The sequence below is a fragment of the Erigeron canadensis genome, chromosome 1 (genome assembly GCF_010389155.1).
Source record: "Erigeron canadensis isolate Cc75 chromosome 1, C_canadensis_v1, whole genome shotgun sequence".
Taxonomy (NCBI): domain Eukaryota; kingdom Viridiplantae; phylum Streptophyta; class Magnoliopsida; order Asterales; family Asteraceae; genus Erigeron; species Erigeron canadensis.
Genome location: NC_057761.1, coordinates 35,330,681 through 35,383,585, shown reverse-complemented (window position 1 = coordinate 35,383,585; position 52,905 = coordinate 35,330,681). Strand labels below are relative to the sequence as shown.

The 52,905-nt window shown below is 33.7% G+C and overlaps 5 protein-coding genes and 1 long non-coding RNA gene across 6 annotated transcripts; 4 read left to right on the top strand and 2 right to left on the bottom strand.

Annotated features, from left to right (window-relative positions):
* Positions 1-3,840: 3,840 nt before the first annotated feature.
* On the top strand, positions 3,841-5,578 carry LOC122591009. The gene is made up of 5 exons (XM_043763196.1): positions 3,841-4,324; positions 4,629-4,748; positions 4,840-4,965; positions 5,046-5,239; positions 5,330-5,578. The coding sequence occupies exons 1-5, from the start codon at positions 3,841-3,843 to the stop codon at positions 5,576-5,578; spliced, it is 1,173 nt and encodes a 390-aa protein (XP_043619131.1).
* Positions 5,579-6,896: 1,318 nt separating this feature from the next.
* Positions 6,897-17,300, top strand: LOC122584630 (tetracycline resistance protein, class H). The gene is made up of 13 exons (XM_043756684.1): positions 6,897-7,226; positions 11,390-11,501; positions 14,072-14,184; positions 14,270-14,598; positions 14,712-14,787; positions 14,888-14,974; positions 15,059-15,139; positions 15,327-15,359; positions 15,457-15,510; positions 15,585-15,626; positions 15,733-15,811; positions 15,886-15,956; positions 16,813-17,300. The coding sequence occupies exons 1-13, from the start codon at positions 7,050-7,052 to the stop codon at positions 16,903-16,905; spliced, it is 1,347 nt and encodes a 448-aa protein (XP_043612619.1). The 5' UTR covers positions 6,897-7,049; the 3' UTR covers positions 16,906-17,300.
* A 2,185-nt stretch (positions 17,301-19,485) lies between these two features.
* On the top strand, positions 19,486-24,878 carry LOC122585456 (phospholipase D delta-like). Its single transcript, XM_043757585.1, has 10 exons — positions 19,486-20,760; positions 21,429-21,545; positions 21,761-21,955; positions 22,021-22,302; positions 22,673-22,741; positions 22,837-22,984; positions 23,217-23,365; positions 23,512-23,682; positions 23,770-23,970; positions 24,299-24,878. The coding sequence occupies exons 1-10, from the start codon at positions 19,816-19,818 to the stop codon at positions 24,590-24,592; spliced, it is 2,571 nt and encodes an 856-aa protein (XP_043613520.1). The 5' UTR covers positions 19,486-19,815; the 3' UTR covers positions 24,593-24,878.
* A 562-nt stretch (positions 24,879-25,440) lies between these two features.
* Positions 25,441-26,112, bottom strand: LOC122585457 (plastocyanin-like). The gene has a single exon (XM_043757586.1). The coding sequence runs from the start codon at positions 26,057-26,059 to the stop codon at positions 25,553-25,555; it is 507 nt and encodes a 168-aa protein (XP_043613521.1). The 5' UTR covers positions 26,060-26,112; the 3' UTR covers positions 25,441-25,552.
* Positions 26,113-31,878: 5,766 nt separating this feature from the next.
* LOC122599733 lies at positions 31,879-32,862 on the bottom strand. The gene is made up of 3 exons (XR_006323941.1): positions 32,776-32,862; positions 32,573-32,676; positions 31,879-31,968 (listed from the first exon to the last, which is right to left on the bottom strand). It is a non-coding gene; the product is annotated as an uncharacterized LOC122599733 (long non-coding RNA).
* A 14,570-nt stretch (positions 32,863-47,432) lies between these two features.
* LOC122580192 (zinc finger protein VAR3, chloroplastic) lies at positions 47,433-52,645 on the top strand. Its single transcript, XM_043752471.1, has 7 exons — positions 47,433-47,861; positions 48,641-48,758; positions 48,840-49,180; positions 50,251-50,367; positions 50,862-50,978; positions 51,561-51,659; positions 52,183-52,645. The coding sequence occupies exons 1-7, from the start codon at positions 47,488-47,490 to the stop codon at positions 52,304-52,306; spliced, it is 1,290 nt and encodes a 429-aa protein (XP_043608406.1). The 5' UTR covers positions 47,433-47,487; the 3' UTR covers positions 52,307-52,645.
* The last annotated feature ends 260 nt before the right edge of the window (positions 52,646-52,905 follow it).

Below are 52,905 nucleotides of genomic sequence, written 5' to 3'. Positions count from 1 at the left end.
ACGAGATAAAAAGAGATCGAGATATTTCATGTACAAACTGTTCGTAACAAGTTGAAGTATTTATTAATTAAGCAAAAGACAATATTTGGGTCACGATTTGATAAGAATTGTCTTGTTAGGTCTTTGGTTTTAATTTTATGGTCCCTTTACCTTTAGAAATTAAGAAACTTTGGCTTATATAATGAAGTAGACAATTTTCATAGAAGCAAACGAAATTATTAGAGGAATATAGGGTGTCAATCAATCAATGTGATGGTATATATAGTGAAAAGTCGAAAATAGATATGTGACATATATAGTCGTATGAGTTTCAAAAAACTTTAATTTTTTATTGATATGAAAATAAGTCTAAATAACAATTTAATTGACATCTTTTCTAAAACCGAATTGAGCCAAATCGTTTTAGCCACATGCAACACCAATACAAATAGTTAGATTGCCATTTCTTGGCTAGAAGTGAGTGAAACTTGTACGCAATAAGACGTAAGTAAATCACCTACGCATCATCAAATGATTTGGTCCCATTAACACTATTTCTTTTAATATATCTATATTAGTTATCCATCCTTGATGCATTGCTTATTACTTGTAATTTCACATCAAATAATTGTCTTTATTTACACTTTTACAGTATATTTATAATAACATGATACGAGTAGTACGTAAATGTTCGATGCTAAAATAATGGCAATTGGCAAGAGCGCAAAACTGTCCTGTGGCATATTGATATTCTATTTATTTGATATGTGATACATATAAGAAGTTCTACAAACACATACATCATACATAAAAAATTGGGTCAATTGATAACTCAAAAAGGAAAAAGAAAAAGGTTTTATAAATAAAACAGACGGGGGGCAAGGGCGCAAAAGTGCAAAACTATCGCAAGAGATCCTCCTATGGGCTATGGGGCATTTGCATGTTTAATAATTTAATCAAACTGCTCTGTTTATCAATTTTCTTAAAAAAAATTGTCACATCTTTTTGGGCCTGATGCATAGGGCCCGGTTTGAGCAGTAAAGTAGTAAATTGCATCCCTCTCCTTGACTCCTTGTAATTGGAAGCCGAAAGTACCAGCAAATGTTAAAAACCCACAGCCAGTTACAATAGAATTAAAAAGTTCTACTATTCCGACAATTAACAATAGTCTGAAATTTGTTGTTCTATTATACATCTTTTAATTATTTACTTAATTGAGTTCAAGTTTTCTTCTTCAATGATGTATACAGGGACCTACTCGTTGATGGGTCTCTGACACAGACTTCATTAAAACAACACATGCTAAGCTTTTCGATATTCGTGATTTATTCACATGTTTACAGAAAATTATAAAAAGATCAAGTTTACCTCGTCAAAGATGAAAGCTAGATACATTGTTTTTGAATGATTAAATTTTTATATTTTGTATTCTTGTATATTTTGTACATATATAGATATCCAAAATTGGAAACCTACAATCATAAATGTCTTTTCAAAATATGGAGATGGTTTAACGTACAAATAGTAAAATTTTGATCAAATAAGCAATAGAGTATCACTTAAGTTATCATTTTTTTCTTCTTTTTTGTAAATACTAGTTATTCCAATTTTGAATCTCACAATCAGTATACAATGTATGGTTTTCAACTATAGAAACATAATATTTATCAAGTTATAATTCATTTTTTTTACATAAAAAATAAAAAAAAATGAATAATAAAAAAAATGAATTATAAATGTGATTAATATGGTCAAGGGCGGTTCCATGTGGTTATTAACTAGGTCTATGGACCTATCGGAATTTTTTCTAACGAGCATATTAAAATTTATGATTGAATACATGTTATCCAAGAGTTTGGACCTAGGTAAATTATAAATAAGTCTTTTTAAATATTTAAAGTAAATAAATTATAATTAAATATACGTAGTTTGTGTCCTTGGATCCATTAGTTATAAAATAAAACAATATATATAGAAAGATATTCTTCTAATCCTAATTGTTTACTAGTAACATACGAGTATCATCATAAAATTTTAGTTACTCTTTTTTATTTCTAATTTAAAATTTCTATTCTTTAAAACATTAAACTTAGCAAATCCGTAATAATAACCCAACAACTAGTTTAGCAAGATCTAAGAGTGGCCGTGGGAGGAACTTGAAATCGGGAGGATGTCAAGGTAGGTAAGATAGTGGTCTTAATAGAACTTGAGTTAATGTTATGGCAAGGTAGAACTAGAAATTCTAATGAAAATTCCGCTTAATTGTTAATAGAAACTTTGTGAAAGAACTTGCTTTGCGAAAAAAAATTCGCTTTAATATATATGATATTTCCTAAAAACCTTACCCGACCCATTATTGAATACGGAGGGAAAAAAATTTTGCTCAAATTAAATTTGAACAAACGTGATTTTCATTCCTAGATCCGCCACTGAAAATGGTAAATTACAAATATGCGTAAACATTTTTTTTTTGTAAAGTTAATTTCGATTCAGACGTGTTTGAGGCATTTTTAACCAACAAATCGCTGGACCTCCAACCCTCTCCTCATGGAGAATACCTTGAGATGAGAAACGTAAGACTCGAACCCGAGACCTTGGGAAAAGCTCACCTCTAAAGCCCACATAGTGGATTTAGAAGATACCTCTGACCAACTCATTAACATGTCACATGTAAATGTTACGTTTTATGAATAAGAAAATAAATACTTTATTTTATCTAGCCCAATGAACCTTAATCACCAATAATTTATGAATCTAAACCAAATTTTAAACATATTTATACACTTATCAATTACTTCAAATTACTTCTAAGAATATCTATTTAATATCATTCGGTTAAACGCTTGCCCAAAATTCTTGTAGTAACTTGCAAGCCACGCCCCTCTCCACCCCCACTAGCTTCCTGTCCTCTTTTTTTGATCTTCCATGTCTTAGTCTTTGACTTCTGTGTCTCCTAGTTTCCCTCTATTATAATTTTTTTAATCTCGAAGTAGAAAAAATGCTTCTCTGTCACATAATCTACACAATTTAAGAAAATGATTTCCTATTTTTCAAATATCACTTGTATAGATAAGTGACTCGATACTGTAATAATTTATACGATAACTATTACTCACAAAAAGTTAACCTTTTTATTTTTTCAAAAAATTACTCAAAAATTAGTCGATGAGTTGGTAGGTCATTTATAATATATTTAAATTTAAGTTATTCCATCAAGGTTTAAATCTCATTTTTACATTCGTATGGATCGATTGTTGAGGGTTTACCAAAAAAGCAACAAGTTAACCAAAGTAAAAAAGAACTACTCAAATTATGTTATTAAAGAAAAGGAAGAACAATGTTAATTTTATCTTAAGTAAAGCATAAATAACTCCAAGCTTTTTATTCTTCTTTCCCCCTCCTAACCTTTATTTGGCAATAATTATATTTATTCTTGTTCCTATATTCCGGCCGGCCCTGGCTCTCATACTAATTTTTAACAGCCTAGGCAACCATATTAAGATATTGTCCACTTTGGCTTAGACTGCTAGGAGCAAGGCGTTACTCTCCGAAAAAGTGTACGAGAACGCCGAGGAACGCGCGCCTGGGGAACGCCGTGAACACCGCCCCAGCCGGCGTTCCTGGCCAAAAAAATGCCTTCCCAGTCCTCTCAGGAACGCGCGTCCCTTGCCTATGTAACCGAGCCAACGGCTCTTTTTTTCCCAACTACAACGTTAACTTTGACCTTTTTTTTTTCTTTTCTACCTCTACTTTCTCTATATATATACACTATATCTCTTCTTTATATTTATAAAACACATATACAACATACAACATATATACTAAAATTCACATAACCATATTATCATCTCCACCACTATAATGTCGTCTTCATCATCGTCGACCTCTTTTGATTCGTTCGGTTCCGAAGATTATGATGATGCCGTCGAAAATGCCGTTGTTGGCGCCATTACCTTAGCCATGAGGGTCGCGCAAGAGGAGGAGGAAGAAGAAGAGAGGCCGCGTTTTACTAGAAGGGTGGTTCTTGTACGTCGTCGCGCAGAGGCACAAGAAAACTTGATGCGAGACTACTTTGCGGATCAACCGACTTACACCCCGCGACAATTTAGACGGCGGTTTAGAATGCTTAAGGGTTTGTTTTTAAAGATTGTTGGCGACATGGAACGGGAGTATAGATATTTTCAACAAAGGGTAAACGCCGCGGGAAAGCTTGATTTTACCGCACTTCAAAAGTGTATGGCCACAATTCGACAACTAGCGTATGGCGTGACGAGCGATTTGCTTGACGAGTATTTGCAAATGGCGGAGAGGACCTCACGGGAGGCGCTTGGGCATTTTTGTAGTGGTACGTGTTATATATATGTAATATATTTATTAGTTATGTTATATGTTATATATGTATGCTATATATTTTATATGTATGCTATATATTATTAGTTATTAGTTAATATGTTATATGTATGTTATATATTATTAGTTAATATTTTATATGTATGCTATATATTATTAGTTATTAGTTAATATGTTATATGTTTGTTATATATTATTAGTTAATATTTTATATGTATGTTATATATTATTAGTTAATATGTTATATGTATGTTATATATTATTACTTAACATTCTATATATATGTATTATATTATTAGGTGTAATTCGATTGTATGGTCGTACATACCTACGTAGACCAACATGGACTGATCTTCAGCGTATATATGATGTGCATGAAAGAGTTCATGGTTTTCCCGGTATGATTGGTAGTATTGACTGTATGCATTGGCCATGGGAGATGTGTCCCACGGCGTGGAGAGGCACCCACACACGGGGGGACATAGGTAGACCTTTCGTTGATTTTTCAAGCGGTTGCATCGTATGATCTATGGATTTGGAATGCTTTCTTTGGGCCACAAGGGTCTCCTAATGACATCAACGTATTCGAGTCATCTCCTGTGCTTGAAGATCTTATATCCGGTTTGGCGCCCTCAGGTATTAGTTAATTTAATAATATGTTTTTTTACTAATAAGTTTAATTTATATAGTTATTTACTAATAACTCTAATTTGTAGCATCTTTTTATGCAAATGGTAACTTCTACGAGAGAGGGTACTACCTAAGCGACGGGATATACCCCGAGTATGCTACATTCGTCAAGACTTTTACCGATCCAATTGACGAAAAGAGAAAGCTTTTTAAGAAAAAGCAAGAGGCGACACGTAAGGGTATAGAAAGGGCTTTTGGTGTGTTGAAAAAAAGATGGAAGGTCCTTAATCATCCGGCTCAGTATTGAGACAAGACACTCATGCAAGACGTGATTTATGCTTGTATCATCTTGCATAACCTGATATTGGAGGACGAGGACAAGGCCATATGTCAAGACTACAATCCGGAAGAACCTTCTCTAGTACTGGGCTATTGGGAACAAATGACTCCACTCGAAGAACGAATTCAAAACCGCCATACTATTAAAAGCCGAGAAACACACAACATGCTTACGGCGGACTTGGTTGATCATCTTTGGTCGATCCAACCACATGACTTTGATCCTGATAACGAGGACCTCCTGGATCTCAACGAGTATGTAAGTTCGGACGATGAGTAACTTATTTGTCTTCTTTTTTTAAAAAAAATAATGTTGTAGTATGTTATTTTTAAGAACTTTGGTTATTATGTTTGTATTAATTAAGAACTTTATTTATGTTTTATTTGTTTTTTATAAAGTTATTTAAGTTATTATGTATGCAAGTGAACTAGATGAACAAAAAAAATAAAATAAAATAAAATAAAAAATTGGTAATAAAGTGAAAGTCAAAGTACAAAAACAAAAAAAAATAATATCAAGAACCCCTACCTTGGGAACCCCTTGCTCCAAGGGAACTCAGCTTTTTGGTACAATCCTACATGGCTTAAAAAGTGCAAAAGAACCCCATCTCAAGAACCCCTTACTCCTACTAGTCTTAGCGCCTCACGATTTTGTTCAACACGCGTCTTAATAAGTAAGATATCTAGTCCCTTATAAGGTTTTCCTTCCCGGCAGATGTGGGATTTAACACACAGTACATCAACTACAAATTCTACCAGATTAACTAAAAAAGGAACAATTGATATAACTCAAAATTAAAAAACTATGTATCCAATACAAACTCTAGACTTAATTCGTTTCAATCTAAACCATATATGCGATGTCATTTCAAATGTGAAATACAACATGCATACATCGGTGTGGACCGGAGTGAACTAGCTTTGAGTTCATAATTAGTAAGAATTTCCTTACATGAAAGTATGAAACAATTAATGTGTTTTGGGACCACGAGATCGAAATCATGAGAACTCGACCTTAAATGTGTGCTCAAATAAAGAGTAGTACACAGAGGATATGTGATCCTCGTTGTTGGACTCAGATCAATAACAAGGTTTGGTGCACGTGCAATAGAACGGACAATAGTGTTACTGTATTAGTGGCAAATGTCTAGCTAGGTCTGCCACTCGTAATATGTGATGTATTGCAATCTCATTTTTACATCAAGTTGTTTAAAACAAATATAGTTATAAAAAACTAACTAACGCTTTATTACTCATATTTTTAAGATAGAAAATGTTTGATGGGTCTAAATAATAGTCTAAAGACATACACATGTGTAAGAGTAAAAAAGAAAAATTGTATAATATATAATCATGTCAACAAATTAATTGAGTAGACATGTTATTTAAGTATAGAAACTAGAAAGTAAAAGTAGATAATACATTTCTATTTTTGTTTGTTTTCATGTGAAAAATTTCTTTAATTAATCAAAGGGGTATTATAGTAATGTCACCAAAAAGATTCATTATCTCCTTTACAAATACAGACATAGGATTGTATGAAAAGAGTGAGGGCATCTATAAGAGTGAGTAATTGTAACTTGGCTTGTGAGACTCATTTGCTTTATTATGACATAATCCAATAGTGACATCTTCTTTTAGTTTTGTATATAAAAGAAGGTGGTGTAGGCTTCCACATTAAGCATTGCTTCTTTTCCTTCAATTCGATCGATCACACCCCTCATTTTACTTTACATACACACCACCAATATATGGCAGAGAAAACCATCATTTCCTCCGGGCTTGGTCACCTTTTCATGACGGTGTTCGTGTTCAATTTTGCCAATTTCATGGTTGTTCCGGCCATGACTGACGTAAGCATGGCGGCACTTTGTCCCGGTGAAGATGAGTGTTCCTTGGCCATTTACCTCACAGGAATTCAACAAGCGGTAATGATCATGATTTTTTATATGTCTATTTAATTAACTTGTCTAATTGCATGCTAATTAATTTTCTATGTAGTTTTAGTTCTAGCTAGCTAGTATAAGTAATAGTTTAAATGCACTTTTGCGTTATAGTTATATAAAATAAGTATAAAATTAAAACTTTGATGTTTTTTATGTGGATTTCTTGCTTTCTTCGTCATATTCACGTTAAAACTAAAATGAGATATTTATGTCGTGTTTTTACTTTTGGTTTAAGCATTTATTTTCTTCAAATATTTTAATCATTTCACCTTTTTTGTGGTTGGTAATTTATTTTCAAGTTATATTCAAACGGCTTAGTTAACATCGATCATTTGCACTTTACGTTAAAAACTTTTTTTATATTTCTATATAGATTAAACAAAAAGAAAAATTTATACTCCGTATAACATTTTTTTTTAACATGGACGAATAGATCAATTGACTACTTTTTGTTGGATTCTGTTTTTTCCAACAAGAGTCCTTCAATCCATTTTGTTAAAGAGGAAATCAAGACAGTGAGCTCCTCGCGGATCACAAATAGGCCTTCAAAAAGATCAATTGACTACTTTTGTTGGATACTATGTTTAGTCTTGGAACATTTCGATGAGAACAAAATCTATCATGGCCAATTACTTTAACTCTTTTGTGTGACATAAAGACTTTTTTTAACTATTGTCAGAGAGGAAGTGAAGAATTAGAAATTAATTTATTCGTTTTAATCATTACAAAACTAAAATTAATATATAAATAATCTGTATATATCGAGTTCGTAACAAATTAAAGCATTACTGTAAAATGTTAAAATTAATTTTAAAGTATTGTAACTTCAGCTTCCTCATTGTATAGGCTTATCTAGCTAAACAATAAAATGGATCATCAATTCTTCATATATACTCCTTAATTAAGAATATAAAATATTATACATAAAAAAAATAATCATCGTTTCTATAAATTTCAATTGCCATATATTAATATATATACAACATTTTATGGGACCTTATTCATAGCTGCCTATAAGCAAACTCTTCATTGTAATATAATGAGAGATGATGCACTAAAAGTCATTAGATTCTAACTTTAGTTTAATTAACACTCGATCCTACACTCTCCCTGGTTTAAAATCTCAACAAATAATTGTTGAGGAGCTTCATTCTACTTTTCTGTAATTATTGGGGAGTACATACATGCACTACTATATGTATGTGTAAAGCCATTATGGAATGGTACGTCGTCATGATCGGTTGCACTAAAGTAACTGTGACAAAGATATATGGTTTATCTCACCTTTTTCACTTTGGATCGTAACTAATTTAGTGCAATGTTAAAATTCTAGTTAAGTATTACAAACGTGAAAAATTGATTCATACCTCACAAAATTATGTATTTGTGTACAAACATATTAATATAGTTGGTGCGGACGTACGTGTGGAGTATAGTCGATCCTATGAAGTCATTTCTGTGATAGTGTGATTGACAAATCGTTTGTTTCCCAATAAGGACCGATGCGTAAATGTTACATATAGCTATAATAATAATAATAATAATAATAGTATTCTCTCTATTATAAATTTACTTATTACCCATTTATTTTTTATTTTTAAATTTTTTTTTTTAATTTAAAAAAAAAAAAAAACTTAAAAGTTCAATTTGAGTTCTCTGAATTACTCTCCTTAGATATATATAGGGATTTGCTAAATGATGAAGCTCTCAAACAGTTAAAGTGCATTAAATATTTATACACTCAACATAAAAATCAGAGATAAATTTTTAATATAAAAAGATATAATTTTTTTTTATGTATATTAAGTGAAGCTCTAGAAGCTTTTTTTTTTAGCATTTTCCATATATTTTTAATAATTGATTTGATTTTAATTTATGATAGCTATATCACAAGTATGTAACTACTTACATCCTTATTTTTTTTATGTATAAATATTTCGGAATATTCTAACTTTTGTGAATAAAACGACACTGGGTATCTTGTTTCACACTCTCTTTTAAAGTGTAAAAAAATAAATGTAGAAGCAAATATTTTCCCTGTAGTGAAAATAAATATATGAAATTTAAATGGGGACAAAATAAGTATGAGCAGGTAAACTCAAGTTAAAAATTAAAATAGCATGCATGATAGTGAGGACTGATGAGGAACATATATACTCGTATGTTGTTTTACAACGTAACGACCTTCATAGTGGTTTATCGGAAAGAATTTGTGTCTGTCAATATTATTGGCATAAAGTCACTTTAGGATTAGTCAGCTTGCAAATCTAGGTATGATATATAGAAAGACATATTCATTCACGTTTGCAAATCTTTATGCAAATGATTTTTACTTCAACTTACCAATTTAATTAGATAGTGTGGTTAACCCAAATAGAACTAGTTTTAAATTAAATCTTAACTACCTTAACGAAAAAACGTGGAATATGTTATTACTTACGAGAAGGGTACCCGCACAATACGACGACAAGTGATGGTGACGTTAACGTATGGTTATTAAGGTAAAGGTAGTTGAGGTAAATTGGTAGTGTAGTTAATGAAAAACGTATGTTTCAAAAGCATAAAGTTTAATTAAAAAAAAGAGGTGTTAGTAAAGGGTAATGTAGGTATTTCATAGTATGAGTTATAAGGATAGTTATAGAAATAAGGGTATTTTCGTTTTTTGTATAGACAAAAAGTTTATAGAAAATAAAAGAGGATTTGCTTTATAAGGTATATAGATACAACATAAAAAGATTACGTTGTTGTCATTCGTATTGCTAAAGCTTCCATTCCAAATTTATTTGGTGAACACGAGCAATTTCAAACTTTTTTTTTATTTGTTTTTATTAATGGTAAATTGGTATTCACGACATGTCTCTTCATATGTTTAATTACAAAAAGATCAATTTTAAATAAAACAACTGTCTATATTCTTAAGAACATTTTGCTGAAATCAAAAATTGAAGCAATTAATCCATTTGTTGATAGTTGAAATAGCAATGGAGCACTTTATGTATATAGCATATTTCTTTTCTTCTATATATACTTATCATTATATGGAGTAATTCTTTAAAATTTATAGTACTAAATTAAAGTTATAGGAAAGTTCGATATCAAAATTATCAGACGTGGTAAAGTGCAGCTATGCTTTATAATGCAGCACTATGCAACACTTTATCTTTTCTTTTTTTTTTTTAAAGAATTTATCATACACGTCGTAATAAGTTGTGGAGACTAACAGTAAAAATGCAACTAGACACTAGCTATATAATAGAAACATTTATGCTCGAGTGGTCAACGTGGTCGGGTTCGTAGTCATCACACCGTACTGGCCGGCATCCAGTGGTAAATAACCATTACGCCCACAGTGTGACAGGTGCTAGTGGGTCCACCATAGGGAGATTCACATTGGTTTACGAAGCGTGTTTTATGTTTTTGTTTTCTTATTTATCGTGTACTATAGGTGTAATGCGGTATTATGAAAAATAAGAAGGCATAGAGGTCGGGTCACAGGTCATGTTTTGGTGCACTTCTGGGTTTTGCGCTGGGTTGGGCCATGCCGGGTCCACCAATTTTTGACATGTAGATGAACAAAAAGTCAAAAGCCCCGTAAACCTGATAAGTGAACTAAAACCTGTTTCGACCCGCCCGAGAGGGTAACAACCCTTGTTCCGTTTTGGTGCATCTGCAGGTCACAAGTTTGAACCGATTGTACCGATTTTTGACCCGTAAATATCCATAGTTGTGGATCATGTTTTTAATATTGTTATAGATGTCATGATTGTTGTTTGATAATTTTTTGGTATTATGACATGTGCTTGTGACTTGTGTGGACCATATATTACGATCTATCTAATGTTTTTGCCATTTGATGATCCATGTAGATGGTTCATTTGTGAAGTAGCTTGTTAAGATAACATTTGTATATGTATTTAAGACTTTCTTTAAAAGAATTTACTAATTATAAAGGGTTTCTTTTATAAGAAAAATAAAGACTTAACATTTTCTTTTCCTTTTTTTAAAAATGTATGGATCATTTGCTCGCAATTTAGTACTTAATTAAATATATAGATAAGAGTTCATCAACGTCACATTCAATAAATAAAGTGTGGAAACAAAATGATTTGGATTGTTATAAGTATGTATGTGTAAAAATGGTGCAGATAACAGGGATGGGGAGCCTAGTGATGATGCCTCTCATCGGAAATCTATCCGACAATTATGGGAGGAAGGTCATGCTCACTGTTCCTATGTTGCTCACTACTTTACCCTTGGGTAAGCATTAATTTTTTATCATTTTTAATTTGATTCCTTTTAATTAAAATCACTGTTATTATCATCATTACATTATAATTTTTTTTAGATTAGCTAAAACTAAAAACTAATACTTCTTCCGACCAAATAAAATATAGGTCTAGGTAATTAACGAATACTTATTTAGGATATAATAATGCGAGCCCGATTAAGACTCCTCACATTCGGGATTAATTCATATCTTTAAAAAAAAACTTATTTAAGATATGACTCTTGTTCACAAATCTGCTACAGTGCTATATTATATTTTATTAATGAATATTTTGGACACTTATCGATTATCAGTCACAATCACTTTTATTATACATCACATACGAGTATATCATATTGAAAATTGTTCGAAATGGAATCAACGTGAGATGTGGTCAAAAATATAATAATATACTAGTATTTTAAAAGCAAAAAATTTCGAAAAGAAAAGGTAAGTGGCAATGTCTTATTTGATATTGAATTTAAAAACTGTTCCAGATATTGTACAGATTTTAGGAACCTATAGAATGAAAAGTTTAGCAGCTCAGTGGGGATTATATGCCACTTAAGTGGGTTTTTATGTTTTATCACTAGCTAGCTACTTCCCTGTTCATTATAATGGACTTGAAGCAACTTTTTCCTAATCTTTTAAAACGTTCTAAAATTAAACTAGAAGTGTATGACGATAGTCGGTAGGTGATTATAAATTTTGGTTAGAACATGTCGTTAGAGGTGGCATCAGCCGATTTTATCGACTGTCGGGTTATACAGTCATATTTTTTAGATTAATTAATTTTTATCTTATCTTTTTTATAAAGCATTTTAAATTTTTATTTATAGTATGTCTTTAGAAATTAAGCATATTTTTTTTCTCAAAAAACTCTTTTTTATGTTTCTCAAAATGTTCTTGCACACACTACAACACTAAATTACCATATTTATCCTTATAACAAATTGTCACTCCTAAAACAAAATCTCGTCGCAGCGCGTGGGTATTATGGTTGTATAATTTATTATCATTGATGATTTATGTTAATGTTACTATTTTTAGTATATAAGTGAGATTTAACTAACATGACTCTAACTCAGATACTTTTATTAAAATTTTAATCTAAGTATGAAATAATAAAACCCAGAAAAATATAATACAATATAATTATGGTTTTGTATATATTGCCTTTCTTTCTTACATCATCTTTGGCAAATCCTTCTATAAAGCACCCAAAACCTACTTTTTCTTTAATGTCTCAACTTCCAAGTCTTCTTTTTACTCTTGATACCATTTGTTTTTCGCTTTAGATCAAAGATAACGTCCCAAGACCACTTTTTACACATTTAGAATGCTGATACCACAACTTTCTTATTTGTATTTTAGGTTTATTGTCTAGAAATTCTATATATTTTTGACAATTTTTTTAGGGTTTATTCCATACAAAGGTAACCTATTTACACGAATTTCCTATTAAAGGTAACCTATTTTGTTTTCGTCTATTTAAAAGATCCTATTTTCAAAAAATTCCTAATAAAGGGTATATCGTTAATTTTTGACAGACGGAGCTCGTTAAGTGCCACGTCACCGATGTCACGTCATCAGTTTTGATGACGTGGCACTTGACTTTGACCGGCCTAATTTCAATATATATATATATGAGTCGGTCAAAGTCAAGTGCCACGTCTTGATGACGTGGCACTTCACGAGCTCCGTCTGTCAAAAACTAACGATATACCCTTCATTAGGAATTTTTTGAAAATAAGCTCCTTTAAATAGACGAAAACAAAATAGGTTACCTTTAATAGGAATTTCATGTAAATAAGTTACCTTTTTATAAGATTTCATGTAAAATAGGTTACCAAAACGACTTCGTTTAAGTAAAAAAAATGTTCTAAAATGACACATTTATAGTTTTATTGACTTGGAGTGACAAATTCGATAGTCAAGAAAAGACAAATCAAAAGATGCATCAGATTTTAAAGTAAAAAGTCATCACCACCCAATGTCATCACTATCAATATCGTGCAATGTGTATTTTGATGTGGATGTTGCTCATTTATTTATCTCTAATTAACTACATTACATTTTTATGTATATTTTATTGGAAAACTAGAAATCTCGAAAAATACTCAGTCAAATTTTACATCTGGGCTACATGCCTTTATAAGCCCAAAAGCCAACTAGCCCAGCCAGGCAACAGCCCAAATCATTAAGAACTTAATCAATAAGGAGTCTAACAACAAATCAACACTTCAGAACACAGTCGAACGTACGTACATTTTAATAGTTAATACGAGTATTATATCAATGAGAAACTTGTATCATCTATACGATAAATAACGCATATATTCTTATCTAGACCACAGTAAGCATTTTCTTTCATCCAACTAGATCAAAGTTATTAACCTTAATAAGCTCACTTATAGAAACCTTTGATTATGAGACTTTTCAAATGGCAATAAGCTTTTTTTAAATAAACATAAGTTAAATAAGCTAAACACAAACACCCCGTAGTTTACAAAGCAAAGTGTACATTTACTAACTTATCATTAACTGGTCTGTAAAACAGTAATTTTGGCATATAGCAGAGAGAGGAATTACTTCTTTGCATACTATGCACTCAAAACACTCACCTCCATGGTTTGTGAAGGAAGTGTGCTTTGCCTTGCTCATGCTTATGTGGTAATTTTTCTAATCTCTATATATCTTTTGCATTATATTTATCATATATTGTACTTGATTCACAATTCTTTGACATAAATATCAGGCAGACAATGTGACACTAACAAGACGGGCATCCGCATTTGGAATCCTTACTGGCATATCGTCCTGTTCTTTTGTCTTTGGAAATCTCTCCACTCGTTTCCTCCCTTCAGAAGCCTCAGTTTTTCAAGTATCTGCAGCCGTGGCAATGGTTTCCGTCGTGTACATGAGGATTTTTCTGCCAGAATCCGGCATGGAAGCTGCAGTGATAGCCACGTCGTTGAAAGAAGAAACAGTTAATGAATGTCTTCTTGAAAAAGGATGTACCAACAATCGACGCCCTGTTCGTACAACTCCTTCATTACATGATTCAATTTTATTGTTGAGGAGCAGGTATATATGTCATTTACTTTCCACATTTTAATAATAATAACAACTTATACCATATAATGATGCAGTAGAAAAAAAAAATAGCTAAAGTATTCTGTTGTGAATGTTGTTTTCAGCTGGACATTTTCACAGGCAGCTATTGTGGCATTTTTCAGTAGTCTGGGTGAACTAGGCCTTTATTCTGCACTATTGGTACATGATATACCATAATGAGTTAACACTGATACTAATTCTAGTCTTTTATTTCAAGACATGGTTAGCTAATTAAGCATCATATTTTTATATCATGCAGTACTATTTGAAGGCCGAGTTTCATTTTGATAAAGACCAGTATGCCAACTTGATGATCATCAATGGTATCGCAGGGATCATATCTCAAGTATGTATTATAATAGTTTTTTGGTAACATTTATAAACTTATATATTAAAAGACTAAAAGTTGTTTTGTATCTGACTCTTGCAGATGGTTCTTATGCCACTGTTGGCTAGAGTAATCAAAGAAGAAAAAATTCTTGCAATTGGGCTCATCTTTAACTGTGTACATGTAAGCCTATTTCTAGTGATATATTTAACTTGAAAATTTTTATAGAATCATACTCTCAGCATATCACAATGTCTTCAATAGCTTCAATGATAAAAATATATTATTTACATACAGTTATCACGTGTAGAACATTTTATAATTTTTAACTTGATTATTCTCTTATATACCTTTTGGTTTTTGTATTCAGATTTTCCTGTACAGCATAGCTTGGTCTTCTTGGGTATGTATTTGTGCATATCTATCAAGTACATGTTTTATTTCTTAATAGACATTTCTATATACATCATGGTTTTGCTAATGCATTTTGTTTACAACAGGTGGTTTATTTTGCAGCCATGTTTCAGATTCTGGCTGTTTTTGCAGGACCAAGCGTGAGTTCTATCATCTATGTGTTTGTTATCAAGTTTTAGTTTACTGTTACCTAATAAGAAAGTGTATTTTGCAGTTACGTAGCATTGTATCCAAACAAGTCGGTCCCACCGAGCAGGTACTACTAAGGATATTTGGTTTATGGATTCATAATAATGAGGTCGCGATAAATGGGAACTTGAACAATAAATGGATTTTTAGTAAAACATTTTCATGTTATGCAGGGAAAGGCTCAAGGGTGCATTACAGGCCTGTGTTCATTTGCTAGCATTATTTCTCCACTAATTTTTAGTCCTCTAACAGGTGACTACCCTTTCAAAAGTATATTAACCTTCTATTTGCTTTAACTGAATCTAATGAAGGTTTGCTTCTTGCAGCTTTATTCTTATCTGACAATGCTCCGTTTGTCTTTCCTGGTTTTAGTCTTGTGTGTGCTGCATTTGCCGTGGTAAGTACTTTAATATGTATGAATTTTTCTGTTCTTAATAGACTTTTGTTGGGTTTTTGATATAGTTGGGTATCAATAGAGGTGAAACTGTTAACTCAGTTACTTATGAATGTGGATTGGGGCAATGTTTTTTCACTAACGGTTAAACGAGTAGTATAAAATACAAACTAGAAAGCAAACGGGTCAGATGTGTCATTATACATGTATGTTTGATGAGTATAACCTTCTAAGTTATATATTCTACAAATTTTATTATTGAAGGTATGTTTTTTATGTAATAATAAATAAAATAAAAAAAAGCACACAAACTGTGTAAAAAACTTTTGGACAGAAAAGTGGTTCAGTTTGTCAAAGCCAACCCCGACCCGTTACCCAACCCACCCAGATTTTCACCTTTAGTTATAAGAAGGAAAATATAACTTTTTTGTGTGTGTGTTATATCAAAATCGCGATATGCTGACTGAAAATAGCTTGGCAACAAACCATACACACCTAATGAATGAGTTTGACTATTGCCTAGTAAGATTTAACGAGTCTTTCATAAAAATCACATTTTCCTTATTTCTAACTTTCTATGACAAAAAACATACTTTAAGGTGAGTGACAATAATCTAACAAATGATTTATACTTGATTACTGCCATGTAGAATTTACAAATGTTTTATCAGTATCACCTATTTTTTCCTTTAATATGACAAGACAGTGAATAACATGACCTGCAATAGTTTGATAAGTGTCACTTATGCTTAGATTGCACAATTCAGATACCTAAACTGTATAAAAAATATTTAAGGAACTCATAAGGCGTTTGCAAAATAGATTTAAGAACTTATGGAAGAGATTTGTGTATGTGCAGATGATTGCTTTCATCCAAAGTGTCATGATTCGGTCTCCTGCACCACCTGTCCCAGAATCAAAACTCGACGACTCTGTCCCAGTGGAGCCTTAGAAAACTATTCTATGTACAAGCATTTTTTTCTGTCTTGGCTTGGTATGCAAGTGCATTTGCTGTTAGATGGTCCTTTGCTATGTATATGATAAGGAAAACTTCAAAGATATGTTCTTTTTTCACAACATGAAGTTAGCTAAAAGGTAATGGACTAAAGTCATACATCAGGGGTACTTGTATATCAGTGTCTAAGATGGTAAACGAATTTTTATTCTTAGTATATATAATAGTTATAGTGTCCAATAGTAAGGATATGGTTGGAAATTGTATTAAGTTAAAACTTTTGTTATACATATTAGGTTGGTATATGTCATAGCTTAAAGCCTGAATGTAACAGAAATATATGTAACACTACATTCATGTAATGTATTCTGAATTTGATATTTTTCTATGTTTTTTAAGGTCTGGATTAACTTTACCAAAATATTTATGGTTAAGTTTGCATTAATTGGAGATATGTTACTCTTAACTTTAGTGTTTATAATTTGCCTGCTTACATGTACACAGTTAAAGATAGACAGATAGTGTACATGCATGATGCTTATTGACAGTTAGTTTAAAATATTCTTTGCTATCGACAAAAAATTTTGTGATTGGGGGTTTAGGCAGTTAAAAGTATATACTTGTATCAAAAATTGTATGCCATCAAGTAAGTATTAATTTTATGTAAAATTAAAGAAATGGGGTATATATGTTAGAAATTCTCTTAGGAAGAAAGTCGTGATGACTGATGACAGACATGTGACATCCTCTTCCATGCTGGTTAAGTTCCACAATTTCTGATCTACCTCATAAAGTTTTTTTGACTATTGAGGTTTGATGAATTAATTATCCACCAAGCAAAAAGGCTACAAATCTACGCATCACCTAACGACTCCAAACGTGTCAAAAGACTTGAAGAAACTATACATTTGATGCCTGGTATATACTCCAAAAATAAATTAAAAAAGTCAACAAATTGGCGTGTCATACCCAAATTCAAAATAAAATTAATTATTAACATAATAAGATTTAAGATTTAAAAAAAACTCCTTTATAAAACAAATTTTCATTTCCCCTTTTAACCTTTTTATTTTTAAAATACCTAAAATATCTTTACTTTCAACATATTCTTAATCCACACATTACATCTACCCAAAATATCTATTCAAACTACTTATCTTTTATTCACTAAAATTAAAATATTTTTACCTATTATATTCATAATACTCTTAATAAAAATATTTACAACATACATCTTTTGAGCCTTAAAATAACCACATTACCTTCATTACATCAATAATCACATGGTTACCGTCCACTACCATCGCTACCACCATCATCTGTTGCCGTCACCGCCGTCGCATCACCCTTCTCGTTAAATATAACTGGTATTAAAATGCATTCAATAATTATAAAATTATCATAAAATTTAACTTGATAAAAAGACTATGGTTTTCTAATACGCTTTGAAAAATAAATATATATATATATATATAGTAAAAAGATATTATGAGAACCAAAAAATTGTCGAGAACTGCGAGAACTAAATTTTATTAAGTAATACAAGGGTATTATTGTACTTTGGTAATTAATAATTAAATTATCAAATTCCTATAATATATCCGATAACTATGGGGTGACGGTTACATACAATTGTGGGCTTCAGAATGATGAAAACGTGATGATGATTCATGTAACGCATTTCAGAGATTAGCATGTCACTTTTATAGCTATTTTAATAGTAGGTCATTTCACATGTTTCAAATCTTTTTTTTATCTATATATCATACGTAATCTTACAGATAAATCATATGATCAATAACCTTTTTGTATTTTATTTTCTTTCTCGAAATCAAGAATACCACATTTCGATATTCGCATGTTCGTAAATATTAAGCCTTGTTTTATAATACATGTTCTTGTGTATTTAAATGTGATCATTCCTTAATTTATGTGGGTACAATTGATAAAAAAAAATGTGTGATTCAGTGAACATATATGACGACCTTGTGTACCCGTGTTGGGTTTATAAATATGTGTGTATCATGTCGTACATATGTGTTTTACATATGTGTATATATGTACATATGCGTGCTTCGCGTTGTACACATGCGTGTTTGGTGTTACATATGTCTTTATATATATACATGTGTGTTTTGTGTTGACATACGGTAGAATCTTATATCAGTTATTATTAATCATCATTAGATAATAATATTTTCTAAATAGAAAATAAAGGAGAAAACAAAAAATAAAATATTGTAGTTTTATTTATTATTATTTGTGTATAATTAATAATAAAAAAAAATCAGGACTTTCAAAATTTGAATCATATACTCGTAAGAACGTGTTCTACTTTTTTCTTATATCCAATTATACCCTTTTATTAATTGTTAATTATTACTAAGTTATTTTGTACTTAAAATATTTACAACAATGCCATCAAATGTTTTTAACCTTTGATCACAATAATCAAATGAATAAAAATTTTCTCGCAGTTTTCGATAATTTTTTGGTTCTCGTAATAACTCTCCTCTATATATATAATATTAGCAAGAACTTTCAAAATTTTAAATATAGCATGTGCTTCCCAATACATATCCAAAATGAAAACAATATTTTAATTCTCTTAAATATTAAAAAAGAAAAAAACCATGGAATAAGTCCATAACATGTCTTTATTCACTCAACATCAAACACGAAGATCCACGTGTTATAAAGTTACCATGCTAAGTCACCAAACTTCAACCACTTGACACACCACCACCCCCCCTTTTCCTTTCCTTGAACCAACCGCCACTCTCTTCTGGCGGAGACTTCCACAACCACCTTCAATTCATCTCCTCCGGCCATATTCACATTTCTTTTCTACTTCCCTTATATTTATACAAAAATATATATATATACACACAAGTGACACAACTAAGTATGTCTAGTAGTGATACAGATGGCGATATAGATACAGATTCATATATCTATCTACACGGTGACTTAGATCTAACTATAATAGAAGCTCGATGTTTACCCAACATGGACTTACTCTCCGACCACATGCACCGTTGTTTAACATTCTGTGATTCCTTAAAATCATCTAAACGACGTAATCGTCGACGTCGTCGTAAGATCATCACAAGTGATCCTTACGTCACCTTAAGTATAGGTAACGCGACTATAGCGCGTACGCGCGTGATTTCCAACTCTCAAAACCCGGTATGGAACGAACATTTTGTGCTTCAGTTAGCCCACCCTGTTTCTAAGTTAGAATTTCAGGTTAAGGATAACGATGTTTTCGGTGCCGATTTAATCGGAAATGTTTGTATCCCTGCTGAAAGAGTTATGTCAGGTGACGTCATTGATGATTGGTTTTCGATTACTGGAAGTAATGGTAAACCGCCTAAAACGGATTGTGCAATTCGGTTACGAATCAGCTTTGTATCATGTGATGATGATGATGATGATGATAAATTCATTAATAGTAATAGTAATAATAATAATTTTGAAAGTGTGCATGGATTAAAAGATAGTTATTTTCCTGTAAGGCATGGGGGGAATGTGACATTGTATCAAGACGCACACGTGCGTAAAGGCGAATTGTGTAAAATTGAATTGGAGGGTGGTAAAGGGGAATTTGAACAAAGAGGGTGTTGGGAGGATATATGTTATGCTATTTTAGAAGCTCATCATTTGGTTTATCTGGTTGGATGGTCGATTTTCGATAAGGTGAAGTTAGTTAGAGAGCCTAGTAAACCGTTACCTCGTGGTTGGGATTTGAGTCTCGGGGAATTGTTGAAGTATAAGTCACAAGAAGGGGTTAGAGTTTTGTTGCTTGTTTGGGATGATAAGACTTCACATAATAAGTTTTTCTTGAAGACGGTATGAATTCTTCCTATTCCTGGTTAATTTGTTTTTTTCTGTTTTCTTTTTTACAATGAATTAGTTTTTGATTGGTTCTAATGTGACTTTAGTTCGTGTTTTTTCAAATGTAACATTGACAAAACGTGATTGTGATGGTTTGGACCTCCCAAAAAGGGTTGGGTTCAATTTTTTATGTACACCAAATTACTTAATCTGTACACCTTCCATACGTATTTTTGGTGTACAGATTAAATAATTTGGTGTACGAATCACTTAGCCTCATTTATAACAATATAAATTGGACTGTTAGTGATTCGTTTGGAACACAGCTAAGATGTAGTAGATTCTTGCAATAATTAGTAAGCTACTGTTATATATCAGTGTTATATTTTACTTAGGTAAATTTTTATCTACATATATACATATATGTTTAGTTGATTTCCTTTTTAGGAATTAATAGATTACGGTTTTAGTGGAGGTGGTTGGTTGAGATATATTAAGCTGAACAGGAGAAGTTGATGCTTTTACGAAGGGCAAAAAGCATATTCCTCATAAAGAAACTTGAAACATGTTTGCCTATATTCCTTCTGCCTGTTATACGTATACTTGAGCGTCTGTATGTAACATGCTCCCTAATTTCCTGGTGATTAATTATATCTGAGTATTTCATATGTTTCTATCTGCAGGAAGGAGTGATGCAAACTCATGATGAAATGACTCGGAAGTTTTTCAAACACTCCTCCGTTCAGTGTGTGCTGTCACCGCGATATGCAAGCAATAAGCTTAGTATCTTCAAGCAACAGGTATCTTTCATAATTTATACTAATGTCTAAGTTTGTACGTGTTCCTTTCCTTGTATAGGCTTAATCTCAAAATATTTAAAGTTCTGAAATATATCCGTCATGAACGATAAACTTTTCGAAAATTTAAATCTATGTTATTTACATTCTGTCTGTAAGTAAAAAAATGACATTTACAAAACTAAATACTTACTTTTGTCGTTTCTGATACATGACAGGTTGTTGGGACCCTTTACACTCATCATCAGAAATGTGTTATGGTGGATACACAAGCCCCTGGAAATAACAGAAAAATATCTGCTTTTATTGGTGGCTTGGACCTTTGTGATGGACGCTATGACACGCCAGAGCATCGCTTATTTCGTGATCTCGACACCGTGTTTGAGAACGATTACCATAATCCGACTTTTAGTGTAAGCGTATAAACTGTATAATCCAGATTATACTTTGTTTTGCCATGTCTTAACTTTAACAATAGGCAGGTACAAAAGGTCCAAGACAACCATGGCATGACTTACATTGCAAAATTGATGGTCCTGCTGCATATGACGTGCTAAAAAACTTCGAGCAAAGGTGGAAAAAAGCCTCAAAGTGGTCTGAATTCGGACGGCGCTTCAAAAAAATATCTCATTGGCATGACGATTCATTAATTAAGATAGAGCGTATTTCTTGGATACTCAGTCCTAGTCCAACTCTTCCAAATGATGATCCAGCATTGTGGGTTCGTAAAGAAGAGGATCCTGAAAACTGGCATGTTCAGGTTTATTACTCTACATATCTCTCCAAATAATGATAGAGATGGCAGTTTCGCCCCCATTTACTTGTTAGTTTCGGTTGTTTTGTTTAATCTTAAACTGGTCAAAGAAATTTTGTAGCGAATGCCTAAAAGAGGAACAGGTTTTATTTAAAAGATTTAGATAGCGTTGTTTATAAACAACCCTAAATAACAGTCATCCTAAAATGTGGACAAAGAGTGTGGGTGAGTCAACCCAACCTTACTTGAAAGGACCCATTCAAGCTGAATCTGTTTTGACCCACTTCCCCGCCTGCTCCACCCATATTGCAACTTGTAGAATAAAGTGCTTGTTCAAGTCTGCACTACCTACTTTTTTGTTTGTTGATATTGATAGGTTTTCCGCTCAATTGATTCTGGTTCTTTAAAAGGATTTCCAAAAGATGTTCGATTAGCTGACTCTCAGGTTTGCATTTACTTTTCCAGTAAATCATTTCAGGATTTGAAGTTGTTGAAAATTATACGAGTTTTGAAGTCCTACATTTTGCTCACTTACTGCAGAATCTTGTATGTGCAAAAAATCTGGTTATCGATAAGAGCATTCAAAAAGCATATATCCAAGCTATAAGATCTGCCAAGAACTTTATCTATATTGAAAACCAGTATTTTATCGGGTCATCGTATGCATGGCCTTCTTATAAAGATGCAGGTTTGAACACTTACCAACTGAAAGTTGCATATAGCATACAAGTTTTCTGATTTTTTTCTTTTTTTTTTTTTTAAAAAAAAGGATATTTAGCCAAAATTTCTACTCAACTACCATATTTTTTGGTTGCATACCTCAACAAAAAGGTTTATCAATAACATACTTATATCGTCATAATCATGTCAATTATAATGTTTTCCGGTTTTCCCTAAACTCTTAACATATCTACGAACAGGGGCAGATCATTTAATACCCATGGAACTAGCATTGAAGATTGCTAGTAAGATAAGAGCAAATGAGAGGTTTTCAGTTTATATTGTCATTCCAATGTGGCCTGAGGGTGTTCCTACTTCTGCATCTGTTCAAGAAATTCTATTTTGGCAGGCAAGTCTGTTTCGATGTGACATGTAACATGTAACATTGAAATTTATAATGAAGTTTGCATAAAATGCTCAAATGTCAAGTTCTAAACATTAAATTCTCAGTTCGTATATTTTATTTCAAGTTTCATCAATTCTTTGTTTTTATAGGCACAAACTATGCGAACGATGTATGAAGTTATTGCTCGAGAGCTACAGAACTCAAACCTTGAGAATGCACATCCACAAGACTACTTAAATTTCTACTGCCTTGGTAACCGTGAACAATGTGATGAGCATGTTTCAAATTCTGGCAACCAGACCTCTTCTAATGGTGGTTCGGTAATCATACAACCTTGTACTTTCTGTAGTTAATGTCAGTGTCTAATTTCCTAAAAGTAAGACAAGTTTTCTTGCTCATTTTTGCAGGTTTCAGCTTCTCAAAAGCATGGAAGATTCATGATTTATGTACACGCTAAAGGGATGATAGTAGATGATGAGTATGTCATATTGGGGTCTGCCAATATTAATCAACGATCAATGGCTGGTTCAAGAGATACCGAGATAGCTATGGGTGCTTATCAGCCCCATCACACATGGGCTCAGAAGAAGAAGCACCCTCGTGGTCAAGTTAGTCCTTTGTTCTTATTGTTTCATATTTCGTTGTTCTTAATGTAAACTATTTTGCAGTTAAATCCATATCAAGGTCATGAAGAACAATAACAGAAAATGATTAGAACTTTTTATCTTTTAGGTTTGATCTTAACATGTCTAATTGCACAACCAACTTAGATCTGATTTCAATTGTAGGCAACAGATTTTCCTTTTGGTTAAAAAACCATAAAAGTTTCAGGAATTTCAATTAAAAGTAATCTTTTTTTAACAATTAACAAAAGTATTAAATTTCATATGCTTAACAAATTCTGTTGGTTGCTGACTAAATCAGTTTGTATTCCAGATATACGGATACAGAATGTCACTATGGTCAGAACATACGGGAACACTCGAAGATTACTTCAAAGAGCCAGAAAGTTTGGCCTGTGTGCAAAACATAAACAAACTTGCAGAAGATAACTGGGAGAAATTTACAAGTGACGACTTTACTCCCTTGCAAGGCCATCTTCTCAAATACCCCATCAAAGTTGATACTGATGGAAAGGTAAGCCCTTTACCCGAACACGAACAATTCCCTGATGTTGGTGGGAAGGTTCTTGGTAATCCTGCCACCCTTCCTAGTGCTTTAACCACATAATTTCTGATTACATCCATATTTTTTGAATATACTATACGTACATATGTACCTTAAAAGTCTGAGACTCTGAGGAGTATACATGGTTGGATGAGCTTGTGTTTGCAAGGCGGTTTTGTTTACCAAATTCTATAGGAGTTGAGGTAGATATACACATGGGTTAGGGATGTATTTTTCATGTTTGTGAACTTGTACATCAAGGGTTGTACCCTGTTTTAAGAACAAATTAATTATTTCATTATATATAAACACTTAAACATATGGAAATAAAATGCATGTAATTTTGTGATACCGGTTTCTAACAAAGTTGTTTTATTTTGTGTTCTTCAGTATAAGATTAGGATTCAGAGTTTCAATCCTATTTTTGTTGTGCATTAGCACAAGCGATTGTTGCATAAACAATGCCCAACTTTGGCCTGTTTCACTTTGGCCTGTTTCTGTTTAGGGTATGTTTGTATCCGCCTATATGTTAAATAGCAAAAATCACAATGCTGTTTTAAGTTGGATCATGTTGAGTTTATAATGTGTGTTATGGCACAATGAAAGCGGTTATTATCATTTTTCTTCAAATATCTTCAAATACGGGATTGAGTTTGTACTCATCCTTGCTCAAATGCTAGTCTATTTGTTTTAACCGTGCCTACCTGCTACATGTTCTAACTGCCTACTGGGCCATCAACCGTGATCTTGTTGAATGATGCGTCACCTATTTATTGGCTAAGGTCTGGTTGCACTATGTCCAAAGGGCCGCACTAGAACTAGAACACTAAGTCGATGCATATGCATTCACCAAAGACTAAGTCCTGCATATATATAATATGTAGCATAAAAAACATATAAACAAACAGCAATTTGGGGCAAATGATACACACAAATGGCATATTAAAGTTGGTTACATACCATAGTCTATTAACTCATCTAGCAATACAAATTTTACTTAATTACATATACATAATATAGCAACTAGGTGACTGTGATTGTGCCAACCATACCAGCTCCTTGGTGGGGAGAACAGTAATAGTTATAAGTCCCTTTCTCAGTCAAGGTAACTGAGTAAGTATCTCCTGGTCCATTCAACAAGTCCTCATCACTCATCGATATTTTTGATGCATCCACACCAGCCGGAATCTCATCCTCATCAAAGATCACATTATGTGGGAAAGCTTTATTGTTCTTGAAAACAATCTTTTCACCAGAAGCAACAGTCAAAGTTTTTGGAACAAAGGCCAACCCACCATCTTCATCACCAAGCAAGACCTCAGCAGCTAGCACGTTGCTAGCTAACAACGCGCTAGCTGCAAAGGCAATGGTCGCAATGCCGACTTCTTTAAGTGAAGATCTTACTGAGAGTTTGGGTGTGGTAGCGATCACCTTGACTGTCCTGGTGTTGACCCTTGAAGAGGTGGCTATGGTGGACTTAAGGCCATTGAATGAGGGGATGGTTACAGCAGAAGAGGTGACACTTGCCATGTGTGTGTGTGTGTGTATTTTGTGGTGTTTTTTTGTTTGGATAAGTGTGAGAAGGAGGTTTTGGTTATGATTTTATAGTGGTTTGATTGGATAGTTTTTGTGTGGTTTGTAGGGGATAGTGTAAGGAGTTTATCTTATGTGGCTTGATAGTTGTGGTTGACATGGAAAATGTTATCCATAGGGGGCATGACATAGCTCAAAAAATTATCTCAAAAGAGATGAGGTGCATGCTAACTAGTATAATTTTCAAAAAAAACATGCTTAACTATATACAAGCTGCTTTCATAAATAAATGAGCTTTCACTTCCTGCCATCATACAAGCTGCTTTCTTTCTCTTAAATTTCACTAAATATTCAACATATATAAACCCCCCGAGAACCTACAATATGCACATCATCCCTATATATATTGCATTCACCTAGTTGCAGTATCAGTTTACCAATCACATGTTCTTTTAGCTTTGATCGATCAGCAAAACATATCACATTTTAGTTTTACGTGGTCAGGCTATTGACCTGTGACATTATTGTTTACATTAACAATGTGCATCCAAATTAGAAAAGCGCACTACTTTTTGGAAAGAAAATAAAAAATAAATTCGACATACATGCAATACTCAAAGACTAAGAAGTCACGGTATGGTCATGACTTCAACTTATACTTGGACACAAGACACATCAGTGTTCCAACTAAATGACTAATCAAATTTCACAAAACATTACAAACAGATGCATCTAAGTTTAAGGTAACGTATACATACCAAATTACCAATACAACAAAATCATAGAATAACTTGGTATAAAAAACTAGGTAGGATATCTACCTTAACAGAGGTTGTGAATGGATGCGAACATATTACTTACATATAGAGGCATCTGAGTTTCCTTTATAAAACCTTGCAAAATGTTTATGTCTTGAAGCATTTCCTAACCTTAACGGTTCGAAAACTCACTATAACAGACAGACGCATTGTACTGCACAAATTGTACTTGACCACATATTTCTCTATTGGATTGGAAGACATACACACCACAATTCACTCGTTACCCTAACATGTACAATATAATTTTAAAAAGTAAAAGTTTAATTTTTAATAAAACTACATAACATTTTAAAGCATATATTTTGGTGTATTAGGGGGAGTGGTCACCCCTTTCCCAAATTTTACCGGCAATAAAAACCTTCCACCTCAATTTTCCCTAAACTTCCCCAAATCAATGGCGCCACTTTCCCCAAACTTCCCCCAATCTCCACCTCATCACTTTTTTTCCATTTATTGTTAATACTATATAAATTCGAAAACTATATAAATTAAAACATAAACATTTCATTAAAAATAAAAAACACAAACTTAATAAATCTAAAAACATAATATTTAATTTAAAAAAATACATCAATCATACTTTTATAAAAATACACTTTCTAAATACATAAAAAAAAAACTAACTAAAACAAAAAAAATACCTAAAATTTTTTTTCTTATAGATAGTTTGATATTATAGTTTAAAACTTCAAGGACTAGAATGAAAATTTGAGTTATATTATATATAAAGAAAACAATTTTCTTTTTCTTGCCTTCATTTTCTTCCCCAGGTAGACAAGCATTGCAAATTGAGTTCCAAATCCAAATTGACCAAAATTACTTTTTTTTAAAGTATTGAGATAGCTCCCCCACTTTCCCATCCACCATTTACACGCTGATATGATCCCACATCGGTTGTATGCCATATCGGTCAAGTATGGGATTGGTTGGTGGTTTATAAGCCTAAGTGTTCCCTCCTCCTTTGAGCTAGCTTTTGAGAGTGAGTTCTACACCTAGCTTATGGCATGATTCGAGCCTATTATGGGATGAGTTCGTATCAATTGGTATCATAGCAGTCTTTCTTGCAACCTATGGTTTTTCGGTTCGATCGTATAGATCAAACCTGGTCAAGAGAAAATGAAGCAAGGTCAGGAGATATTGATACAGGGTCAGAAGGCAATCAATCAACAGCTCAGTGCGAACTGTTGTCATTATGAAGAATTCAAGAAAAGTTAGAGCAGCCCGTGCCACAGCCTGGGCCGACCATTAGGGTAATGAGCTCTGATTTGGAAATAGAAGCCAAACAGAAAGAAGTCTGAGAATGCGTATAATGGCATAGATGTTGATGGTCTGACTCATGGAGCTGACCAGAGTACACGGTGGAGGTGGTGATACGGTTGTTTTGGAGATTGGGCAACTAAACAAGTTACCAAAGATCCAATATGGGGTGAGCAATAATTATTCAACTGGATCTCTTGTTCATATGAGTAATAAGATGGCAAATGAGCCTTTCATGAGGGTTCATTCTGGTCGTGATGTTGTTGCGTGGGTGAGGTTAGTTTCAAATCACCAGACTTCAGCAAAGTAAGAGTTCAAATTCGACACGGGAGGACATGGTATTTTTAGACGTCCATGGCAACTTATTGCAGGTTCTATTTTGTTGCATTCCTATGATCTACAAAAGGCAATACTACAGATCAAATATGGGATCCGAGAATCACCTAAAGCAATTTTTGAAGCCACACCTTGAGGACAAGGTGTGTTTTGGGGGCGGGAGTAATGATATGGATCTGCTGGAAGATTATATTATAATTATATAGAAATATAACATTAGTTTTATTATTATTATGATTAGGAAACTATTGTATTACTATAGTTATGATATCTTTTATATTATATAGTTAGCTTGCTAATCAAGCTATAGGATATTATGAATGAATTGAATTAAGGAATTAAGACTTTTAGGAGATCCTTGCTTCTCGAATTGCAAGAACCCTTTTACCGTGTTCTTTGTTTACCGACGAATCAGTTTTGGTTCGTATCAATTGGTATCAGAGCCATCCCTGCCTTTCGAGGTTCCAACGCTCGGAGTGGTGGCCTATGGAGTGGTGGCTTGGACCCAAGGAGAAAGGGTGTCAACCGTGACCAACATAGTCGTGACCAACAAGGACGTTGGTTCTTCAAAGGGTGAGGTATTGATATAATGCCACATCGGTCAAGTATGGGATTGTTTGGTGGTTTATAAGCCTAAGTGTCCCCTCCTCCTTTGAGCTAGCTTTTGGGAGTGAGTTCTACACCTAGCCTATGGCATGATGTGAGCCTATTATGGGATGGGTTCGTATCACACGCTCCTCTCTCTCCTCTCACCTCTTTTCCTTCACGCGGTGTTCTTCCTCGTTTTGCACCTTCTCTCTCCTTCGGTAGTGGTGGCGGCGGTGTACCCGCGCGACGGCGGAAGCGGTGAACCCAAACCCCGCCGGCACTCCCTCCCCCCTTATGTTTGGTGTAAACATCACCACCCTTTTTCATCAAATCAATAGCACTAAACACGATCTATGGTTAAATAAAAAAAAAGTAGCTTCTATGATAAGGTCCATGATGATGGAAGAACATCGAGCTAGTATTCAGACTTCCTACAAAATCCAAAAGGAGATGTTAAGATTTGAGCAAAGAATGGAAATACTTCAACAAAGTATACTAATGGATATATGGGACATCTAGGACCAAATTGTTGTTGAAAGGTCTGAACTGGAAACTGTGAAGTCAGGGAATAAAAGTGACTGAAAAATATTCTCATGAAAACTCTATTTTATTATGTACCTACCAAACCTATCATGATGGAAGGATGGTGGTAGTACAACCGAGTTTATGGTTCCTCCATGTGATGAAGAAGCGGCTCTTGCAGGACAAATCATGGTGGTGTCAGAAGATATAAGGATTATGTCTATTGAAAATAGTAAGGTTGCCTTGCTGAAAGGTTTCCCTAGTCAACCTGCTATTCAAAAAAATTTTGCTCAAAAGAAAACAACTATATCAGAAATATACTTGGAGTCGTAGGGCAAAACCATGACATGTTAAAACCTGATGTGAAGTCGAAATTGAAGTGGCAGCTTAATATATCTATGGACCAGTCTTCAAAACGCTCGTCAAGTCATGTTGAACATGAGTTTAGGATATGGTTCGAAGACAAACCAATGATCGGGTCGATTTAACAATTTCACTATGATCAACAAGCTATGGAATTACAAGTCAAGATTTGGGATCCTGGAATTCGAGACAACTTTTTAAGAAACACCTTCGGGACAAGGTGTTGTTTGGGGGCGGGAGTAATGATACGTCACCGTATTAATTATTATTGTTATTAGTATTATTATTATTAGGAAAGTATTTTATTAATATATTTTATGATACATGCTGTAATTATGAGGGTGGAATATTATTAGGAAGCAATGATCTTGATATCCAAGGAGAACAACCAAATAGCAACATGAGTACCCATTAAAACGAACCTGTGAACCTGTTTCCAGCTCTGTAGAAGAGCATCCACCAATGAAAGGTCTTTGATGTTCTCCAATATACACTTCGAAAGATATTTCCTTATCATCAAGCATATTTGCAAGCTCTGATGGTCTATAACCAAATATACAGTACCAGCCTGGTTGGCAATGGCGACACCAGCTGAGCATGACATATGCAAACTGCCATATGCATACCTGTAAACACAACCTGTTCAAGCAGCTCATATCAATCACACAAACCCACATCTTGGAGAAAACCTTTGAGTCATTTAATCAGCAATGCAAAAATAGGTTCCAGCTAAAATTTATACAAGCATTTGAAATCAGGGACTCGGTAGTTGATACAAATCTAATGGATGACATTTTATAAGGATCCGATGATCACTCTTGCATGCAGAAATGCAGATTTAAGAAAAGTGATTGCAATACTTCAGTCACAACTCGCAATAGACAAAACCATAGTTGTCAAAGGAGAAAGCGAACTCAAAGCACAATGACCCCAAATGGGGCCTAGGCGAGAAGCGCAAAAAAAAGCGCGGGCCCGGAGAAAAAAAAAAGAAGAGTATATAAAATTTTAGTGTCTTTAACGATTGATAAATGAAGAAAATTTCAGCTAAAGAGGGTATATAAAATAGCAGAATAGTCTTAATAATATAAAAATAGAAGAAAACTTACCTTTTAGTTAAAAGGAGAATAGTATAATGAATGATGGTATTAATTATAATGATATATACCAAGTGATTTTGGAACAAAGATTCTGTTGTGATATCCCTATAAAATATACATGATTTTTATGTGGAACAAAGGGTTTTTTTATATGAAAAAGTGTAGACAGGCGCTTCATACAGTTAGTGGGCCCTGGGCCTAGGGTTTCAGGCGTTAAGCTTGGGCCTTGCCCGCCCGCTCGCCTTTGACAACTATGGACAAAACACAACAAAATTGTGGGATTCTTCGGAAAAAAGAAATATAAAATATTCTATGTCAAATATGTAAATTAAAGGAAAAAGTTTGTATGTAACAATGATTACCAAATAGTATCATAAGGATGGTGGATAGTTTAAAGAGTTTAAAAACATCAATGAACACATCGAACAAGTAACGGACTCTAGACCAATTCATGTAAGCTGAGGAAGATAACAACAAATAAGTACCATTTTTGATAAAAACTTACACAACTCTCGATATACTGATATCAAATAACAAAAATCTTGTGAATATCGGAGTTACAATAAAGCCATAGTAAGCAATCTCAATATTCGAGAAGTACTTTATGAATCAAGGTAGTTGCAGCAAAAGAGCAAGATGCAAAACCATAACTGTTCGATTAAAGTCATTCCTACATGCTCTTTCCCTGGCTTTGTGCATGTTCAAAGATCCTCATGCCTGTATTTTCTAACTTAATTATCTTATGTGGCAGGTAATCACATTTTATGCCTTCAAAACAGACACAGCAAACAAAAATGTGTACTATTGGTTCATAAAAACAAACCTGGTCTGCAAACAATATTTTCTCCAATCTGCAGAGTGCCATTATTAAGCCATTAGCAATAACTAGTGAATATATGTACCACGCAAGGCAGCAAAACACCTGTTACCAAGGAAAGCAATAAGGTCAGACACAACCATCCATACGTGATGGAATCAACAGCCACAAATCTCACGATATCAATATCCAATAAAAACCCTATAAGCACACAGTTCACTCCAAAAATATTATAGGAACAAAAAACGATAACTTGACAGAGTCATTGTCCATAAATTCATACTACTGCAACAACTTTGTCATGAGCTCTTTAACTAAACATAGCTACTACCAATTATGTCTTACCCCTCCCTACGAATAGAACTACCACAACTCGGTCCCGCAAAATGCAAGGTCTACAAACTTTTTGGTTGTATGCTATTGTCTTATGAAGTCCCTAATTCCTTAAACCTGAATTTTTTTTTTAAATCTCATTATAATTTTGTAATTGAAAAATGAACAAGTTTAAAGAAATAAGCAAAAGAAACTTCAAGTGGTAACAGGTTGCTTTCGATTTGGGATTGATCATCAAAATCACCAATGGCATTGATGGTATCCACCAATCTGGTCATAGTTTCTTGCACAAGACTTACTTGACCACAAGAAGAATCGAACATATTATGAGCAAAAAAAGATAACAATAAGAAGGGAAGAGAACACTTGAATTTACCTTATTGCTAGACGGTACAGGAGCAGGTGGCCAGCCAGCAATCACATAATAACCAACAACCATTCCATTAGAACTGATGTTATCCGGTCATTAACTTCTTGAACCTAGAATCGGTCAACAACAAAATTGAATAAAACCATTAATTAATATGCAAATATCGTGTGCATAAAACAGTAACTATAAGAAGGAGCAAGAACACTTACAGCGAACAGATTGCTTGGAAGTGATAGGTGCCATAATTTTTTTGAACAACCAACCAAATCCTGCAAAGGCACAAAAAATAATCAGACTACTCTACTGTGATATAAAAAAAATTGTTTTCAGTAAACTACAAAATAAAAGAAGTAAACAAGTGACCCGCAACATCTTACTCCACCCTGGCCACCTATGTAAGGAAAACATCGGCTAGCCTGTCATGATAAGACACTTTAAACCAAGAAATATAGGTCTTAAAGCATCATCAATGTTGATTGCCTTGCTTTTGTTTAATAACCAAACTAACTAACATGAATTATGTATCATCAGTAAGAAAATAGACAAGTGCGTATCCAATACCTCTAAAGGTACGAATCACCAATAGTACCAAAAAGAGAAAAATATGGCATAGAAAAACCAAAATCGTCCGAATGCATAGATCCATTGTATGTTTCGGTCCAGCAGCAATAAAACCAAAGCGGATAAAGATGTCATAAATTGCCAAACAGTAGGTTTAAAATCACTAATAAAGAAAAGTTGTGGTTATGTTATATAAATGGCATGCAAAATAGTGTATGTCACAAGGAAATGAAAACATACCTGCATATGGTACTATGGTCATACAAAAGGCATTTAAACCATATATTCGTTAGAGAAAAAGAAAGCATGTGATATGTCTTCAAATTTTTTGATCTTGGACATACCACATGAGCCGCACGACTTGGAGGGTTTCATATTGGCAGATATAGAACTTCAATCTTTCCAATTCAACTCCAATAGCATGCTCAGATATCTTCATCATCTGCACTGCTACCATGTTCCCAATTTTCTATCTTCTGGACCATCAATAGGTAGAGACTGCTAACAGACTGATCCCTATTAGAAACAGCTAACAAAGAGACTTCATGTCCAACAACTGCCAACCTTTCCATAATTTCCCGTGCATGCACTCTTACTGAGACCTCACACTAAGAAGGATCAGTAACAAAAACATTAACTGGAGTATTAAAATCATGTATTCGCAAATAATAACCAGTTACTAGTGCATGAAATCCATGTTGTGCGATATAGCCTAAAGTGGCATGCTATACTCTGAAGACAGAAAAAAACTCTCGAGGTGTCTTTAATGTTATCAAATAGTCCAATTCTAGTATATCTATTAAAACCAATTTAACGTTCATATTTATATAGCAAAACAAGCACTTCATTAAATTTTTTATTTCGATCTAGCTCTAAAATGATATCCATATGATATCCAACAGTCCGTTTCTGGTCTATTTACTGAAACGGATCAGATGTTCAAGTATCTACCACACACACACACACAAAAAAAAACTGCCTCGTTACATATATGATGTTGAGTTGTAGATCTCTAGTTAACTTGTAGCAAAAGAATTAACTGACTCCATAGATACTTCTAATTATAGGGGATTTCAAAAGCAATTGAAACTTTAGTAAAAATGTGAAAATCACAAAAGATAGGAGGAGTCAAATGCAAATGCGATCACCATTACAAGAACAGCCTACATACAGATGATCAACCCTCGAGTACAAGCCTAAAGTACAAGAAAAGTTGAAACGTCACTTTAGGTGCTCTAGTATGCGAATACAAAAGCAATTGAACAACTCAAAAACATGTGTAATCTCATTATTAAAAAGGGCCAAAACGACATAAAGTAGGAAGAGTCAAAAGCTAAAGCAATCTCCACTACAAGAACCTACAAACACACGATCAACGGTCAAGTACAAGCCTCAAAGTACAAGAGAATCCAAAACGAGTGTTTGGCTGTTCTTCTAGTGGAGAATACATAGCAATTGAACAGCTCAAAAACATATGCAACCCCATTATTAATAACTCCATAGCTACATAAAGTAGGAGGAATCAAAACCTAAAGCAATCTCCACTACAAGATTGTGCATACACACGATCAACCCTCAAACACAAGCCTCAAACTACAAGAGAAAGTTGAAACTTAAAACAAGTGTTCGAGTGTCCTAGTAGTTAATGGAAAATACAAAAGCAATTGAAAACCTTATAAACGTATGGAGACCGTATTCCCATTAGCAAAACATCAAAACCACAATGAGCCCTATTTAATTACTTTACCTATTACTAATATAGAGTGTGGCATTTTAACCCATTTACCTAGAAAGGCATGATTCTGGTTATAATGTAACTCTGACGGGTCAAATAGGTCATATTCTAGAAACTTGGTTAATATGATACTGGTTAAATGGGTTCAAAACAAGCCGCAGTGTATGCTTATAGGTCGCTTTATAAAGAATAATGTACTTCTGGAATATAGTTTTCATAGTTGTGACTAGCATATTACTTAGTAGTTTTCATAGAAAAGTTCCCTCATGCCTATATTTTTTCAACTTAATTGTTCTTATGTGGCAGGCAATTCACATTTATACTTTTAAAACAGAAGATTACGGCTACCAAAAATGAGAACTAGTATTGGGTGCAGAAAAACAAACCTGGTCTGCAAACGATACTTTCTCAAATCTGCAGAGTGCCATTATTTTGCCATTAACGATAACTGTTATTATATGTACCACGCAAGGCAGAAAAGCACCAGTTACCAAGGAAAGAAATAAGGTCAGACTCAGAAACATTATGTGATGGAATCAACGACCACAAAGCTTAAGTTCTCAACATCCAACAAAAACCCTATTAGCACCCGGGTCACCTCCAAAAATGTATGTCATTGTCAATAAATTGAAAATACTGCAAACAACCTTGCCATGAACTCTTTTACCAAGTGGAACTAAGCTTAGAAACTACCATTAAATTCGTACTCCACCCTATAAATGAAACTACCAAAACCCAGCCCTGCAAAATGTGACATCATGAATTTTTTGGTTTTATGCTATTGTCATGTGAAGTCCCAAAATCCTTAATCCTGAAATTCCCTAAATCTAATCATACTTTTGTGATTGAAAAATGAACATGGTTAAAGAGACAAGGAAAAGAACATTTAAGCGGTAACAGGTTGCTTTTGATTTGAGAGTGATCATCAAAATCACCAATGGCATTGATGGTATTGTCAATCTGGTCTTAGTTTCTTGAACGAGACTCACTTCACCACAAGAAGAATTCACCTTATTGCTAGAGGGTACAGGAACTGGTGGCTAGACTACTAGAGTATCAATCACACAACAACCTGCATACATGCAAGAAGCAACCATACGTCCATACCACAGGAACTGATGTTGTTGGGTCTTAACTTGTTGAACCTAGAATCACACAATAACAAGAAATATTGAATAAAACCATTACAAAATGCAAATACCATGTGCATAAAACAGTAACAGTAAGAAGCATGATCACTTACAGAGACCAGAGTAGACTGCTTGGAAGTGATATATAGCAGGTGCCGTTGATTTTTTTGACAGCCAACCAAACCCTGCAAATGCACAAAAAACTGACTACTCTATACGGTGATCTGAAAAACCTGTTGAGTAAACTACAATATAAAAAAAAAAAAAAATTAAACAACCAACCAACAACTATGTGCATAAAACAGTAACAGTAAGAAGCATGATCACTTACAGAGACCAGAGTAGACTGCTTGGAAGTGATATATAGCAGGTGCCGTTGATTTTTTTGACAGGCAACCAAACCCTGCAAATGCACAAAAAACTGACTACTCTATACGGTGATATGAAAAACCTGTTGAGTAAACTACAATATAAAAAAAAAGAAGTAAACAACCAACCAACAACTACATCTTATTCCACCCTGGCCTCCTATGTAAGGAGAAACATGGGCAAGCCCGTCATAACAAGAAATTCATATGCCATCCCTGCATGACGACAATGCATGAAATTAAACCATACTAGCAACAAGTTAAACCAAGAAATATAGGTCTTGAAGCATCATCAATTGTTGATTGTCTTACAAGTCCGTTTCTAATGCCTCTAAAGGTACAAATTACTAATAGTACCAAAAACAGAAAAATATGGTATAGAGAAACCAAAATCATCTGACAGCATAGATCCAATTGTATGTTTTTGTCCAACAGATATATAACCAAAGAGGATAAAGATAGCATGGAAAATAGTGTATATCGTAAGGGAAAAAATACATACCTACGTATGGTCATATAAAAGGCATTTAAAGGAAAGGATAGCATGCGATATGTCTTCCAATTTTTGACCTTGGACATGCGACATGAGCCGCACGACTTAGAGGGTTTCATATTGGCGGATATAGAGCTTCAATTTTCTCCAAATCAACTCCAATAGCATGCTCGGATGGATCCATCATCTGCACTTCTACCATGTTCCCAATCCTCTATTTTCTGGACCATCTTTACGCAAAGACTGTAAACAGACTGACCCGCTATTTGAAACGGCTAACAAAAAGACTTCACGTCCAAAAACTGTCGACCTTTCCATTATTTCCCGTGCATGCACTCTTACAGGGACCTCGCATTGAGAAGGATCAGTAACAAAAACATCTATATTAGTAGCTGGAGTATTATAATAATGTATTTGCAAAGAAAAACCAGTTACTAGTGCATGAAATCCATGGTGTGCGATATAGCCTAAATTGGCATGCCAAACTATCAAGACAAAAAAAATTCTCGAGATGTCTTTAATATTATAAAATAGTCCAATTCTTGTAAATCTATTAAAACCAATTTCATGTTCATATTTATATAGCAAAACAAGCACTTCCTTCATTAAATTTTTAATTCAGTCTAGCTTTAAAGCTAAATCCGTATGATATCCAACAGTCCATTTCTGGACTCTTTATTAAGGCTGATCACATGTTCTAGTGTAGACCACAAAAAAAAACTTGCCTCATTACATATTTAAATCGGTCTTGTTCTAAAGCTAGTTGTATATGATATCGAGTTGTAGATCTCTAATCAACTTGTAGCAAAAGAATTAACTAACTACATAGATATACTTCTATATATAGGGGATTTCACAAGCAATTGAAACTTTAGTAACATGTGCAAACCCAATGATAAAAATTTCAAAATCAAAAAAGGAGAAGTCAAATGCAAATGCAATCACCACTACAAGAACAACCTACATACAGATGATCAACCCTCTAGTACAAGCCTCAAAGTACAAGAAAAGTTGAAACGTCCGTTTAGGTGCTCTAGTATGTGAATACAAAAGCAATTGAACTCAAAAACATATGTAATCCCATTATTATGCCAAAACCACATAAAGTAGGAGGAGTCAAAAGCTAAAGCAATCTCCACTACAAGAACCTACAAACACACGATCAACGGTCAGGTACAAGCCTCAAAGTACAAGAGACGCTAAAACGAGTGTTCGGCTGTTCTTCTAGTGGGGAATACAAGGCAATTAAACAGCTCAAAAACATATGCAACCCCATTATTAAAAACGACAAAACCACATAAAGTAGCAGTAGTCAAAAGCTAAAGCAATCTCCTCCACTACAAGAACCTGCATACACACGATCAACCCTCAAGCACAAGCCTCAAAGTACAAGAGAAGTTGAAACAAGTGTTCGAGTGTTCTAGTAGTGAAAGGAAAAGACAAAAGCAATTGAAAACTGTATAAACATATGAAATCACAATCCCCATTAGGAAAACATCAAAACCACAATAAAGTTAGGGGATTCAAAAGCATATGCAAACCCCGCTAAATAACAGTCAAGATACACCCGTTCAACCCTCAAGTACAAGCCTCAAAGTACAAGAGAAGTTGAAACGGATGATTAAGTGTTGCTGTAGTAGGGAATACAAAAGCGCTCAAATATATATATATATATAACATTATTATTATTTAATATATCAAAACCACTAAAAGTTGGGAAACTCAAAAGCTAAAGCAATCCCTGCTACTATAACAACCTTGATACACATGATCAACCCTCAAGTACAAGCCTCAAAGTACAAGAGAAGTTGAAACGGGTGTTTAAGTGTTCTAGTAGTTGAGAACTGGAAAAGCGATTGAAATCTTCAAAGTTAGTTGTAACCCCAGATGTCATGATAGACGAAAATATAGCAATTCAAAAACCAAATAATGTTGGTGAATTCCAAAACCAGTTTAACAAAGAATCAACACAGAGACTCCTTATCAAGAATGCATTCTGAGCTACAAGTTGTTAGAGAAGGTGAAACGGATGCGTAAGTTCTTGTAGGCAAGTATTATAGTTTTTTGAATGTAAGGTAGCACGTTTTCAAATAAAACAGGACTTGCCAAAATAACTTCTATTATTATAGTATGAATATAGTAACACTTAATTAATATGGAGCATAAGCCAATAACAATTTGACCAAAAAATTTCCGAACAAACATTTAAGAGGGCACAAGTGATGTTAAGTAGATAATCCTACCAAGATTTGATTATCATATTATACTATATGAAATAGATTTCGGAAATTCTTTATAATAATTAATTAATATTATCTTAACAAAGTAGAGTTAAATAATAATAATAAGAATAATAATTCAAATGTTGTAAAAATCAGAGATAGATATAGTGAACGTACATTATGATTGTCGACTGAATCACGATGATATTCAGATCTTGAATTGATATGACGTTGCTTTTGTGTAAAAGAATATGAAACAAACAAATCGTGCCCAAACCAACAACATACAAAATCTGGAGACAACAGAAAGTGTTAACTTTGTATGTTGTTGGTTTGGGTCTTCTTGCAATGAGCCCACTCCATAGAGAATTACCTATTTAAAAAAGAAGAAACGATGTAACCAAAAAAGACTGGCAGCATATTGAATATATACAAACACTGTAATTCTAAATTACCTCTTAACGAAACCATCATGCAAGCAGCATCACCACTTCAGAAAAGAATTAATGACAAAGGAAAACACTATCTAACTGCTAAGATGACTGGGCACTGGACAAGCAACAAAAACCTACAAACACAAAAGAAAAATAATCAGGTCACTAAGAATTTGAAATTGAAAGGTGATAACCAGCAGCCTATGGGATCCCTAATCCTTAATTAACATAAAGAAGAAAAAAAAAAAACAAAGCAGTTTGACATATTTTCGGGATTGGAAAATAACCGAAAAGAAACAGATAACAACTAACCTATAAAAGTACCCAAATTGGAAATAAACTTTCTTGTTACAATAACAACTTACCCCCATTAACAACAATAGTCTATGGCCACAAACAGAACAATGTGAAAAAACTCGACAACCAAAAGAATCATCTATTAAAAGAAACTTACGATACCGAATGAAGAACAATAGAAAGATTGTAAATTTGTAACGATAAATCACAACCGGGTCCTACTGCAAGATGTGACGTCACGAATTCTTGATATCGTCCTCTGAAGCTCCAAAATCCTTGAACCTGAAATTCCCTAATTCTAGTTATTTATTTTGTGATTGAAATATCAACATGGTTAAAATAAAAATATTTAAAAAGAAAAAAAAAAGAACCTTTAAGCAGTAACAGATTGCTTACGATTTGAGATTGATCATCAAAATCACCATTGGTATCCGCCAATCTGGTCTTGAACACACGGATTAACGGTCTTGAAACATCATCGATTGTTGATTGTCTTGCTGCTTTTGTTCAATTATAGAAGAATTAGGGTTGTCTGACAAAAGAAATCGAAACCCTAATTAATTATTACGAAATACAAGTAATGTGTGTGTTGATGAAGAATGGGAATGATATGTGATTTATTTATAGATATGGGGTATTACACTGCGTTTTTCCAAACGCCACGCGGTAGAATTACGCGCGCCTGATAACGGTCTTAAAAAAATCTCGATTGTTTTTCTACGCGGTAATTACTAATTACCTTTTTTTAACCTAGATTTATTATTCATTTTTTTTTTCCTAGCACGGTACCCGTATGATGCGACGGTAATCATGACGGTGATGGTGTGATGGTTGGGCAACGGTTGTTGATGGAGCGACGTTGAGTTGTGTATATAATTGATGTAAAAGGTCAATGGACATATTTTAAAACATAAAGGATTGATAGTGTAATTTAATCATTAATATTAAGGAGGTAGTGTGTGTGAAAGTATTTTTAAGGGGTGCCAAGTGAAAATATTACATATTTTCAACATTACCAAAAATAAAAATGGCTATTCTTTTTATAATATAGTATAGATAAAACATATAAGTTGAAATTCACTTATAAACAAGAAGAAATCTTTACATATATCTATATCTATACTATATTATAAAGCAGATCTCCTTGTTTACATTTTAAGTTTCAACATTTACTTTCCTAAAATACCCATATATCAATTCTACATTTACCTAACACTCTTTCTCTCTCCTGAAATCTCAACCACTCATTTTTTTTCTCTCTCCTCCATAAATCATTTCTTCCTCCAATTCATTCAAAATCTTTTATCTCAAAAACCGTACATCGATAAATTATAAAAATTATATGGGTGTTCTTAAAATTTAATGTTCTTTCATTAGAGATGTCATTCGATATACTTTCGACGAATTTTTAAATCCGAGGGCGGAGCCCGTACGGTTAAGGCATTTGGCTATTGATGTGTGAAAAGTTAAATTAAAATCCTTAAAAGTACTCCAAATCGAATACCACACACAATCGGGCAGTGGACCCGTTCGTATGCAATATAGATTAAAGTAAGTAAAGATTCGTTCCACGGAGATTACAAAGAGCTAGCGAGTTTTAAGTAATTTAGAAAGAGTTTGGTTTTTTAAAGACACCACGTCATCTTGGTTTTTATATTAAAAGTTAGTTGATTTGAAAGAGTTAGAAATTCCTAAGAATTTATCGAAAAGAAAATTGTTTTAAATCAAATAGGATGAGAAGATCATCCACTTCGACTCCATGATACACATTATTTAGGTTGCATATAATTGAAGAACCAATTCAAATATGTTGATTTATAACCGAGAACTAAACAAAGACTCACCCCGTACCCGTCAAGTTCGTTACTTTATTCAATTCCCTTAATTAACTAGTTCCATTACTAAGACCGGTACCCCAAGACGTCTTTCATAACTTTCCTAGTCAACTAATTGTTTTGGTTATTTAGATAACAATTGTGTCTATTGATTGTACCTAACCATTAACGCATTAACCCTTATTAACTATTAATTACTTTCTACCGTACCCGTCATAGAAACAATTGCTTCTAACCAAGCAATCAAAATAACTTCTACACAACCTAAGTTACCACTGAGATCATGCAAAAACTATTCGCAATTAAAAGTTAAATAACAAAAAATTAATAAGCTAAGATTACGACACAACGTTAAATCAAATCAACTTGAATTCAAAAGATTATGCAACCATTATTCAATGTATCACTTCATCTCAATGGATGACGAATTATTTAGCTACTCATAATCATAAACAAAGCATAAAGAGTAAAAATATAGAAGAACATATTGTACCAATGTGTAGAAAACAAGTAAACGCTAAGAAAATCGATAACCGAATGCCTTGAAGCTCACGAACAACCCTTGGACCTTGATGGACGAAAAAGCTGCTGAGAATAGCCCCAAATAACCCTAAAATCGACTAGAGGTGATTGTATATCGAATGGGAGGGTTATGGTCTTGTATTTATAGTGAAAAATCAAAAACCCTTCTGCCGACCTTATTTATGCCCCGCACAAAACCACCATGCGCTGCACAAACCATCCAATTTCCATATTTCAGACTTTCCTTAACCCGATATGCGCCGCATACCCTCTGTGTGCGCCGCACAGGCACAATTGCCAAATTCCCTGTCCAAAATCTCACCTTTTTGTGCGCCGCATGCCCATTGTGTGCGCCGCACAAGCTTCCAGTTTTTACGAAATTTGTATTTTTCAACTCGTCTTCACCCGTACTCGTCCAAGAATCATCCTAATGCATCTTTTAACCTTCCAAAAGCTATTTCTAGCCAATGTACCTGTTCTAAGCCTGAAATCACTAACAATACCATCAAAGCATCGAATATACATATAATTTGCACATAATTAAGCTTAAAACGACTTAGAAACGATATGGAAATATGCATATAAATGGACATATCAGCTATCACACTCTATGACCTATCACCCCCATCATCTCACCACCGCAACGCGCGTATACTTGCTCTCGTTATTTATAAATATAAATATCGGTAAACCAATAAAACAAGAAGAATGATTAAAAATAATTTAAAATACTCGGTATTTATTTATTGGGTTTTTTTTTCTAACATCATGCACATGTTTAAAAGTATTAAATGAAGTCAATACAATTATAAATCTTCTACACCTATGTATCAAAGACAACAAAGAAAAAACTACCTTTTTAGCTCTTAGAATTTTTATTAGTATTTTCATGATCAGAAAAAATGAAAAAGTAAAATAAAATCGCAAATGTGATAACCAATTGTTACTTTAATTCTTACGATTAGAAAATTACATTACATTAAATTAATTAAATCTAAATTTAAATTTAATCTATTAAATAAATATATATAAATAATAACTTAGATTAAAGAATATATATATACCTATAGATTATTTACTTTCATATAAATAAAATCCTATTACTTTCATATAACTTACATATGTGTAAGTTGTATAAGATCGTCCATCTTCTCTGTGACTTTTTCGGCGAGAATCAGATTCGTTATACATGTGTAAGTCGTGGTGGTGGTGACTTACACATGTGTAAGTCGTGGTGGCGGTGGTCGTCGTCGCTGGAAAATCATGACGGTGGTCGGAGATGGTGCTGGTGGTGGTGGGGAGGTAGGTGGTTGCAATTTCAGGAGATAGAATAAAATCAATGAACCCTTTTTGAACTCTAAATAAGGTGGGCTCTAAATAACTTTTCCCTATATCTATACTACTATGTAAAGATTATATACCCCTTGTTGAAAAGAAGAGTTACAAAATGACTATTTTAACCTTAATGAATTAATTTACGTCATAGGCCCTTTATCTTCTAAATATTTCCACCACCACTTTACATTTACATCAACTTGCATCATTCGACATTGTCACCACCACCAATAGTTGCCACCATGACCACCCGTCGCCGACACCACCAACTTTCATCACGGTACTGCCGCATTGCGCGGGTACCATGCTATATATATATATATATATCTCCTTAATAAAACAAAGTTCCTAACACTAATTATTTTTAAAAAACTGCCAAGTGACATCCTCCCCTTTGCTTTCAAAATAAATCGGAATATTACATTCTTTTGCCTACTGGAACCATCTTATCTTAAATTCAATATTAGCCTATTAGGTACAATCCTTGATTTAGGGTTCCAACTTATTATCCGATTTTTCCTAATTTTGTTCGAATTGTAGTTGGTCATTTCAAAAATGTTACCTAAAATTAGATTTAGATACAATATTGGGTTTAATGGTTTATTGCCAAAACTTAAAAGAATAAAAGAAATCACATCACAAATGGGTATAAGTTTTTGCTGTGTTAATGGCAATATCATGGTGCACCATATGTTGCATGAATTAAAGTAGGTTATATATTTTAGATGGGTATATATAATTAAAGAAAATGAAGCCTGCATTAGTCTAATGATTTTGGAATTTTTTTGGTCATAAAGCAGAAGGTTATCATTGGATAAATCCTTATTGTAAAAGTTGCAATATAAATTGGATACCCATGGACTGCTAATGCTGGTGTTACTTTACCCGATGTCCTGATTTTCTTTTTACTTAAGATCTCAGGTGCAATCGAAACCACGATGATGTTGGTGGAAAAAGGACAAAATCTATGCTTTATTCCTCAAATCTTATATGATGGATGGAGGTTATGTTATGTAGTAAATAAAAGTTAAGAAATTATATGCTCAAAATTGTTACTTTTTATAATGGGACGATAACCAAATGTTTAAGAAATTGTATTTTTGTATCTGTATAAGTATTAAACTTATCATAATTTCATATTAGGACTACCCAACCTAACATGTTTTATACCGTTTCCTTTGAATTTGTTTTATAATCCAACCTAAGTGAAGAATATACAAATTGCATCATGTTTAGTGTATCAGTTTTTTGGTTTAAATGTAGTTATCCTTATAGACTTCAATTGGAATTGCAGCTCAGTTGTTGATCGGAGGAAAGACAACTCATTTTAGGTATTCAAATCCTATTAATCAATGAAAACACCTTCTGTCATATTACCCTCAATAGTATGTTGGATGACTTGATAAGACAAACCATCATGATTATATATGGGATGAGGCCCCAATCTTTCGTCGTCATTCCTGCGAATCTTTGGATAGTAGTCTAAGGCCTATCATCGACCCCTCATCCACCAAGAATGCCATAGTTAGCAACTCGCCGATGGTGTTCTTCGTCCGCTGGCTTCGCTCCATCGAAGAGGAAAGACGAGAAAGAGAGTGAGAAGGTAGGGTCAGATGTAGGTTTTTGTGAGGTGTGGAAGAGGGGTTATTGGGAGTGAGTGTGGAAGAGGTGGATGAAGAGAGAGAATAGCTGATGTGAAAGCGTGAAAGAAGTGTGGAAGATGCGTAGAAGAGCTCCCCTTAGTGAGAGGCCTAAGAGATGTTTTGCAAAAAGACAAGCCTTTTGGTGGCAAAGTTGTTGTCTTTGGAGTGGGCTTTAGAGCATCTCCAATCATAATAAGCTTTAATAGCTTTTTTTATTTACCACATCATATTGAATTAAAAAGTACAAAAGCTTTTTCCATTAAACAAATATATATCTATGCTGAAAAATATTAGTAGGGATGAAATTGTAAAATATATGTAAATAGCCACTTAAAAGCAAGCTTAGAAGAGGATAAAAAGAAAAATTAAAATGACTTAACTTGAAAATTAACTTAAAAAAAGCTATTGGTGTAAGAGATTGAGATTCCTCAACCTTTAGAAAAAAAAAGCTTTATTTTACAATGGTAAAAAGTTTTTGAATAGTTTTTTTTAAAAAAATAAGTCTTCGATATAACTCCCATTGAAGGTGCCCTTAGACAGATAATTCCTGTTATTCCTATAGGATATAGGACTGATGCTGCCAATGGTTTCATTAAGTCATCATCCATGTGGTCACTGCCAGGTCTTGAAGTTGACTGAGACCGAAGAAACAAGGATCGCATCCAGATCATGTAAACGAGATCAAATATCGTTTATGATATTTGCCTTTTGCTTTGTATATATGACAAGTATTAGATGCCAGTGACTAATATTATTGTCCAATATTATTGCATTACGTTATAAATTTAATTAGTCCGAATCTCTTATTGGTAAGTGTTGTTTTTCGTAACTTTTTTCCTCATGGTTAGTACTAATTATGGTTGCAATAGAGTTAATAATACGAATTGTGATTTTTCTTTTGTCCTAATACAATAGTTGGTTTAAAGTATACAATAGTTCTTCACATTGTTTGCTCATCATCATCATCATCTTCTATTACAAATTTGGCCTTTAAATGTATATTAGAAAAACAATGTTTAGGAGGTCTGGGTTTAACCCGGGTTGATTAGCTAATATATATATATAGAGAGAGAGGAAAGTTATTTTTAGTACAAGGCTTTCAAAAAATACAAAAAGTACAAGGTATTTCCTCCATCTTCTTCCTTCCATCTCCAACCACCACCACCACCACCATCATCATCTCCAATCACCACCATGATTTTCCGGCGACCATCTCCAGCGAGACTTACACATGTGTAAGTACAACTTTTTTAGCATTTTAGGGTTTAAAATTTCTAGATTTTTTCCTTCGTGAGACAACCACCACCAGCCACCATCATCTCTGACCACCCCAACCACGGCGCCGCCGCCGGCATCAAGGGCTTCACCCATACCGTAGCAAATCGTCACCATCTCTTGGATCGTCGCCCATCAAATCCATACGATTCCCATATGCGTCCCTTGACGGTCGACTTAGAAAGGATGAGGGCCTCTGGCCCGTACCGTATTCACCCGAAAACGAACCTGATTATCGCCGGAAAGTTAACTTACACATGTGTAAGTCTCGCCGGAGATGGTCGCCAGAGGATCATGGTGGTAGTCGGAGATGATGATGGTGGTGGTGGTGGTCGGAGATGGAAGGAACAAGCATGTGTAAGTTAATTTACACATGTACTTTTTTAAATGCTTGTATTATAAATAACCCACCCATATATATATATATATGATTTTTATGGTTTTCGATAAGTAATATAATATGAAGTACTTAAAAAAGTGTAAGGTAAATGACGGATTTAGATAAAGAAAGTCGGAGAGTGGAATTTTAGAATGCCATAATATTTAAATTAACAAAGTTGTTGTATTGAAAATTTTCGAGTTACTTACAACTGAGAAATTATGCCATTTATAGAGCCTTAAAACTTCATTGAGCTACAGTATTTTACAATGTTTTGACTATATGGTTACAACGGACAAAGAAACAATTAATACAAATTTGAAATGATATAAATATTTACAATTAAATATTTGTAAATATTTATTAAAATGAAAGACATTTTTTTTTATTTATTGTCGACAATTATTGCTTAACATCATTGTTTACGTTTTTCTTCTAAAAATCTTTGTGTGTGCTGTGGATTGAATGTGGAGAAGTTGGAGTTGGACGATCGTATATAATATTCTCGGGTTGGGACACGGGATTTAAACCTAGTTAAAAGTTACTCGGTAAAAACTAAACTTCTTTTACCAATAGTAAAAAGTTTACTTTACCCTCTTCATTATCCAACCCTTACCTTAAACCCTCGTAGCAAAAACTTAAAAGTAAAAACCCTGATCTCTCTCTATCAATCCTCACCACTTCACACAAAAATGTCAGCAGCAGCAGCAACAAAATTCTTCACTCTCTTTGAAACCAACACCGCCGTCTGCGCCGCCGTTAACCTCCACCCATTCCGTCCACTTCGTTTCCCCATCAAGCTTCTTTCTTCCTATACCCCACTTCACTTCCGCCGCTTTTCATCATCAACTGCTTCATCAGTAATAGATGAAGACTTTACAGCCGCCGCCGTTGTTGACTCTCCACAACATCCGTGGCCGGAATGGGTGACTTTCGTTGACCGTTTGAAAGCGAAAGGCTATATTAATTCTGGTGTTAGTGGGAATGATGTTGGTGTTTATAAAGATATGACTGTTTTGAAAGAAGCTTGTCTTAGTTTCGGCCGTGATCGTTTCGATTTATTTAAGTAAGAATTCCTGAATATTTCATGTTTCTTGATTGTTGTTATTCGTATCGAATTATGATAGTTATTAGTGTTATTTGTTAATTATAGTTATTCCATAGCTTATTAAAAAAAACCCAAATTTTATACCTTTAAGATTCTTTACAATAAGTGCCTTCGAAAAAGATAGCCCAATTGCCATCAATGTGAAATTTTACTTTGAAGATACTAAGAAAAGTAGTACTGTACTATATTCACGTTAGGTTTAGTAAAATTGGGTACAAGTAGCAATCTTTTTTGAAGTTAAGTGACTGAACAAAATGTAGCTAGGCGAAATTGGGTACAAGTAGCAATCTTTATGTAAATGTCGAGTATGTCTTGAGCAATTTAAGTGGGAGTCTGACTTTCTTTTGTATATTGTATTTCAAATATAATGTCCCCCTTTGCCTTCCAAAAAGAAAAACAAAGCGAACAACTTTGTTTGCAAAGCGTGAATCAAAATGACCCGTCCTAAGGACAATAAGTATTCTGGAAAACATGATCATATTTGCCAAGTTCATGCCTTTCGGAACCATCTGAGCTATGAGCCTGTGGGGATTGAACTTGGGATCTCAGCTACATGCTCTTGGGCTAAACGAACGACTTTAGCACTTTTAGACTTAATGAGTAAGTGATTTAAGTAAATTTACCATAAAGTGAGTAAGTTTGATGTTATATAGTATTGTCACCCAGTGAAATGGTATTTCTTGATTATGTTTTTGAGAATGATGAATTAATAACTGATGCATTTGATTAAATTGTAGTTCATTATCTATGCAAGATATTCAAAATCTTGTCGAGAAGGGATGTCCTAATATAAACCGAAAGACTGTTAATTCAGGGAAACGGTTGAGAGCACATCTACAGCTGGATGAAGGAGATGTAAGTTATTTTGCCATCAACATATTTTGATTATAACTAGTTCATGCATTTATGAATGTAATTTTGTGATTCTTTTGCTAGGCATGTGGTGCTTGCGTCCTGCGAGGATCATGTGATAGGGCGTATGTGTTACTAAAAGACATCGAGTCGGGTGCTCGAACTGTAGATATTGTGCGGATCTTGTTGAACTATGCACTTGACCCTGTTGTTGTTTCGAGCAAGAAGCTTACAGGGCAAGAACTTATCGAAGCATCTGCAAGGAAGTTGCTTTTGGAGTTGACTGAGCTTGGTGACACAAAAATTAACCCTGGACTGCAAAAACCAGCTGCAGTAGTTGCTCGGAAAGTGAAACCATATGAATATGTGCAAACTGATCCATCTAATAATGTTGAAATGATGAGAGGAGATTGGATGTGTCCCAAGTGAGTATATTGAATTTTTTGTTCATAATGTTGTCAATTTCGGTGGTATACCAGTGGTATACCGGTGGCATTTTGGTTTCCGGTCCTCCACTGGTATACTCGTCCAGATTTTGGACCAAAATTTTGGTACCGAGATTTTCGGTGAAATTTACCGAAATCTCATCGAGATTGGTCAAATTTCGGTCCAAATTTCAGTGGTATACCAGTTTTTCAATTTTTTTAATTTTTTTTTATTTAATTCTTCTGAAAAAACAATATAAGAAACACTAATTTTTGCAAGAATTAACACTAATATATCAAAAATTGACACTTTTAAGCTTGACTTTAATTTTTTGATCAAGTATTAACTTAATATAATTGCTATTTGTGTGTATAATTGCAATCTTTTTGGTATATATGTAATTATATATAATATTTTGCATAATATTAAAGTTACCGAAATACCACCGAAATAATCGACATTTCAAATACCGGTCCTTGACCGAAACACCGAAATTTCGGTCCTTAACTACTACGGCCGTATTAGTCATTTAGTTGGTGGTGGAAGTTTCACATATGTTTATGAACGGGTTGTCTTGGCTTGTCTTTTATCTCAAACAAGTCACTGCTAAAAACTGTAGCTAAAGTGGAACACTTTAAAATGGGTTGCTTGTTGCTCAAAGTCTTTTGCTAATCCATATGAGTTTCTAAATCTTTTCTATTCAAAGAATAAGATTTTAAGCTACAATGTTGTTTTTGTAACCATAAGGTACTAGTTATTGATAAAAGTGGAATAGGAAGTTTACAGGTCAACCTAACGTGACCCTCTTTGACCCATTATTGAAATGACCCACCAACTAGCTCGTCTAATTTTCTCATGTGGTTACCTCATATGTGATCTAGAGTCGAAAATACACACCCTTTCAGTTATTGCTCAATTAATAGTATCATTTCTCCACTCACATTTAGTTAAAAACTTAAAGGCTAGTTTAATTCACTGAATGCCTGATTAAGATAAATTCTTTCATTGTTTGGGGATGGTTCTTAGTCACTCATCTTAATTCATGACTGTCTTTATCAACCTTTTGTAGGTGCAATTTCTTGAATTTTTCTAGGAATAAGAAGTGTCGTGAATGCAATGAAGACGGTCCTTTAAAATCTGGAATAGAAGAAGTTGAAATGAAGAAAGGCGACTGGAATTGTCCCCAGTAAGTTCAGAAAAGCTATTACGATGTTTTGTTTCTGTTTTCATTTGCTTAAACTTCCTAATTCCTATCCATATAAAAAGTGACTGGACCGTATTTTGTAACCAACTCAATAATACACGAACTGTATTTGTAATAAAATCAATAATACATGGACCGTATTCTGTAAGAAGTTCGTTCTTCTTTTAATTTCTGTATCATTCTACATCATGTTTTGACACTGTTTTCATTTGCGTATAATTCTAATTCCTAACCGTATAAAGAGTGACTGGACCGTTTTTTTTGTAATAAATTTAATAATACACTTGATCATACATTGTTTTTATTCTGAATTATATTTACGTGGTTATTGACAAATTAATACAAACATTGAAGTCGGAGGTTCAAGTTTTCGTTATATTCATATGGTGAAATCATTCGATGCCATCTTGGGTTATTATTATAGCTGGCTTAACAATCGTATCCTTAATGACATAAATGCTCCAATTTTATTGCAGGTGCAATTTTATGAATTTCGCCAGAAACATTCGGTGCCTTAAATGCAAAACAGAAGGGCCTAAGAGGGTTGGAGCTAATGATACCGAGATGAAGAAAGGAGACTGGAACTGCCCACAGTAAGTTCTAGGTTATGAATTTGGAAAGTTTCAATTTAATTACTCAATAGTTCATTGCCATTGTACAAATCATGAATACTATTAGCTTCATGCCTTCATTGTTTTAAAAATCACTATGTAAAGCTAGAGGGTCGAGTTAACTTTTTGCTTAGCACAGGATTAAGTAACTTCTAAACATAGTTTGTTTTTAACAAGGTAAACACATATAGGTTAGTTATGTGTTACATGAACCGATGAGTATGATTACTTAGAAGTCAGCTTACAGTAAATCATTAAGGATCTCTAGAAATCCTATTAGAAGTTTCTATTGAGTATATCAGTTAACAAGGTGACTCAGTTTGTGTTTTTCGGGTGTTAGTTATGTACACTATTTTATTCTTTTGTGTTACATGAACTGGCGAGTATGATTACTTAGAAGTCAATCATTAATGATCTCTAGAACCCTATTAAAAGTTTCTATTGAGTATATCAGTTAACAAGGTGACTCAGTTTGTGTTTTTCGGGTATGTGCTTGCTTTAAGCTGTAATGTGTATATTTCTTATGTATACTTTCTAACATATGAACTTTGGTAATCTTTTTAGGTGTCAATTTATGAATTTTGCCAGCAACACAAAGTGTTTACGTTGCCGAGGGGAGCGTCCCAAAAGGAAGCTAAATGCTGGAGAGTGGGAGTGCCCCTCGTAAGTCTCTCAAACACTCTAAGATGATCATCACGATGAATTAATTGGAGTACCCATTACGCCCTGTCTTCTACTAAAAAGTTGATATTTTTCTCAAGTTGCAACAAAACTGATTATCAAAGTTCAAAGTGAAGTTACCTATTTACCTTAACCTAGTTTGAGAACCATGTACTCCTTTTCACAAAAATGCCTTTTGGTCGTTATTTACAACAGTTTCTTAAAAATGAGAAATGGTTCCCACAATAGTTGTCCCAATGGGTAAGGAACATAAGACATGCAAAACAGAGCCGAGATGTCAAGTTTAAGTTTGAGCCCCCATTGTCTTTCTTCTTAAGGGGATGCTGTGATTTACCTTCCTTGTGTTGGTTGTGGGACTGGTTAGTGGGAAAGCCTAGGATGGCTCATGGCTTGCACAAATTGTGTTTTTTCTTTCAGACAACTAATTATCCGTTTGTTACTCCAAAATCATATAAGTGTCTTTAAAATGCACATAGAAACTCTAATGCGTGTTCTGATTATGCAGGTGTGATTTCTTCAACTATAATGGAAACGTTGTTTGTCGGAAGTGCAGCTGTGAGCGGCCCAAAGATGTAAAAGAAAAATATGAAGAGCAAATGTGGAGGAAGCCGTTAACATCAAAGTACTAATTTCAGTCCATGATTTGTGGGGTGTCAAGAAGTCAGACTGAATATGCAACTTTAGAAGTATCGGGTTTTTTTAGTAGCAATCCTTTTATATCGAATCTGTTAGTGAAACCAAATTTGGCTTTCATTGCACATTATTATCTTCTTTATGAAAAGAAAAGCAGAATAAAACATGTCTATAGTATTAGTTTAAGATTGAAATGCGTGGTTGTTTTTGGCATGTTTTGTGTATGTAGATAAATGGCGAGTAAAAGGAAGATTACCCGGGACCTAGGTTAGGGCTTTACAGTAACATTGCATTGTAGTATAAAATAATATGATAATATGATGTTGAATTTTACACTTCAGACGCGTGATAGACATTTTGTGTTAATAATATGTTTGCGGGTTCTTTATACCATTGCTTGGGATACAGGCTAAAGCTTAGGAGAACATACGATGAGCTGTTTTGTCATTTTAATGGCAGTGATATCTGTAACATAAAAGAACATAAGACGAGCGATTTTGTACGGGGCACCTATGCTGCCCAAGTTCTTTGAATTTTACAGTGCAGAACTGGCCAGTTAAACCAAAACTGATGGTCAATTTGGTTATTGTTTAGG

Excerpts from the sequence above, each read along its gene's own strand:
- LOC122585457 (XM_043757586.1), bottom strand. The coding sequence starts at position 26,059 with ATGGCAAGTGTCACCTCTTCTGCTGTAACCATCCCCTCATTCAATGGC.
- LOC122585456 (XM_043757585.1), top strand. The coding sequence starts at position 19,816 with ATGTCTAGTAGTGATACAGATGGCGATATAGATACAGATTCATATATC. Across the intron at positions 22,303-22,672 it reads CTGAAAACTGGCATGTTCAG|GTTTTCCGCTCAATTGATTC; the intron begins GTTTATTACTCT and ends TGATATTGATAG. Across the intron at positions 23,971-24,298 it reads AGAAGCACCCTCGTGGTCAA|ATATACGGATACAGAATGTC; the intron begins GTTAGTCCTTTG and ends TTTGTATTCCAG.
- LOC122584630 (XM_043756684.1), top strand. The coding sequence starts at position 7,050 with ATGGCAGAGAAAACCATCATTTCCTCCGGGCTTGGTCACCTTTTCATG. Across the intron at positions 14,975-15,058 it reads TCGCAGGGATCATATCTCAA|ATGGTTCTTATGCCACTGTT; the intron begins GTATGTATTATA and ends TGACTCTTGCAG. Across the intron at positions 15,627-15,732 it reads AAGTCGGTCCCACCGAGCAG|GGAAAGGCTCAAGGGTGCAT; the intron begins GTACTACTAAGG and ends CATGTTATGCAG.
- LOC122591009 (XM_043763196.1), top strand. The coding sequence starts at position 3,841 with ATGTCGTCTTCATCATCGTCGACCTCTTTTGATTCGTTCGGTTCCGAA. Across the intron at positions 4,966-5,045 it reads ATCCGGTTTGGCGCCCTCAG|CATCTTTTTATGCAAATGGT; the intron begins GTATTAGTTAAT and ends TCTAATTTGTAG. Across the intron at positions 5,240-5,329 it reads TGTTGAAAAAAAGATGGAAG|GACGAGGACAAGGCCATATG; the intron begins GTCCTTAATCAT and ends CTGATATTGGAG.
- LOC122580192 (XM_043752471.1), top strand. The coding sequence starts at position 47,488 with ATGTCAGCAGCAGCAGCAACAAAATTCTTCACTCTCTTTGAAACCAAC. Across the intron at positions 48,759-48,839 it reads TACAGCTGGATGAAGGAGAT|GCATGTGGTGCTTGCGTCCT; the intron begins GTAAGTTATTTT and ends TTCTTTTGCTAG. Across the intron at positions 50,368-50,861 it reads GGCGACTGGAATTGTCCCCA|GTGCAATTTTATGAATTTCG; the intron begins GTAAGTTCAGAA and ends ATTTTATTGCAG.